The sequence below is a fragment of the Dufourea novaeangliae genome, unplaced genomic scaffold, assembly GCF_001272555.1.
Source record: "Dufourea novaeangliae isolate 0120121106 unplaced genomic scaffold, ASM127255v1 scaffold16, whole genome shotgun sequence".
Classification (NCBI taxonomy): Eukaryota; Metazoa; Arthropoda; class Insecta; order Hymenoptera; family Halictidae; genus Dufourea; species Dufourea novaeangliae.
Window position 1 is genome coordinate 1 of NW_015373891.1, and position 72,089 is coordinate 72,089.

A 72,089-nucleotide genomic window follows, 5' to 3' on the forward strand; every position below is an offset into this window, starting at 1 on the left:
AAAATATATCCCACCATGCATAAAAAGCTAAGCAAAAGGTGGGACAGTTTTTAACCCACCTAATCCTAAAGAGTTAACGTACCGTGGTCTCTCGATACATCGTTCAATTAAACCAGAAAATCCCAAGGACTCGTAAAGAAAGAAAAAAAAATCTCCACGGACTAACGATCCCAACCGCGATAATTGCGTCGGTGGTAAGGGGTCCAGGGAGACGGAAGAAGAAAAAGGGTAGAATCCGCGGCCCCCGTTAATAGTCGTTACGATCTGCAAGTGAAATTCCCCCGGAGGGGAGACGAGGAACGACGAGATCTCGGATGGCACCGCGTACGCCGCCTCGCGAATCCCACCAACGCAAGGGTTGACTAACGGACGGCGTCTATGAAACAGTGCCACCCCGTTGGGTGATGGAGCCGCAAGATGTTCGCGCCTCGGAGGGAAAGTCACGATTGGTACTTCACTGCCACGCGGACGGATTTCCGCCTCCGGCGGTCACGTGGCGACGCGCGAGCGGCAAGAAACCGGGTAATTACCGGGACATCGTCGCCCACGAGCACGCCCAGGACTTACGGATACACTCGAACGGCTCCCTGGTGTTCGGCCGGGTGCAGGAGGATCACGAGGGATTCTATCTGTGCGAGGCGGTGAACGGGATCGGCGCGGGACTCAGCAAAGTCGTGCATCTGACGGTGAACGGTAAGACCAGTCTCCTTAATCCTCGAACAAAAGATACATCCCGAATTTGATAAAACTCTGTGAGATTGTAGTTCTGTTAAAAATGTTTGATAGGTATTTTTTTTTAGCGTATTTAGTTCAGTTGAAGGGGTGAAAACAGTTTTCAAATTTAGGGGTGGGAAATGTGTGCGGTCTACATTGCAATATTGTGTGTTTTTTTATAAGGAATCTGGCTATATGATTGGATTCCAGTATGATCTATTTGTTTAAACAATGCGTTTAGGAATTAGCACTTCTTGTTCATTTTTCTGGTACATTTGTATGTGAGAATTATATACCGAGCTATAAGATACGGATAAACTGGAATTTCGATTGTTGCGTTATTAAAAATATTATTATATTTGAAGTTTACTCGCATTTGGTTTAAATGAGGAAATTTCAATTTTTATAATAAAATCTTTATTCTTCTTTATGAATGAATCGACATTTGTCGAACAATTATTTAAGCTCATTAACTGTTTAAAGCTTAAAACGACAGCCTTAGGTACTGTTGCTTTTCACTGTGTATTATTCGAATAAAATTCTGCCCAACTCTGTAATGAAACATTTAAAGTTTACATCTGCACAAACAGTCTTAGGTTAGTAATGAAAAAACAAACATATTAACCTCCATTTACCAGAATCCCTGAACAGTCTACAGGTGTCGAACCTTAAAGACTCGAATCTGGCTATGCGCAGAAGCGATCCATTATTCCCTTGATCGACAATCCCCGTCAGGTAAACGCCAGGTTATTGCTATTTCGGATTACTGCGCGCAGTGCCGGCGAAGTTCGTCGAGAGGCATCGTAATCAGACGGCGAGGCTCGGATCGACCGCGGTGCTGCGTTGCGAGGCGAAGGGCGATCATCCGTTGAAAATACTATGGAAAAAGACTGGGGTTCAGTTGGACCAAAAGCTGTCCGATTACCGGTACATGCTGAAAGAGGAGAACACCACGGACGGGACAATCAGCACCCTCGAGTTCTTCACCACAAGCCGCGGGGACAGCGGCAGGTACGTCTGTATCGCGTCGAACGAGCACGGCAGCGACGAAATGACGATACAGCTGTATATACAAGGTAAGAACAAACCTACAAACACCATAAATCCGTCTCACACTGGTCCAGAATCGAATTCAGTGAACACATTTTGTTAGGACTTCTGCATGATGGGTTTATGATTACTGAACATCTGAAACACTGATAAAATTTCGAGATACACGAAAATCACCGTGAATTTGCGGTAATTATGAAATCGTTTTAAAATTCTGGAAGTCTGCAGGTCACGTTTGTACAGGGTGTCCCAAAATAGGTGTAGGTCCTTGATTGAGGTGATTGTTGAGGTGATTTTAAACAACTTTTTCGCTAAGGAAAATATTGTTTACAATCACCCCAGGAATCACACCTTTCAAGGACTTATAAGTATTTTGGAACACCCTGTATACTAGCGGTACGTCCGGGTATTTAGAAATCTAGAATCGATCAACGGAAACATTAATACGAAAAATTATTTAAGAATCCCTAAAATTGATAGAATGCTTTTCATTTATCCACTTGGTCTTAAATAACATTATAAGTTTTCAAATCTTTTATTTCTCGAGCTGAATAAGCGTATGAACCCCCAATCTTTGTTTCTGGACCATCTGTCCCGTCGAGAGGAACGTTCTGCTCGAGACGCGATTATTAACGTTATCCTTGGCATCGACGCAACAACGACTGTAAATCACACCCGGCAAAAAGCCTGGAAAATCGCAATAAAACAACCGAATAGTCGTGAATTCGGTGAGCAGACGTGGATTCCGAAGCATTTTTTTCCTCTTAGCGGCGGTTATACCCCGATAATCCTTGGTAACGATGTTATCGGTGTAATGCGTCGAGATCGTTCGCGACGAAACAATTCCGATAATGTTTCCGGGGTTCTTGGTATTTGCATATAACGTTGTCGAGCACTCCGAGTAATTATCGTAATGTGTACCGGCGGCACCGGGGAACTCGTCCATTTAATTTAATGCAGTTCCGCGCAAGTGCCGGCCGAACGACGCTCGGAGATAACCGCGGGCGGTTTCGCGAAATGAAATACGTTTCGGACGGAGGATCCGCGTTGCGTAACGAGTCGTGTATCGTGACCGACGATCGCTGACTAGTGTGATTTCGTTCTTGTTCTTTTTTTCGCCTGGGAACAGAGCCGCCTGACCTTCCAAGGAATCTTCGCGTGATCGAGAAGGGGAGCCGCTACATCAACATCAGCTGGAAAACCAGTCAGGACGGCAACAGCCCCATTACGCAGTACATCGTTGAATACAAAACGGATACTGGCAAGTAAACGATTTTGATAGATCGCTGTTGGACAGATTGAGTTCGTTGTTGGATCTTGAGACAGTTTGGTTTCCATCTACAGTAATGCCTCGATGAGTGCGACGTACTCGGGTCCACTTCGGAGCATTCATGGCAAGGCGAAAGGGTTTTTAACACTTATAAATTTTGTTTACCCTTATAAATTTTGTTTACCCGAAGCCGAGCCTCTACTTAGCTTCTGTTTACTCTGTTTTTATTGGTTCCACAGGGGGACTCCCCTAGTGGTGGGAATAACGACGTTGCTCGTATCGCAATCATCGAGGAATCACTGTATTTAGGATTAGGTCGTAACATATGAAGTGTTCATTTGAACGAATTAGAATCATCACTTAGATTGTATCTTCACTTGATCATTACTCGATTCCAGTTTCTTTGAAATTACGATGGCTGAAATACAGCACTATGAAAAACAATATTTATTATGCAACAATCTAATATCAATGACGTCGTAGAAGAACACGATTAATTTGACTAATAAAAATATAAACAGAGTATATAGAGGATGGAAAAGAAATTCATCGTTAAAGACAGTGGAGAATTGGAATGAGAATGGAGAACACTTTTGCAAATAAGACTTCATTTCCGACAAAAATACTCTGAAAGTTTCCAGTGCAAAACACGCGCCATTAAATAGAACTCTGCCAAACCAATCTGTTAAATACTTCCGACATGTACTTGTAAACACTAATGAATGCATGTACCATTTTCAAATCCATCGTCTGAAAACCGAATCCTCGAAGAAAACAAAATTTTTGCTTCATGCTTCACTGATTTTTTCACGAACAATCTATCCTCGGCAGATCGTGGTACAATCTTGTGTCCATCCTGCATAAAAGCATGGAATCCAGGAACAAAATTCCAGCAGATTGGTACCGTAAGAATGATTTAGAAACGCGGACACTCCCCGTGACCGTACTCTATCCGTCTAATAAAACGTTCGAGCAGTAAAGCTCTCGGATAGCGACGGAGGGGGGCGATTCAGATAACGCCCCCAGTTCGGATAATGGATAATTCCGCTCGCGGCCCCCTGTTTCGGTCCCGTAATCGAGACAATTTGTTTTCGCAGAGGTGTGGCACGACCACACGTTCCACACGGCGGTGCCAGGTAGCCAGTCCCACGCGCACGTGAACGGTCTCCGTCCAGCGGTCACTTATCAGTTCCGAATTTACGCGGAGAACGAGCTGGGTCGGAGTCAGGCGAGCGACGTAAGTATCGTATAGTAATACAGGCCCGATCGATCTTCGTTTCCCCACGAACCCCATCCACCTACTTGTTGCTGGTCACATCAGCCTCTCTCCTCGTCGCGGACTATTTTTGCTCGACACTTTTCGCGGCGACTGACATACGGAAGTCGATTTATTCCGTGAAACGTCCATTCCCGTACCTTAAAAAGCGACACGTTACATCAAACTGCAATTTTCTTGCTCGCTGAATTTATCGGGCGCGCGCGTTTGAAAGTGAGCCCGATCAAACGCTGTCGCTCACTTAACAGCGCGGCGTATGAACGGCATCAACGAAACATCGACGTAGATGGATTAGATATGAATACGTCTAGCTGCCGAAAATTGCAGCATCGACAGTTCTTCTGCCGCGGTAGCAATGAGATTGTTGACAGGAATGGTTTGCATATCACCTTCGTTTTTTTTAACCTTTCGGTAGGCATGTTCAGTAAATCCTCGATGAGTGTTCGAATGCTCCTTGGCACTGATAAGGAGGCGTCCACTGGTGTAACGCTGAATTTTTAGTGAGGTTCAGCACAGTGATAGAGCTTGGAATTCTGAAGGCAATTATATTCAACAATAAAATGTCTACAATTTTCTATTTCCGTTTTTCGTTTATGAAGTGTACACGCTATGGTGGTTTTGATGTCGTAATCACTCCGTTACGTTCTATACATCCGTTACATAAACATTGTCGTACATACGTCTCGCCGTTAAACGTTCGACAACCTTAAAAGTGAACGATACACGTGCCTTTTCGCCGCGGGTACGATCAACCACAAGAGGTAGCCGGGACACGGTAAACGAAGAGATCGTCGAGGACACAATCTCAAACCTCGATCTATGTCCCCTTTTTTCCAGATTTTGGAAACGACCACCGAAGGGGAGAAGCCAGGCGGACCGCCGCGAAATCTCAAGGTGGATCCTGTCAGCTCGACCGAGTTTAACGTCACCTGGGATCCACCTGATCATGATTTATGGAACGGAGAGATACTCGGTTATCACGTCGGCTACAAGGAACATCGGTAACGATCCAGGGGAAACGGCCACCCTTTAACGACGCGGCCGCCGACCCCCATCCCGATAGCCTTCGAATACGTTTCCGTCGTCGGCATACTAGATTGCGTCGGGGCTCGGGTGTTTCTCGAATAACGCTGATATTCCACACTTTTCAGCCCGCGTGATAAATAACTGGATCGCAGCACCGGGCCCGTCTCGTTTATTTCGTTCGAAAAACATTGACGTTGAAATATTTTCGAAGCATACAGGTGCATCCGGATGTGCTCGTCCGTGCACTCTTGTTTTGATGCTGTCTTACAGTTCGTGTAGCAAGTAAATTTCTTTTTTTATTTTTATATATTAGGCGAGTAAAGTTATTCCTTAGACAAGTTTGAAGGTTTGATACGTTGTGGTAGATACTTGTGAATATTGCTATTATTACGTTCACTGTCTGGATATTGCGTATACAAGGTGGACCAACTAAATGGAATCCCCTAAATATCTATTAACCTGTTAGAATATAGTCACAAGACACGTGCTAGATTTCAGATTATTTAATCTTATGAAAAATAATGAGTCTATGATTGACAAACGTCACAACCCTCAGGACAATGAAGGTACTAATTGTTAGCAAATATTTATTCCAGCCTATGTATTAGTACAGTAAATATATTGTGTCTAGTACATCCTATACAAACGACTTAAATATGATCGTGGTGTCCAGGTTAGCACTAGATCATCAGTACACCTACAAGACCGTGGAGAGACCAATTTCCACGGCCAGCGTGGCCCTAGGACTAGCAAGACCATCGATGCCCGGCAGGCAATACCAGCTGACGAACTTGAAGAAGTACACGAGATACAGTGTCGTGGTGCAGGCTTACAACGCTCTTGGCCAGGGTCCGATGACGCCGGAAGTGGTCGCGACGACTCTCGAAGACGGTAAGGGAAAACAGTTTCCAGGGGATAAGTTTGTTCAACGAAATTGAACGATAATAGTTAGGTAGTCAGTATCTAAATACTTACAACCTTCAGACCAAGGAACGGACTTCGTTACCTTACCTCCATATTGGATTTAAGTCACTAGTGTATGAGTATATCTAACCACCTTAGTTTATGGCAAATCAGTCTACACCTCTATATATACTTATTTATTACATTTTCACCTGTTTTAACTTATTCCATCTAGACCCTATTCTCGTTCTCGGGTTTACTTAATTTATTCTCTATTGTTCTCAACCATTTTACTACCTTCCCTTCTTTTTCATTTCCTCTAACTTCTTCAAGCGTGCAATCTCCACTTTCCTTTCCATAAAATTCTTCTAGCACGGGTTTTACTGTCCCCTTGAAATTTTACATATTTTACACATTCACTCAGTATCCTTCATCCAATACCTATTGAAATTCTCTACAGGTCCACATCATGGACATGTGATTAGCTTCTGACTGTTTGAGTACTACCCTCAGCTGGGTACCTCGGTAACTTGTGACTCTATACATATGTTCTTGTACAGGGTATTCAAAAAAAAGTTCCTTAGTGTCTTACAGTGATTCACCGAGTGGAGTACAAAATATCTAATCAACATAGGTCCTGAAACAAAACCTTCCGATTTAAAATCAACTCTTATTTTTACTAGCGTTCGATATCATAAGTGAGTCATTTCGTGACATGTAGAATGTAAACAGAAGAATTGGTTTAGAAGTACATTAGTTCAAGGTTGTACGACAACCGCCAATACGAGATGCGAAAGAAATATCTGAAAATGTACGTCGATCTCGGATCCCCAAATATGAGTTATCGTAATGGAAGGAAGGTGTATCGAACATCTGTAACAAATGTGAAAATAAATTTCTATACTTTTCATCGAAAGGATTGATATTAGGATCTATGTTAATCAAGCATTTTTGACTCCACTTGGTGAGTACTAGAAACACCTAAAGTATTACACCCTTTTTTTAAAACACTATTGTATTCTAATATTATACTGCACCTGTCTTTGGTTCTCATAATCTCTTTCTTTTAATATATCGTTCACATTTTCCCCAAATTGAAGGATAATATATTCCGCCCTTGTATGCCGGGATATTCGATCTCCCGATAACTTTTTGAGACTCAAGCATACTGGCGGATACAGAGGACACGGTATTAACGACGCCAGATTTAACGAATGCGGTACAGCGTCGTGCTAAAAAATTCATGAACGGAATAATACTGGAGGCCCGCGAGCCTCTCGTGGATTCCGCTATGAATACCAACCGCCGTACATCCGGTCGAGTTTCGAATAAATAATAAATTCAGAGGCAAGCCCCGCCGTTGCCTGGAACTGATCTGCTTGCAAATAAGTTCTTTAATCCCGACCCCCGTGAACGCGGCCCGGTTAAACTCCAAAGTGCTTTCGACGCCTCGAACTTCCGTGCCGGAGTGTTTCTTACGGGACACCTTAGCGCCCCGCGAAATAAACAGATTCTGCCATTCCTACCGACTCGTCCCGTGCGAATCTCAGGACTAATTTTGAAGCAGCCTCCGGGTCTGGACTTCTAGAATTTACGCTTCTGTCGCGGAAATGTGGAATAAGGGGAAGTTCAGGTTCTTGCACCGTGCTCCGTCCCTCGATTACGTTACATGGAGTAAAGAATGAAAGTACTTGACCTACAACGTAGCTCAAAGTTGCGAAATACTTGTTGTAGCAAAGTTTACAGGATGAGACGAGAGGAATGGTACAATAAAAACAGTACTCAGTTGATGGAGATGATACAGTGATACCTCGATAAATGCGACACAAGCAACGGCGTTATTCCCACTACTGGGGGCCCCCCTCTGGAATCAATTTAAACAGAGTAAACAGAAGCTAAGTAGAAGCTCGGCTTCGGATAACAAAGAAATTTATGAGGGACTGAAAAACTTTCCAGAATGCCCTAAATACAATGCATTTAAAAAACAATTGCTATTTTCTGGTATCCTAGTTCTTACATAAGAAAGACGTACTACCATGTCAGTCGCTCTCAGCATTTTTTTTTTAAAATACATACTCCTACATCATCCAACATCAAAGTGTTAAGTAACTTATCGAGAAGCGAGTAATCCACGAAATCTTCCAATTGCACAATTTCCCCACCAATGCGTTGCATCGACTAATTATAAGGCTTTATCAAGTGACCCCGAGCTGTCGAACCTATATTTTCATTTCCTCGTGTTACACCGTGTACACAGTCCCCGTAGATGGTCCCACGAGCGTATATCCGTCTCGCTGGATCAACGTAATTGATTCCCGACACCGTCGGAATGTCCTCAGTGCCGAGCAGCCCGCCCCAAGACATACGGTGCACGGCGCTCTCCTCGCAATCACTGCAAGTCTCGTGGGAGACGCCCCCTCAATACAGTCTGAACGGGAACCTGAAAGGTTACAAGGTGATATGGGAGAACATGGACGCGCTGACGGAGACCAGCAAGTCGGAGATGATCACGAACGCGTTCACGGTCGCGATCCACGGGCTGGGCAAGTACACGAACTATTCTGTCCAAGTATTGGCTTTGACGAGGGCCGGCGATGGAGTCGCTTCGACGCCTTTCTATTGCGTCACCAAAGAGGACCAACCTGAGGTGCCCGCCGGCGTAAAGGCGTTCGCCAGCTCGGCCACGTCGATTATCGTCTCGTGGCAGCCGCCGCACCGAAGCAACGGTAACATCACCTCGTACAACGTTCATATCCGCGGCGTCGACCCGAAGGGGGAATGGTACAAACGCTCGATACAGCCGCACCATACCAGCTATCAGGCCGAGAATTTGCACAGCAAGAATCAGTACGAGTTCACGATCGCCGCTGTCACCTCGGTGGGCGAGGGACCACGGACGCAACCCATCACGATCTCGCCTTCGAGCGATGGTAGGCACTCGCGATTTATTAATATAGCTTGAATTATGGTGTATTCAACCGAGAGTTTATACATGGTTTATTTTAAAGAGTATTGTTATCGGTAAACGTAGCAGAGGAATACGTATATTTATTTTATGGAAACTTATTTACGATAAATTAATACTTTGTCGAATGTCCTCGCGATGTCAGTAGAAGTTTTAATTGTATTATTTCTTAGAAGTTGTAATGTATTTATTTTAATCCTAATCTGTACTGTAATTAGTATAAACTTGATTGGTTTGTACTAATATAGATTATAACTGTTAATTTTGAATAATATTAGTCTGTTATTGAAATTATGGTTAAAATATTAAGAGAGAGAACACAACGTGTCATGTTTCAGATCTAGTTCAGGTTAACACCTAAAACAGTTTGAGTAATTTAAGTATTTTATGAACTGTTTTACGATGGCAGCGCTAACGAATATTTGGGATTATTACAGTCCGAGCAGCGATATATTCTTTCGGCACGGTGCTGGTCATACCGTGGAAGCAAGACGTTATGCTACCGTGTCAGTGCGTCGGGAAGCCAGAACCGTCGGTGACATGGAAACAATGGGGCCAGATAGTGAAATCGTCAGCGAGGGTGTCCTTGTTAAAGAAGGGCTCGTTGCAGATCATGGATCTTCACAGAGAGGACAGCGGAAATTACACGTGTTACGTGGAGAACCGTCACGGCTCTGACCACATCACGCATCGTTTAACCGTGCAAGGTACTTGTCTCAATTGTTCTCGCTAATAATTCCGACAAAATTAACCCCAGAATATCCTTTGCACTCATACTCCCTGTACGCTTTGAAATTTCTCGAGGACCCTTCTATTTTCGATGAAAGAACCCTTTCTTCGTTACAGGTAGCTAAGTTAAAGAACTTATAATACTTTCTAGCCAATACAGCTAAAAAATCACACCCTTAAGAAATATCTTAATTCCAAGAGAGTGAACTTAAACACATTAAACATATTCTCTCTGTTTTCTCATTATGTCATAGAAAATAAAATTATTAGTTCAGACAATGCAGATTTTAACCGATTTGGTACGTCTTCCGATAGCAGCGTTCATACGATTCCGCGTCTTCACCGAAAATCCAACTTCTACTATTTCGAGTCCGACAATATAAACGAGAATATGTTACTTTTCATTATGCATTCAGTTATTCGACAAAAGTACCGAAACGGACGAAAAGCCCGTATCGTCTAACCTAGCAATGGGAAACGGTGAAGCGTATAAAATGATAATTTCGTCACGATCCTTTTGCAGTACCGCCGGCAGCCCCGTTGTTGAACGCGACCAGCGCCACCAGTGATTCAATCAACGTCCGATGGAAGAACGGCGACGATGGCGGCGCGCCAATCAGGGGTTATATTCTCCACTACAAACGTGAGTCCGGCGAATGGGAGGAGGTGAAGGTCTCCCAGAAAATGAACAGTTTCGTTCTGTCGCCGTTGTGGTGCGGCAACGATTATCAGATGTATCTGACGGCGTACAATCGGATCGGCATGGGTTCACCGAGCGAGATCGTTAAAGCGACCACGAGGGGATCGAAACCTGACGACTCGCCGAGCAACGGTGATAATTTTGTGACGGTGAACGTGTCCTGGATCACTCTGCACCTGAGCACGTGGAACGACGGCGGGTGCCCGATCACCTATTTCGAGCTGGAGTATCGTAGAAGCGGCGAGGACATTTGGACATTGGTGTCGAACAACATCGAGGTACTGGAGATAGAGTAATATTTTAGCTGGTGACAGTCATAAGACTATAAGCATCACAAGCGATAATCGTAGTCCAGAAGTCAGAATCAAACGAAGGAGATACAGTAAATCATCGATGAGTGCTCGAAGGCTCCCGCCACTTAGCGCTTAACTGGTTCCACGGGGGACACCATCAGTGATGGGAATGACGTCTGAACATTCAGTGCGCCAAAGGCTTGGAACACTTATCGATGATTTACTATAATCATATCATAGAATATCGATGTATAATTACATATTATCCTGGAGTAACGTTCCGTTCAACGCATATGTACACCTGTACCACTCAAAAGGTTAAGGAACGGTTAAAGACTCGCAATGTTATTCTGTTAAAAATAGTTAACCGTGCCTACAGAAATTCTGAAAAGCAATAGTGATTCAATCGAACAACTTCCGATCCACAGAAATCATCTGAAATCAATGAATATAGAATGGATATACTTTTATTTATCTTACGATCGCTTCAATTTCATTTTAATAACGATCTCTCGCAACGAGACAAATGTACCCTTCTCAAAGTGAGTCCGTCGATGATTCCTCGAGAAAGGAAAAGACGTTACGCCCGGTTAAATACCACGGATCTTCTATATTACAGTAACAGGTATATATGTATATACATGTATTCGTTGTTCAGGTACAAAAGACGTACACGCTCAGCGAGCTGCAATCTGGGACGACTTATGACATCCGAATAAGGGCGCACAATAACGCAGGCTTCTCGGTCGCCGAGTATAGAATAACGACTTTGCAGTCTCACACCAGCAGTACAGTGCCGACTGACGAGATCGATCCGTATATACCGCAACATTCGTCTGTCTACTCGGATTTGAAGCTTATCATCCCGCTGATACTGTGCTCGCTAGCGATCATTACCGCCGCCGGCGCTGTCTTTTACTGTTTCCGGAAACGTTAGTAGAAACCCACTACCGTCATTCGATACCGTAGACGTGTAACTTACACACGTGCGCGTGTATAGTTGGTGGACGTGGTTCTGGGAAACTCGTAAAATTGCTTGGATAACCGCAACAATGTTGCTTACATTTTAAAATGGACCCTCTTTACAGAACCGTGAGACAAGGAAATCTGACAACTCGCATCATGACTGTAGAGAATGTCTCAAGCAGAATCGAAAGGTTTCTTTTTCTATTACTCTTCCGGGATCAACCACACTGCGCGCGACTGTTTTCAGCGCATGTCGTAGTCACCTCTTCTGATCGATGCTATTCCCCTGTTCCAAACGAACCCTAAATTTGTAGCAATCTGGGAAAAAGAGGACCGTACAAACGAGACTCGAGAACCCGCCATCTTTGTCATTTTTAAACAAGCTAGCCCTCGACGATTGCAGGCACGGTGACCTCTCAACTTTCCACATTTTCCTAACACCTCTTGGTGGATCTGGTCGTCTCGATTTTGCAATATATGTCAGCTTTAATGGGCTGTTTTACGAGTTCAGTGTATCCTGCGTACCGACTATATACGGCGCCCGTAACCGGTTAATGACGATGACCGTAGGTCCATTTATAGGGGAAATCGCTAGCCTCCACGACGCCCAAACCGCTGCCGCCTTAGACAACAAGCAAAACATGGAGCAGCGTGAACAGTACTACGCCACTGTACGAAAACCGCTACGATCACCCATACACGAGATGGCCACTTTGGAAAAGATCCCAGGTAATCAGGAAAAATCTTCATTGAAACCTTCGAGTAATGGTTGGTATTCGCAAATAACGATCTTGATCTTTCAATTTTTGTGCAAATTTCTGCTGTTAAACTATCTTTCTATTGCTGGTTTTATAAATTGAATGGCAATCTTCTACCGAAATACTAACATGTGACGTTGATGAAAAATATTTTAAAGAATGCTAACAATGTCACGTTAGTGTCATTCAAGATCGATCCTAGTCATTACGTATTGTTACAGATTCTACGATGATATAGCGTAGGTATAAGTTGAAGTGTATCTTATTCATAGAAAGTTATATCCAGTTTCAATGGCCAGTTTAACGTAATCGAATCCTATAGCATTTAATTAATGCCATTCAAGACCATACAGATCCATCCAGTGTCACTCAAAATTAAACAACGTCATCTAGAGCCATGAGAAATAACAAAGGGCTATCTATGAAAAATCAACACAGTAATAGTTTGTTTATACGAAATGAAAGCATTGAACTTTGAATTAGAAACTACGAACTGTCCATTAAAAACAGAAAAACCATATTGTAACATGATTGCAGAATACTCCGACGAGATATACCCGTACGCCACGTTCCAGCTACAGGAGAGTGTTCCTCCGGGTGGCGACAGCCGATGTAATTCTGCTGCGCCTCTTCAGACGTTCGTCTATCACAATCCACGTCTGTCCACCGCCGACACTCTTCAGTTACGAGAGGTATCGTCCGCCGTTCAGTTTGCTTTTGTCATTCACCAATCGCTTCTCCACCATTCACCATTCGTATCTGTTCATCCGAGCATCGAATCAACTGGAGAGAACACACTTGCGCACATCGCATGCCCTTCCCTCGTCCAGACACGCAGTACACCTCGATTTCCCGGGGTTGAACTGTCTGAGATAAAAGTCGATGCATTGATAAATCGATGAAGTTTATTGAGAAATTTTTTTGTGGACGATCAATCACGTTTTCACTAATGTGGTGATTGTGTCACGCAATCGAACGATACGGTCTTAACTATTTAACGTGTTCACTATGAGAGGCTCTGTGTACTTTTTACTATTCTGTTAGCTCCATTCTTAAATCGAAGACGTATCTTTCGTGTCGCAGTGAACATGTTAAAGGAAAGAGATATATTTCACATTTTGTACATGGTGTTTCACAAATTGATATAATTGATGAATACAAAACATTAATGGACTTGTTTCCGTTAATTTTTAACCTTCTGGAATGGATTTCCAATTGCCAAATTTCTTGTCGCGTTATCTACACAAGTACAGACCACCAGCCCTCACGCAATTTTCAATCCTCTTCAATAATTAGTTAAATTATATTACACTTTCTAAGATCCACTTCGTCTGCAATAACTGATCTAAGTTCCAACACCTACAAACAGGATAATACACGATCTACTAAAATAAAACACAATAACACTCAACTCCTCTCGAGCAAAAAATTTCATCCCCTACTCTATCAAGAAAACTGATTATCCTCGTATGTAAAGACTCGTTACACGATCCTCAGTGAAACACCGCGTACATCATTGAGTTATCGCACACGGCTGCAAAAAAAAAAAAAAAGAACGAACTGGTACGATCTTTTATCTCTCCTCAAAGGAAACGTCCCTCTTAAAGCTTCGCTTCCACCCCACCTCTCACCAAACCTCATTGTGTGTGTTCCCGAGCGACCGTGAGATAGAACCAATGGAGAAGAAGAACCCGTGACACGTAGCCAAAATGGAGAAGGGTGTACGAATTCGCTTGAGCATGCTTAACCACCAATTTTCCGCTCGAAACCGCGTCACCGCACGATATCTCGATCGCAGTTCGAGACTCCTTCGAAAATCGTACGGGTACGAGGATCGTTTTATGCATACTTATTTTTCTTTTTTTACCGCGGAACAATCCGGGAATGTCGAAGTCTTGTCCTACGATATCTAGATATCCAAGAAGGCTGTCGTCGAACGTCGAACGATCGCGGGGGAGGGCATTTAGAGAGAAAGAGAGAGTCATTAGAGACGCGAGCCGTGCCGGCGCTCCGATCGAGTAGATATACAGATGTGTGCATCAAATAGTGAAATTATCGATCGTTGTGACTGCTGGTCCCACCTTGCTTCGTTTCGCATCTGTCCCGATCAAGTCCATCGAGGAACCGCAACACCGACGCCAAACGATATACATACTTCTTTACCATATGTATATTTCGCCATTTCTTACACATCTCTCGCCGATTCTTCTCATAGCTCGTCTAGCCGTAGCATAAGAAACGCTCTCTAACCTGTATCGAATTCATCGTGTGCGATCATGTTGTAATTCGTTGTTCGACATCACATTATAGAGATAGTAGTATGTGGATCGTTCCTAGATCAGCGCCATTCGAACGTACCCGTTCCGAGGTTTCTGCTCGCTTGTTCCTGTAGTGGATCGAGACTTCGCGAAAGGTATTATTATAGGTAGTATAGATAAACGAAGAAAGTATCAATTGACAGGCTTCGAACCGGTGCTGTTCTTAGCGATGGTGCCTCTTACGCGGATTCGGTGTTTTTCTCTCGTTGTGTGTTCTGCTTACGTGGAACGTAAGAGAGAATATGGTGTCTGTTGAAACCAGAGATGGGCAAACTATTATTTCAGTAATGGAAAACGAGCGGAAAGAGAGATGCTGAAACTATTAAGCATTTGTTTGCTGTACCGATGAACGACCAATTATGTGGTTGAACAGAATAGAATTTAAAATTGTTTGAAATTAACACTCGAAGACTACACTGTGTTACGGTAACCCAATACGTCCGACAGACACTTGGCATTTCTGAACGGTAAAGTGTGGCAAGTTAAGGCTGTGATGTTTTGTCAAAGGATTTGTGACTAAATTACTTATATATTTGAGATATGGGCAAAAAACACTGTGGGTTACACCAACACATGTGTCGTCGAATCGATACGATAATATAGTGTAGTCTTTGAGAGTTAGATTACCCTCTCAATTTAATACCCGGTAAAAATGATGTAGAATGTTTCAAGAAACGAATTCATAATACTAAAGTATGATAGTAGTAGAAATAATAAATTAACTGCGAATTTTATTATTTCCTCGAAACTAGACACAAAAGAAAATTGATGTACCCTATCAAGGGTTCTAGTAGATTCTAAATAACAAGAAAATCTGAATAAATTTTGCTGAAACTTTTTACTGTATTCAATTTTAAACGATCAGATGTTTTATAAATGCATAAGTATTCACAGAAAAATTTTCACACTTAATTACTATTTCGAAAGTGTTCGAACAAACGAGTCACTGTGTAAGTATTACCACAGACGACATATAAGGATAGACCTAACCTTCCATAGGTAATTTTTTATCCCATGCTTCGGGGGCGTCAGATATTGGAAATGGGTTAAAATAAATAGTAAATACTATACATTCTTTTTCTACTACTTTTATTTCTTGGCTTGAAGGACGTCTTAATGCTTTGGAAATCGTACTCGAAGTGAAGAAAAATCCGTAAGAGCACGACCGAGAGTCAGTCGTCCACTTAAGAAAGAAAATAGACCCGAACTGCATACAGTTTATTACCCAGCCCTCAGGTCGAAACGTTGCAGGCCTACGGGTCCGATGGAATCCGGTCTATTGTATCATTTTGACTAAAACAGTGTTTCTCATACATAACACTATTCATTTTTGCTTACTAGCTGACACATTATAATTATGTAGTAACAATCCAACATCAGAAGCCCCCGTACCATTTCGGAATTCCATTCCTTGCTAGCGAAACCTATATGCAGTTACGGGTGTGTGTATGCTGTGCATTATCACGGTGTCGAATGTAATTCCTGATATCGGAAACTTTTATGTAGAGGTGCGCTCTAACCTGCCTGATTTTCGTGGGACACCAAGTCCCATAAGATGTTAGGTCTATTCTTATATCTCGTCTGTGGTATTACACATGATCACTTACTTTAAGCAAAATATTTGATTTCGAAAAATAATTCATTGTTCGAAACTTTTCATACAGACAATAATAAATTTGGCCATCTCACATGAAAGCAGACAACGAGGAATAATGTCAAACGGTAGCCTCGATTGTGGGGGTGGGGGGGTGGAATAAGTTTAAGTTGTCCAGGCTCGCGTTGGACAGCACCGGTTCTGAATGGCTCGTAAAAACATCGTAACATCGTTCCTCGACGATGGCTCTGATCTACGAGATCTCTAGCCTAGCTGTGAGCAAAGGGAGAGTGGATCATTGAGCGAAAGATCGGTGTGGCGCGTCACCCTCGTTTCCTCGTGCGACGTGCCAATTCATCGACCAAAAACAATTCCGTCTGATTGCAGTCGGATTGCAACCGGTACGACACCCTGGGCTCGGATAGCGACACGGAAGTCGGGACCAGCAGCCGAACCGAGTCTTCCAATCACCTCGTCGATTCGCACCACTCGGTGTCTGAGGCTGACTCGCGTGTCCACAGTATGCAATCTTTCATCCTTTCTATTCGGTTTACGGCCACTCTTATTATTTCTTTACCTCACGTACTCTGATCTGTCCGGGTGGTCTGCGTCCTCTCTGCGTCCGCGAGCCTCTCCTCCACGAGACCTGCGCTTAGTGGTGGGTCTGAGAACAAACTTTTTCGCATATGTTTGAACTAAACTTCCGACGAGGAGTTTGAACAGTTCAAATAAAATTTTATCACGGCTCGGCGTTCAAACTGAAGATTGTTCTCAAACGGTATGATGACGTTTCAAAATCCAAAGTCTCGAGCCACTGTAAACTTTCTAAACAGTTTGATGAAACGCTCTAAACTTGCAGCGTCTCGAAACGTTGGGGTATCGAAGTACCCAGAGTCAGTTATTTATCGACACCCTCCTTGCCCCGCAGTTAACAGTGGATCAAGGGTTTAGAGTGTTAAATGTCATCAGACTGTTTGAAAGCGGCCTTAAGTTCGAACCCCTCGTCATGATCAAACTGGGCCTGAACTGTTTGATACCTCGTCGGATGTTTAAAGCCGATTGAACGGTTTGATCACTCGCCACTATGTCTGTCGCGTCACGGTATACCATTCGATGGTACGGATCGTAATATTTGTTAATTACTATCAGCTTTGCAGATGACGGTCCTTGATCCGTTCAACCCTTTACGGACGAAGCGGTTCGAAAGTAAACGATCCGGTTGGGGGGGGGCTGGGTTACGAAATGCGATGGTTAAATTCATGATGATTAGCTGAACGCGTATACGCTGTTGTCGCTTACCAGTATTTGTTTTTCCATTATTGTTCCATTTTGAACTCGATGGAACCCTTAATAGGTCGAAACCCCATTAAATTAAAGTTTAATGAGGCTTTAATTTTGTGAGTGATTCAATGGATCTCTGGTTAAACAATTTTTTGTTTCATTGCAGTTTTTGTAAACTGGCCCATAAAAATCTGTATTTACATAAAAATTCGCAGTCCACCAGCTAGAGACGTGGTTCTAGTATCAAAAACGAATAATAGACATCGTGCAGTGTCTCGTATAAAGTAAGAGGAGGAGAGCCGCGATATCGTTCACGCACAGAACCACCGGAAGTCCGTTCCCGTTGCCTGTCTACGTTCATTAGAGTGCACCAATAATGTGACCGAGCATTCACTGAGCTTGTTGTTGTCGTGAGACGAACGAGACCCGAGGAGGCGAAACGCATCAGGGTGGTTCGCTGAGGAAAACCCGGATCATTTTCTGTTTCCAGACTTCCTGTACCATGGACCAGAATCTAGCACGTCTACAGAACCCTCACCGATTTTTGAGAGAAAATCGTTTCCTGGACGGGGAAAATCCAAGTAAGTTTCATACGACACTGCGCCCACCCTCAGAAGGTTACTGAGATAATATTTTTCCTGTGACTGAATCTTACACATTTTCGAGAATAATAGTTATATAGTATATAACTAAGTATATAATACTAGTAATAGTTATAAGTATATAAAGAATACATACTTTTTCTTCATTCGCCATCTGCACAATTTCCAAGCTTGGAAAAATGCAACACTCTATAGAATCGACTATGTAGCTGTACGTAAACATCCGTAAGACACAGGTAAAAGATCTTCCAGCATTAGCCAGATGAACGTTAATTAGTGTCAGTAAAATCCGTTTCCCATACTGAATAAAATATTTCTACTCAATATAAAACTTAAACAGAACGTACGTAAAATTTCCACTTTAATTCTCTTGAAAGCTCTATGCAAACCACGTTCTTAATTTTCGGTTCCTTTTTGTACGTAGAAGCTTCTGATTTTTAGTTATATCAACATTTACGCCGTATTTGCCAGAAACACAGCTATTCGACAAATATGATTTCCGACATTATAATTTTATACGAAATAAGGCAGGATCGTTTAGTGAACGGGACGCAAAGATCAGGTCAGAATAATCGACATCCGTGCTCGATCAGGATGTTACAGCTGGCACGTCGTACCAGTGAGGAGGCCCGTTCCAACTTCGGCCCAATCTCCGGGTTTGGCAATTCCAAGCACCAGCCGCACAATTCCTGTTCCAATCGGGACCAGGAGCGTGACGGATCGGGAAACCTGTTCATCCCCAAGCTGGACCCACCCTCGGGGTTCTCCGACGCGTTTGAGCTAAGCGAGGCGGAGTGCGACCGCGGCCACAGCAGTCAACGACACATCCGCGACTTCGTGATCGCAGTGTAAATAAAAAAAGAAAGGAAAAAATTGTAGAACCTACGGTGAACCCTGTCCTCCCACGACGTTGCGGCGAAACCGTCGAAAATCCACCCCCTAACCACACCTACCCCCCTCGTTCTAACTGTTCTTGATGTAAAGAGAAACGAAGCGAAACAAAAAGGAAACCCCATGGTCCGTCTTTCGTTACTTACAAAACATCTGTGGCCGTCACAGAATCGGCCGTCGATGATCTACACTCCCAAACTGTTCGTGTTCCTCTGGCCTACATGCCGAATAAGAAAAAAAAAAAAAACGGTGCAAATCCGTGATCCTAGAGCAAATCGAACTGACTCGACTCTCTTGTTGTGTTCTTCGAACTGCCATTTCGTTCGAGCCGGCTCGCGAACTCGCGCGACCACTTGTTCACGTTCGGTTTTCTTCCCTCGGTTTCACGGGACTTCCAAGCGAATCGCGAGGCGAATCACTGAACCTCGATCGAGCGAGGATCACGACTTTTAACGTCCTCGTTCGCCACACGGTTCGCGAGAACTTTATCGATCGAATTTATCGACTGCCATTCCGTTTTTAAAACGAAAGCGATTATTCTATAAGAGATTTTACTTGCCCCGCTTCTGAAGAAGCGGCCGGGATTCTCGTTGATATTATTGCACGAAGCAGCGCTGTCCGACGATCCCTTCGTTCGACTACCCTCCGACCTCGATAAGATTCATTATCGTTTTTTACCAATCTGTGAGTTCACTGAAAACTATCGGAGACTGTTTGCTTGATGAGAAGAGTACGATTGTTTTAAGGGAAAGTGAAGAGATGAAAAGAAAATCGATTCCGCGAGAAAAACTTTTTATGGATTGCGTGTTTGGACAGACGTGGGTGAAATTACGTTTGAACGATTGATTAAGACTAAAACAATTATAATCTGAAAGTACTTTGTTCTTCGTACCAATTAAATGCCACGGTACTGTGTCTTACATTTCTCTTGCTAGTTATTGTATAATGTTTCTTTCACTATTAGATTGGTGGGAGATAAATGGCTGTTTTAACATGTTATGGTTACTGTTGTCTCTGATATTGTCTCCACGAGATGATGAGAATTAAAGTTTATACAATTAAAATACGTTCTTACGATCAGTATTTTGAAAATATTGTGTCGTTAGAGACGTGAATGGTGGTCGGCCATTTATGTCTCAGCAGCTTAATCAAATTTAGTGGCAACTACTTATAGACATAAATGTATTGCCGATTTAGTGATTAAAACTTTGTACTCTCTTTTATTTACGTTCATAATCTGTTTAATACTGTTCAGTTTATAAAAATTAAGTCAAGTTATAATAATTCGTTATGTAACTGACGATGTTGCTCGTCTCTAGTATACGGTGACCCATTTACCATGTAGGTCCCTTGACAAAGAAAGTACAGTAAGCACAGCTTACTTTCACACGCGAGTAATGCTCGGACAACGCTGATTCGCAGCACGACTACGACGTCCTTTTGAGTCTGTTTCACGCAAAGACTGCGACAAAGTATTTGTCTGTAAGTGATTTAAGGGTTCACTCCCTCTAAGGGAGCCTCCTATTATCTTTATTATCGTAACGAACGCGTACGTCGAATTAACGCGAAACGTCCTATCGAAGAAGACTACGTTCCAGCAAGATCACGAGTAAACGAGACATTTCATTGCATCAAGCACATATCCCGGCGAGCAATATACACACGCGGTTTGTTACGTGTTTACTTGGTCTTCCAGTTCCGTATGAATCGGTTCTATAATCAGTCTGATTTCCAGCATCGTTCCCGTTCAGAACGTGGAACGATACACGGCGTCGCGACGCATCGTTGCGTTCGAGATAAAGCCGAAGCGTGTTTTTCTTCTCTACCCGCGTGGAGAGTGTGTTATACGTGTATAAAAATTAAGAAGCTACGTGGATAGGGCGAATTAAGCGATAAATGAAATGAAATGAAATGAAAAAAAAAAGTAAAATAAATAAATGCCATGATGTTCGTCGTTGTCGTCGATGTCGTTTCAATTACAGAGAGACTGAAACGTTTTAGTAGACAGACGTATAGCGTAAAGTTTAACCGTTGATGATGAAACCCAAAAAAAAGCAACCGTATCGTCTATAAGGTGTCTGTAATAACATGCTAACCGTACGTACGTGTATGTACCTCCAACCGGAACCGCGATCCCGGAATTATGTGAGAGGATTAAATAAAGAGGTGTGAAATTTCAATATTTCCATCGCGATCCTCGAATAATCGCGCGTCGATTAACGATCGACGGACCGATCCGACACGATAAAGGAGAGAAACATTTGGGGAAGAGCACCGGTGACGAGAAGTTGCTCGATCGTCGTTAAATGAATGGAGAAAGTCAGAAAAAATACCGCACCCACCTATACATATGTTACCATCAGAATCAGTTCACTGTACACAAGCCAATCGATCGTTCACTCGGCAATGTGACGATGATTTTTGGAGTCTCGTGGCTCTTTCTCGTTATGTCTGAACAACCGGGGTTCAAGCACGCGACACCCGCGGGACACGAATGAAAGAAAGAAAAAACTTAAAAAAACAAAAACAAAAGATATCGATCTGTTGACAAATCGTATACTTTATAATATATGGAAAAAATGATTTACCACGAAATTCGTACTATTGTGTTTTAGACGACTTTAGATTGTTTATATTCTATTTACTTTGTAAAATATACAACACTAATTCCATAATGGAAATCCATTTGTCTTGTGATTATTCCATCCCCTCGTGCTCTGAATTTAAACGCGTAGCACAACAGAAATATATTAAATTTCATATTATTAAAGATTCTTCCGCGTTCGAAAATCTTCTTTTTTTTTCGTTTTATTTTTCGAAAAAAGGAGACTGAAAAATAAATTCCTCCGGACAAAAGGCACACAGCGACACACGGAAAAGCCCTTTCACAAACGGGGGAGTACGATCGATCGCGTTTCGTCCTCCTCCCGATCGTCGATTCGGATATGCAAAAGGAATACATACATTGGGACGAGCGTGGGGTTGCAGAATCCACGATGTACGGCTCGAGGGAGAAAGGGGTATGGACCGGCGGAGGTCGAAGAGGGTTGACGCGCAGGCGCGTACGCGCTCCAGCTCTCAGATACTATGAGCGGTGGTGTCTACGGTGGAGGTATGTGCGTCGCGGTCCCTGTTTTTCACGTAAAAAACGTGCGACACTGACGATGGAGTACGTTTAATCGAAACGATTTGCCCGCAGACGAGGTCGGTGCTATCATTTTCGACGTTGGACACCAGAGCCTACGCGTTGGTTATGGCGGTGAGGACACGCCGAAGGCCGAAATCCCGACCACCCTCGGGATATGGGAGGACAGCATCGAAACACCAGACGGCAATCAGACCGTCAGGAAGCATTACAACATGGATGTCACGGCCATCCAAGTGCGGAAGAAGGGTACGATTGTTTCATTTTTAATTTCGAATCCATCGAAACTTTGTTTTCGCTGTTTGTCTCCGAATCGCTTCAGACACCGTTTTCAAAGAATTTTTTGTACAGTGTCCCGACGTTAAATGATATAATATTTGTCAGTGTTTACTGTGAATAGATATACACTCTCATTCATAAGTCTTAAGACACCTGTTCTGACTTCAGATAATGTGGTAGTTCATAGAAATTTTATGCGTTGTATAAATTTGATCATCTTATATTAGTGTGAGAATTATCTGTTGAATTTTAGCGTTCGCTAAACAATATATTCTTAATACATTTAATCATTTCGTAACCAGTTACTGGGGATATTTCGCGCTCGTGAAACGTCCTCGCATTTACTAACGGGCATGTATGTAAATCTTTGTTAAATGTTAATAACGGAGATTAGTAAGAATCTTTATAGATTAGTACATTCTACGCTACAGATCTTTCTCAGATGTTTAGAAAGTAAATAATAATATCGGAACTTTTTGACCTGCTTTTAAAAGAATTGTTATGTATACCGTGTGTTAAAGTTAAATAATCCGTTACTAAACAATGATATACATATAAACATCGACCGATTCTTATGCTTCGTTAGAAAATTATTACACATATATCGAAGAAGAATGAAACAATGAGTTCCTTGCATAGTAACGTAAGAATATATTTCAAATCCTTAAAATTGATCATTCATACTAACCGCATAATAGACTATCGGTATAAATGTCCTACGATTGACATCAACCATAACACTTTTCTTATAATTACCATAAAATATAGCAAAACTATTGATGTTCACATCACATTTCATTTCTTAATTCTAGCTACATTATCACAGACTGATCAATTACATCTGCAACCACTTGTACAGGTAGATCACATGATACATCTTTAGTACACTTCACTTCCATGATGCACTTTTTCACACAATACCAATAACGTTCATTCAATAGATACATTAAGATAACCCGAGTTACGTGTTCGAATGCCATAAAAAGAATAATCATCTTTTTCGCAGACATGGATTTGATTAGTCTAATGCAAGACGGTATGATCGAGGGCTGGGACATGTTCGAACGCCTGACAGAATACACCTACAAGCAGCGTCTGCACGCCCTACCGGAACACCATCCGATCCTGATGACCGAATGCCCATGGAACACGAGGTTGAAGCGGGAGAAGCTACTGGAGCTGATGTTCGAAAAGTTCAACGTCCCGGCCATGTACATCTGCAAGAACGCTGTATTGGCGGCATATGCAAACGGACGATCGACGGCCATGGTCGTCGACAGCGGCGCGACGCACACGAGCGCGGTCCCTGTTCACGACGGTTATGTCATCACTCAAGGAATCGTGAAAAGCCCGTTGGGAGGTGACTTCATCACGATGCAATGCAGACAATTCTTCGAAGAGAAGGATGTCGAGCTATTGCCCGCCTGTCTGGTCGCCAGCAAAGGCAAATCTTTGTTTTTCATTAACGATCAATTTATTTAATCCAATATACACTGCTGACGAGAATTAGAGGATCATATATTAGAGCCACTATGTCTGTCAATACCACGTATAATTCTTGGAAATTTTATCATGCCATTGACTAGGTGTTAAGTGAAACTAGGTGTCGGTATAAAGCTGCGTCCCCATTATACCGATCAGCAAACTCGACCGGCAAAACCGATCGGCCTATTTTGTGTCCCCGTTATGCCAGGCGGCCTTTTGGCACGTGCCAATGACATATGTTTGATTTTCTCGATCGGTTTTGCCGATCGGCACAATGGAGACGCAGCTTTATATGCGAAAAATGTTAATTTTTCAGACCTATGAGCGTTCGTATCATTTTCTGGGATTAAATGGAGCAATAGCTGCTCCTCCACGCGATAGCGATCCCCTAATTGTTTTAACCAGTGTATTTATACGGGGAAATCCATCTGTATATACACTTCCAGCTAAAAGGTTGGTATCGCTGTGTGAAACAAAGGTAGTTTGTTGAACAAACGAATTTCGTATCGAAGGCCGATGAAAAACGACACGAGTTTCGATCAGAATCAAATATGGTCGCTATCGAATTGGATTCGCTTTCAAATCGGACACTACCACGAGTCATTGGACACCTGGTGTAACACAATTGACGTCGATGTTGATGCACATGTTAAATATTGACTTCAATTGACGCCAAACGCGTCAAAAGGACGAACACGGGCACAAAAGGCAGCGCTTGGCGCAACAGAGAACGACGATTATTGGGGCACAATAGGGGGCGGCAGTTAGTCCTTGTCGGTGCGCATTTCGAGCGATGAGCGCGCGCTGTGTGCAGAGCACTTGAGTCGTAATACGTTGATTGCGCGCATTCAATGCCCGCGCGCAGCTGTGTCGCACGCGCTGGACGGATTTATTGGACACTTACGGGCACTTACGCCGCTGAAAGAACCCGCGAGTATTTAGGTCCCAGCGTTTTTCTAAACCCAGCACTGTATCAAAAGCTTTCGCTATTTTTAGAGTCTTTTGTTCGTGAGCTGCCACGAGGTCATGTTTGTCAGTCCATTTACAAACAGCAGGGGGTCCGATACTTCTAACTTTATTGCGCTCTTTACTGATCTACATACGCCTTACGAGTGTTTTTCGACCGTAGACTTTAACTGACAGTTATTCTGGTGTGATGATAATCTAATAAGAATCGAGCATGTTCGGATAAGGTCCAACTGTATATATGAACAATACTATTGATTCACCGCTAACTTCTATAAATTCCGATCACATTCTATTATATATTCAATGAGTATGGATTTAAACCTTAGCCACAGACGACTCGTCTTAGAGATGAAAAATTCCACGACTACTTTGGAACACTTTTAATAACTACATAAACAATTTTTCAATATTATTTTGGAAACAAAAGATTAATCTGAGAGAAGTAACAGATACCTTGGTGGCATAAGAATTTCAAACTAAAGACATTCCTGATACAATTGCTATAAATAAATAAACGCTAATGAACTCTATTTATACAGCAAATAACAAGTTAATAAATTCCACAGACGTGGTCCGCGAAAGAGAGACACCCCGTTGGGTCAGAAGAGGCGGTCCCCAACCGTCATCCTCCTGGCTAAGCTACATGATCCGAGAGCTGTTGCAAGACTTTCAGATGAACGTTCTTCAAGTCTCGGACAGCCCGTACGACGAAGACGTAGCAAACTCCTTGCCAATGAAACACTATGAGTTTCCAACCGGCTACAACGACGATTTCGGTTCGGTGAGACTAATGATTCCGGAAGCCTTGTTCGACCCCAGCAACGTGAAGGGTGTCGGCGCCAGCATTCTCGGGATTGGGCCACTCGTCACGACCAGTGTGGGCATGTGTGATATGGACATTAGACCAGTAAGTTTTCCATTTATATCATGGTGGTGGATTCAGTGGAAAAATTCGTAATTTCCTTCTGGTATCTCCTTCAAGTAAACTTCATTCGTATTATTAGATGGTTCTGGTATAGAATCCTCCTCTTCGTCAGTGATCAGAGTTTGTTATCCTTTTTAAATTCATTGATAGATGTTAAGCAAAAACAATTGAAGAAACTGAATATTCTATCGTAATAAAATGGACAAGAGTCCATTTATTGGACAATGGTAGTATTTCGTCTCATGTACATATATTTTCATGAACTGTTAGTGTTTTGTGAGACACTTTATCTTTAATACAAAGAATAGATAATCAAACGTTGAATAAGTAGAGTGAAATGAACAATGAATTGTTTTAGAGCTTATATGGAAGCGTCGTGGTCACCGGTGGCAACTCCTGCCTACAAGGCTTTAGCGAAAGACTGAATCGAGACTTGGCTAGCAAAACTCCCCCGGTAAGGATTGTTTTAAGTAAATATTAAGTGGCCAGCAGAAATATAGATCTCCATTTTTTCTCAGAGCATGAGACTGAAAATAATGAGCGCAAACAGTTCGAGTGAGCGTCGTTACGGTGCCTGGATCGGCGGATCGATCCTTAGCTCCCTTGGATCCTTCCAGCAGATGTGGCTGTCACGGCAAGAGTACGAGGAGTCTGGGAAGCTGATCCTCGAGAGATGCGCGTGATCGCGGGATTACACGCGAGGCCAATCAAAATTGCTCCTAGGTATTTCTACAAAGTGGCAATCGTTCGTGCCATTTCCGTGTCCCTGGTCGAAGACAATCGTGTTCATTCCTTTCAGTTTTGAGACGATTTTACAAAACGTAGAAGCCAATACGAGACAATATGAGCGACTGATATCAAAAGATTTTGTGGTTATTTAGAGGAATTTTAGAGAAGAAATTAATTTTTCAACGTTCCTTTCCGTAAATATTAGGACACTTATCGAATACGATGGTATTGTAAAAAGGATTGTGGATCCTTTTACATTTGTTAGATTTACAAACGTGTTGAATACCACAGCATTTGTAGTTCAACAAAAATGTATAGCCTTTTAATTTTATTTTTCTAGCATTCTGGTTTTTATAAAATAATATATGAAAGTAAGAATTTACAGTAAAATTCACAAAGTATAACCAGACTGCATTTATAGCATATATCAAAATGCAAATCGCGGTATGACAGTAACTTTAATAGAGTTTCGGAAAGCCTCTATTTTAGTTTTAATCTAATAAAATCTTCAATAAAAAAACCACGTATTTATTTAAGAATTGTTCGTATAAATTAGTCTAAAAATCTGAATTAGCACACGATCTATAACTGGACCACAGATTTTATGGATTTATAGTACACTTGATACTGTTACGTACCGAGTGTCTTAATAATTACGAACGAAAATGTGTATCTAAAGAAATTTACGAATAAATTGTTCGTAGAAGTTCGCGTAGGCGTGAAAGAATAATTGATCGCGTCTTCAACGTGAAGTGGCTAATTCTTTAGTTGGATCGCATGCGAGTGCATTTATTAGGGAATGCATGCGACAAGCTTCTAAAAAGAGAAACAGAGTTCCTAACTGCTCGAAGGACATTCCGTTGGTCGTTCGTTTGCGTTTGACCTTGGTTCCGATATCGAGCACAAACTGAGCACGCCCATGAATGTGTCAGATACGAAGAATGCAAGCATTTTGAAAAAAAAAAAACGATTTCAGCGAATTTATTTCGAACGTGGTCGCAACGACTGTTACACGGTGTGTACAAATGATTCGATCGTCTATTCGTCACGCTACAATTCCATTCATTCTTTTTATAAAATAATAATAATAATAATAGTAATAAACGAACATGACAGACTCAGGAACAGCGACGTTCGTTCCCGAACGCGGTCATGAGCAGTTCCAATTCCACAACGACGAAAATATATTATGGCGTAGTGAACGATATAATATCTCGCATATAAATATATATACCTGTGTATATATTGCAATATCTGTAGGAAACAGTACTATCGATATATCACATTTATACAATACGCATTCAGGAAAAAGGAGGCGGATTTATTTTGATAGAAAACAAAAACAGAAATGTTTCCATGTATTTTCCGTGATTCGATTATAGTAATTTACGCGTGCTCGTACATCTCGATGAGGAATGTTTTGACATTTTTCGCGAGGGGATTGTTCTGTAAGAATGAAGAACGTACAGATTTCGTTTGGGAAGAATAGTTATGTAGAATAACGGAAACGTTTGGCTGCTATAAAAAATAGCATCGAATAGGATGTGAAATCGTACGAACGAGCTAATGACGATGGTTCTCGTCATCGCTGGTCGAACGATATTTAACAAGAAAAAAAAAAAGAAATAGATGAAAGACATGCACGCGTACGATTGTGAATAAAAATAAGAGCTCTTTCACGCGAGACACTGATCCGAAGATGTTTCTAACTTTCCATCTTTTCTGTTTCATTAGCAATCTCTAAGAATGGAAAGTATATGGATTCGTTATGAATAGTCCAGCTATGATAATAAGCGTCTCCCGCGTAAAAGATCAAAGAGTCATGTAATCGAACCGTCTCATCAGAAAACACCTACGGTACAGGTAGCAAAGGATTGACGTTACCCTAACTAAAAATACTGGTGTCGTTCTTATCACCGAACGAGCAATAACAAGACGTCATTAAACCTAACGGCTACGAAAAACGAAAAAGTACAGTAAAGACTCCATTAGATTTTAAAATGTATAAAACTCACGTGTACGCATGCAGCCATAACCTGAAACTTGGGTCGCATTCACGATATCGTTGCAGTATATCCGTTTTTTCGTCGGGCACACATATATCCACACGCAAACACACACACTACACTCACGTACAAACGAGCAAGCTCGCAGTTATACCTTACATCTGCGAGAAAAATCGTCCGTCGAATATTGTTCGTCGACGGGCGAGTTTCGAACACGCCGCCGGGACGAACGTGACTAAAACGAAACGCAGACATTCTGTAAGATACACACACCTGTTCCTAGTCTTTTAAATATTTGTACCAAATAAATCTCAGAACGATCGAACTTATAACCTAGCGAGTTGAACTTTCATTCACGAGAACGTCGAACGGAACTTACGTCCCATTGGTCGCTTCCGCCTGTTGCTTCGATGTAAACGAGAATTTCGACGTTTTCGACTTTGCTTCTTCCTCGATTATGGATCGAGTTACACATCCTGTCTGTTTGACGTTGTTAAATTGGTAGTTAGTGTGCATGAGGTATCAAGCGGATAATCACACGGTATTAACCTGTGCGTGCTATGCAATCTGAAAGTTTCTACGGTGTATTAAACGGTCACAGACGACGTGAACTTATATCCTCGGTTGTCCGAGCGTTATCGAGGCCGTAATTGTGTTTCGAAGACGACGTACGGTAATAAATATCGAATGCTCTGACGGCAGAGGCGTACGGTCGTGCATGGTCGGATGATCATTGTCGAAATACTATGTTACGTGTGCACATTCCTAGCTGCCCACTCGGGTCGGCTGCGGCAATCTACAGATGGCGTTGTGAACCGGCATCGACATCCATCCCGCCAACGCGATACCGATCGAATCGGCCATCGTCGCGATTCCCAACGAGATTTTGCGGTCCGCTCTCGGAATCTAGGAAAGAAAAGGGAAGTACGTTTTAATATTTAAAGAAACAATTTCGAAGAAATACTACTGATGCGTGTTACAACAGAACCTCCGTTACTTAGGTCGCCTTTTAAATATGGTAATACCCCGACTTACGCTCTCCCGATTTATGGAAATTCGCACTTACGTTATACATTGTTTCCCCTTCTGTCACATATCTTACCTGTCACTTGTATGTCACAGAAGTATCTTTATAGTTTAGTTTAATGAATAAAACAGTATTAATTAGCAATAAATTAGCACTTTATTTTTAGATCTGCTATCAAAGAACCGATTAGCTCAGATTAATATAAAGTTGTATAATCCATGACGTAACTTCGGGGTGTTACTGTACATAGTTTAATCGACAAAAAAGTGCAGATAAAACAACTATATCATTCCTATTCGTGATCTGTTCTTCCGGAGACTGTAGCTATTGCCACTGGAAGTTCTATTGTATCCCGATATGAGGTCAGTTAATAATGTTATATTACCTCTGTGGACATGCGATAGAACGTGTTAACGTACGCTCCGCCACCGAGAAGACCTTCCCACAAAACGAACGCGAACACAATCCAAATGCTCGGAATGTAATAGAACAACGTCTCGAAGAGTAGAATTATGACGTTGATAAACTGAAACAAACATGATGCGTTATAAAACCATGTCATTCTCGATCTTGATATGTCGATCGTGCCCCCGACTAGGTAAACAAATTCTTACCTGGAGGACAGCCATGATCCAGATTTTGTTAATCGTCACAATGTTGACGGATGATCTAGATATAAATACTCCTATCTGATAATCCACCTGAAGCCAACGGTATTGCTCGGCGTGCGTCAACCAAATTCCATCAAATTCAATGAGCTCGTACTGCAAATTATATTTACACGGATCGATCAAAACACGGCTTACTTAATCATCGATTACGTATTTATACTTGCGATAATGTATTATTAGATCGAAACTTGCTACAAGACTTTTGATGCAATAGCGATCGAGATGTGGCCAGATCGCCGCGAAAGAAAATAAAAAGCAGCACACGTATATTTCGCCATCGATAATTATCCATGTTCAGGGTATGAAAACAATTGTCAAAATTATTAATCATTAACACGAAATACAGAATTCTTGTCGAAAGTATTTTCATGTGCACTCAATAATTTCTGAAGTGTCTGCATAAAGATATTTTTCACTGGTGCGATAACTGTCTTCACCCCTAGACATAGACGAATATCGATAAAAGAGCGTACGTCGAATGTTGTTAGTATGAAAGTTTCAATAGAGTCCGAGTGAATCGTTAAAACGAAATTCATCGAGTGTCTCGTCTAAAACGGCCGAAACGGCTGGTAGAATTCTACTGAAAGCGCGTGAAAACAAAAAAGCATTACCAGTCCTTGGTTAATGAAATATTCGAAGAGGTAGACGAGCCCGAGCGGGATCATATACTTCAGCAAGCCCGGTACCAGATTGATCTTTTCTTTAAAGCTCTTTCTATGGACCTCGATGATCTGCTCTTGGCTGTCGATACCATTCTTAGTGATCGGTATACTTGACTGCGGCGGATGAACCAGAACCAACCAGAAAGTAATTCCTTGTATGATCGGTATGATTAACATAACTAACAACGTATCCTCGTTGCTCAGCCACATGGTGAGGAAGGCATATGAGAGCGCGCCAATTATTCCGGCGCCTCCGGTACCGGAAGACCATGTCGAGATCACTTGTCTGCGAAACAATGAATCTCATTCAATCATCGAATATCAAATGACCAAGTTGGTCCGATGGGTATGACGGGGAGAAAGCTCGACATTCGATCTGTGAAAGAACAGATTTAAAAAAAAAACAGAAATTTGATAAATGGATGGCGAACGATTTGAATCTTGTACGATTTCGTCGTATCCTGTGTATTCTCGTAAATGATCGCGTTCGCGTGTTTCGTGCACGTGTTACTACGCTCCTCTCGATGAGCTATGGCAACGTCAAGGTTAATGGTTAGTAACGAAAGAATGAAAGGGAGACAGAGGAGAAATGGTAAATTATGATTAACAGTTATTACACATAAGTACAGACGTACCTCGTGCTTGTAACGAGTTTTTCGGAATCCCGTACTCTACTGTGAACTCTGTTTTTCGTTTTCTTTATCGTACTTTCGTACCAGTTTCAGAACTGAGCAATGTCTTTTTTTTTCTACGTTTAAACATCGGAAGGTCGACCCGCCGACGACCATTATCTTATCGCTACATTTCTGGAACAACTGTCTAAATGTAAATACATATTACGCCTTTATGCTAGCGATACTCGATATACCTGCGTCAATACACTTCGGATCGTAATTCCTCAATATTTCGCAACTCTCATTTGTTTGCATTACAGTTTCGTTCATATTTCTCGTCTAATCTGTTTTTTACGTATACACGTTGCTCTCTCGCACAGACGATGCTGCGATCCTCGAGCACCGCTAGGATCAGACAGTGAATCGATTAATCCATTGATCGGTGAATAAGATGTAAATGAAGTGCGCTTAAACGGGACGAATTATTACTTTCGACATCGACCAATACTAATTCTCGACGATATTGAATACGAAACACGGATTAACGGGATCTTTTTACGAACGGATGAAAAATAGGGAACATGTCTTCGCATGATGGACATCGATAGAGTGTATGAAAGAAAATTACGTGTGGAAGAGAATGCTCGCGGTCAATAGCGATCAGAAAGATCGCGAAGGGGTCGAAGGAACAATTGGTACTTACTTGGGATATTGGTGACTGTAACTCAGCAGTGTAACTTCTCCCAAACCGGAAGATAGTGACGTTATAACGACGCCCAGAATGGCGAGCCATTCAGTAGTGCTCAACGACACCACAAGGAATCCTGCAGCGGAAAATAACACACAGGTAGCCAGACGAGCACTGTAATTAACGATTCGATTAATCGATTAGCATTTTTCGTTCACGGAGGTACGAGCGACTTCCGGTGATGTGATCCGTCCCCCGAAACGCCTTTCGTGACCAGAGAAAACAGCGATTAGGAGAGTATCAGAAAAGCATGAGTGATGTTCGGGCCGCGTTTCGTGTACTTTGATAAAAAATATATGACAGATTACGCGACACTCGTGTGGAATGTAGCGCTTGCACGATCGTAATTTTAGTTTCAACAGGAATATTTTAACACATTCGCCATCGGGTCTATTCCATTGATAAATAAGACTTCTGTTTTCCTTTCGCGATGTGTCGATATGCATACATATTATACATCGATAAAAGACGCCGCAGAACGTGACTTAACGTGTTAATAAACGAAGCGGAAAAAATGATCCTTGAGACTCGATACCACTGTCCCCTTCTGTGGAGTTACTATTTGTCCAGGTTTTTGTTAACTCGAAGCGATGTGAAGAACAGACGAGAAGAATATCTGCGAAGCAAGTTACGATGAGAACTTCTATACGAAAGATGCGTATCTCGTGTGATAATAAGTTCCGTTTTCATTAATCGTCAATTGCAATGGGAGTATCTAATTCTTCAAGCGGAAAAAAATCAAACGTCACGCACAGTGAATGACGCCTCGGTAACGGTAACTCAAGTGTCGCATTATAAATTAATGACGCGGTCATTAATGCGTACCGTCATTGTTGGATAAAATGTGGAAAAGGTGACAAAGTCTGGCAGTAAAGACTAAATATGGATCAGGAACATTACCAGTGGGGACAAACAGGAACATTACAACATTTATTTCTCCGTTTCGTTTACTCGAACATTGTCGTTCAAACTAACAAAACGAAAATAGAGGCATCGAACGTTTTCAAAAACAGCGTGGTTTCATTTCCGCGAACCGAATCACGTCCCCCGGCGATGATCTAATCGCTACGATCGCGCTACATTTTTCTCGTTTCGTTTCTTTTTCCAACGCTTTGGAAACGCCGATGGACACACAATAATACCCGGACGAATTCCATCGATAAGATACCTCGACTGGTCTAGCATCTGCCGTCGAAAACCGAGACTCGAAATGAAAATCGAATATATATCGCGAATTTGCTATCTACCCAACGATTGGTCAGCTGAAGAACAAACCACTGTTCTTTCTGATTCGCAGTGCTGACTGGCTCGATCTACCATGCATTTCACACGGAATCATGTTCACGAGGATGTCACGATTAATGAGAGAATAATTGTAAACAAATAGAATAATACTCACTGCACGTAAAACGGCAGGAACGGCGTCACGACCTTGACCGCCAGCGAGGGTAAAATATCCGCCAGCAAGATGGCGCCTGTGGAGAGCGTGTTGCAGGCACGAAGACCGGTGGTGTTCATCGTTCCATTGACAAACTCCATATTGGATTCCTTAACACACGAAGAACGCGGACAGGTGTAAAACAGAACAAAATCTCGATTAATTCATCGTTTTTCCGTCCGACGTGCGGTTACGTAAGCCGGGACAATCAGCGATCGTCTATTATCGTAATATTCCCATAATTCGGATCGCCGCGGAAGCTATCGGCGCCCGGTATCTCTTTTCACGGACAACGCCACCTTGAACGTGGGGGAATATTAATTCACGTGGCTGTACCACGGCTTACGTAAGCGGTATCGCGTTCGAACAGAGTAATATCCGTGAACGGGGGGGAGGCGGAGGAGGCGCCTCGATTATACAATGCGAAATCGTACGCATAGATTCGTCGATGACATAACGAGACATTCCTTCAGACCGGAGAATCCGTTCTGCTTCGACGATGTAATTCCGCTTAATTGTCCGCTGCGTTAACGACTTTTTTTCTCTCTCTCTCTCTCTCTCTCTCTCTCTCTCTTCCCCGCTCAGCTGTCTCCGATTCGCTCGGAGGAACAAGAGGTTCGAAACCGCCGCGCGCGACAGACACGCCGCCGGCTAATTAAACCGTGCAGTTTTACTGCCAGCGGAGAATTTGAATGAAACGGTTCACGAAGGCTGGTCTCGCGCGAGCTGTTACCCCGTCTATAAAGCAGGATTTATTATGTGCAATTCGTGAAAACTTGAAAGAACTTAAGAACCGTAAAACTTGAACGGAAATTTTCTAGACGATTTCTTGGAAGTTCTATTGTGTCCTCTGAATAGCAATATTCGCTGTGTGTAATGGTTGTGTAAAAGCACACGTTTCGAATATAAAATCATTTATGCATAAGTTGACTGATAATTTCAAGGGGAAAAAGAACGTGCACTGCTTATGATAAATGTTGGAACACGTGGTTGTTATGAAGAGAATTTAGTACAATTTGCTTGTCGTGTATTCCAGTACTGTGGTTGTTTCTGTCCGAGACAGTGTTTACAAACATTGATGATTGCGTAGATAAAACAATACAAAGTGATTCTACTGATAAGTCATTTTTTATTCTTTTTTACTAGTTACTATTACAATACTACAATACAGTAGACTATTTTAAGTATTGTTGAAAATGTCCTCGTTGCTGCATACATAAGTTTGCTCGACGAATTAATGAAATCTGAACAGAGTGTAAGCTGATATCGCTTTTTAATTTTTCAAATTCCTCAATATCTTATCGTAAACCGAACTGTGTAGACAGTTTTCCATCGTTGTCAATGTTTGTAAACACTGTCCCGGACAGAGACAATCGCAGTAGTGGAATACACGACAAGCAAAGTGTACTAAACCGTTTACAAGTTGAACAAATTTTAAAATCTATTATCTCGAACTCGGAGCCTCGGTTGAGAAAATGTTTTACCAAAATATTTTCTTTTTTTTTTAACGTAGAATCACCTCCTGCCCGGTTGTACTACGATTTTCGACCCACCCTGTATAACTACAAACAGTTAATCATAAAAATGACATTTTGAATGTAACCAAAAGAGTAAATATCTGTAATGAGCGGAAGTGAAGATAAACAAACGACCAACGTCGTCGTGATACTTTCATCCGAACCGAGCAGTGACCAATTAAACAGATTGCGCCGCCGAAATTTCGTCTGATTGGAATGTATCTCTCGAATGTGATTCTACGTGTTTCTCTCGACTAATACGTATCGGAGGGAATCGATTATAGTAAACTTTTCCACTGGCCCGTGGTTCCCAACGGCAATCGGAGTATCGTCGGTTAACAACAAGAATCCAATCGATACGAGGACCTAATCGCCCGTTTTGTAATACGGCTGAATGGAGTCGGTGATTCATCGAACCATACATAGGCAAAGAGCCCATCACGCATCAGCGGGTCCGCTGATTTGGAGCAAACCGTGTGTCGCGCACCTTTATCGTATCGCTACCTCTCGGTCGTAATTATCTTCACTAGATTATCAGCATGGGCAAACACAAAATGTCAGAAGACTCTCAAGGTGTCCTTACAATTGTTCCGTCGATTCTACGCTTGTCTTGCAATCGTTTAATTCGACGCTACCAATCGGGCACGATCGATGATAAACGACCAAGAGGAGGGATCGCGGGCCGGTTTAAGATACCCAGTAGATCTCTCGACAATTGTACTGGTTAATTCCGTCGACGCGATTACATTAACGTTAATGGGGCGAAGAATAATTGTGATCGTCCAATCCCGCAATTTGTCTTTGAATCGACTGTCTCCTATTTTTACGTGTCCGAGGCTGTTGTCATCGATCGTTTGAAATTTTGTTTGAATATTTATCTGTACGCAACGTTACCAACTGAAATTAACTATTATTATTAAGTATCTCGTAAACTACTGTATCTGAAACTTTGTAATTCAAGCTTTGAGTCTAAAGGAGACTTAGATTGACTACCTTTGAAGTACCTTAACTCTGCTACGGTCTTCAGGAGCATTTCTACCCAATCACTTTCTCGTTTCATGAACGCTGTTGCTCACTTTTTTGTCTTAATCCTGTATCTTCAAAATTATTCTTAGGTTTGCAAAATCTGTGAAGCGATTGTTACCGATCTGTTTGTTCCTCCTTCCTAATCATTATTTCGGATATACGTATACCTAGACTGTGGGCTGTAGCAGGGTAAAGTGGTTGAGATCGTGTTCACGTACGTGGTAATTCGGAACAACCGGAAAACTTACCGACGTGAAACAACGCAAAGAACCAATTGTCATTCGTTAGTCGTCACGGCATTGTTGCCGGAAACGGAGAACGCAACCGCCGACCGATTCCGCGATCCCCTACCAACCAACCGGATTCTTCGAATATTGCATTACAGTACCGTTAATTATAACCCCGTGACTTCAGTTCGGATTTAAGCGACTCTAAGAATAGCAATTCGGAGTTTTACTTATGCGTATCGTATTTCACTTCTTTTTTCTCTACTATTAACGTTAAAAGAATCCCTTGAGAAATCCAGAAAATTCTCGAAATACCAAAGAGATCGCACTCAGAATACTAGACATCGCAGAATATACTACGCAAAGACATTGAAACAAAGCTTTCGTTCAATTGAACTCCTCCGACCTCCCCGACTGATTCGTCAAGCGGACCAATGAGAACTACTTCAGTCTACTTACCGTCGTGCCGAATTTACTTTCCAGGATATCGTGAGCGGCGCTAAGCATCACCACGTATCCATAATTATTGCAGAGGCCAAGTATCCAAAAAGCGGCGAGATTCCGCCATCGTGATCGAACTGCGATCGACTCCTCGTCGAACACGTCGCTTCGCTCGGGAACGGACAAAGATTTTTTACTCTTCGCCATGATGCCAAATCCTATTCAGCTGTTACCACTTGTCCAGACCAGAAGGAATCTTATTTCTCTATCACGTTCCACTCCTTCGTCCTTTATTCGGACAGTTTTTCTTCCCAGCAATTATATCCTGTTTCCCCAAATGTATTTTCCTATCGATTCTGTTCTCCACTCTTTCCTTCTATCTTCACGCTGTCTCTATTCAGAACAGCCCTAAAACGGAGCAACCGGACCTTCTAAATCCGTTCCAAGTTACAGCGTGACCACGTTGTCCTCTCTTTTCCTCTTATTGAAACTTGACGCAATCCAATCGGTTCCTCTCACTCTCCAGCGTGCCTCCACTTCTTCGTCCTAGTCCCAGCCGCTCGCCGCTTCTCCTTTTCGAGCGGGTCTCTCAGAGACCAGAGTCAGCGTCACGCCAAGCTTCGAGAAACTTCTGTGTTCGTTTCGTCTTGGCGTTCCCTCGCTAGGCCAAGGGCTTCCGGCGCCACGACAGCTCGAACTCTGGTACGGTCAGTAGGCACTAATGCTATTCGGTTAATAGAAAGGCTTCCTTCGTGCAGCACAATCTCCGTCCGAGTCGACGAAATGAGACCAGCGTTTCTTGTTCCGCGATAGAAGCTCTACAGACCTTTTTTCAGTTCCTTCTTCTGCGAGGAATTATTCCCTCGATCGGGAACGTTTCTTGTCGAACTTCAAAATCAAGGTCCCTCGAGATCGATCTGATAGACCAAGGCTTTACGAAAGAGAACGTGAAATCCTTCTTCTGGAGGAAATGCCCGTGGAATCACGTACAGATTATTTATGATCTTAAGTGTACGCGTGCGATTTATCCTGAAACAATTCAATCGAACACAACAACGGGACCAAAATTTCAACGTCCCGAAACGAGATTACTCCAATCGTTCCTGAATTAAAAGGAATACAACTCTGCCCGGTCTGGTTGACACAGGGGACGAAATTCGTGGTATATTGCGTCACATGAACCACGACCTATCCGAACACATATATATAACTCCACGTTCGTTGGATTCCCTCTTTCACCGGGTAACCCCTTCCAACAAGAACGTTGCGAGAGAGTCAACGCTACTAGCGGATAGCACTCTGACAGTGGTAGCGGTAACAAAACTTCGAAAAACTTCTGTCCTCGCTTTTTTCGCTCGCCTCGAATACTTCTCGCGCGAATACCTTCACGTGAGCACGTCTGGTCGCTGTCTGATCAAGTACAATCGGTAGTAGACTGATTTCGCTCTCGTTTCTGTCGTAGCTCGCCCCCACCTTGTTCGACCTTTCCTCTTATCGGAACGGTTAATGTCTATCGGTGTTGATTAGTGCGTCGTCGTTCTTCGATTTATGGAACAACACCGTGGAGCATGCGTTCTTCGTATTTTTCGCCCCGCTGAACTGATCCGTTCGGGTGGCCTTTTTCGGTCGATTGGATGACGTTGCGCTCCAAGCTTGATTGGGTTTCTTTGGGAAATCGATCGACGTCACGGCGAACGATTCCAATCAGCAGGGAGAGGAGGCTGTTGAAACAGAGAAGCAAAACGCGCGGCGGCGTCGATTAAAATTCCTTTATTCGCGCGCAGGATCGTCGATGAAATGTGGAAAAAATAAACGGACGAGACACGGACAGCTTCGATAAACAGTGCCCGGCCACGCGCGACATCGGCAGCTGGTTTTCCGAGAAGTAAATGTTGACTTTTGACATGTCGCTGAGCAAATTGATCGGGCAAAATAATGTAAACGATCTTTTTATTTACCCAACTTTACGCGCGTAGTGTTTTCTACTAAAGGCCAGGTTTAACTCGATTTTTCGGCCACGTGACTTTCTGCGACTCTCTTCTCGAAATACGCATTGTTTATAATTTGGTTTAGATACATGTAAATATCCTGCCTACTATAATATTCTTTTATATCAGTGACATATTCTGTATCAAGAACAACTTTCGGGAAAAAAATCTATCTAAATCGAAAGAGGTTGAAGAGTTTCATACTTTTCATTAATACTATGTTCCTGTTCAAGAACACAAGCTTAGAAGTCGTGATCATGTTTGATGGGTACACTTATCTCGTCACAGTGAGACGTCCAAGATAAAAAAAAATAATTACCACTTACAATGCATCACAACTCGCTAGTTTATATTTAGCAAATAGAACTTATTATGTTCGTTGCTATTTTTACAGTTTTTTTTTTTTACACAGACTTGAATTTATATTCAGACTTCAGAATTTCTTATGTAAAGGGAGTCTGTAAACTTTTACTCAAATTGCAACGGGTTTTCAGAGATTTGCATAAATTCGAAGTGCTTCGCGAATTGAATCATTAAGTTGCAAAGTCCGCAGAATTTTTCTTGAAGGAACGAGTATTTGTAAATCCGATTTGTCTTTCGAAAACTCATTATAATAACACGAAATGATAGTGTTTCAGTCCCACGTACGATTAGTCATAACGGAGGCACGTGAAATCTCTATTCCGCACGCTAAAGGCATTATATCGTTATCGGATAAATGATATAAAATTGCTAAAATTACAAGACTTTATACAATCATAATCGTTAAACTAACGAGAACTTCGTGGGCGATTTCGAGAAGAAAATTCCGTGTACAAAGCTGGTCAAACATTAAGGTAGGTGTCCATTTAAGAGTAAAACTGTCGTGAGCTTCTCTCAGGAGCATTCCTAGCGAGTGGACATACGTCTGAGAGTGACTATCCAAGAGCATAGCTCAACTGTCGGAGTGTCGACATATCATGCCTTAATCTCAACTAGATACAAACTCATACTACTATCCGACAGTCACTCTCTAAAGACAAAGCAGTTTTCGTATTCCTGAGAGAACTGTCGCGCGAGAAACAATATCCGGGAAGAAACATTGGTGTAAAAATAAAATTAACGATTCACGATAAGTGTTTACAAAGAAAAAACCGTATTATGGAACTGAAGACACAGAAATAAAAATAATTTGAATAAACAAATAAAGTAAGAATCAAATACATTAATTTTATTATTATTCATTATTCAAAATAATTAAAATAAATTCTAATTAATAATAATTTCTAATATTTCCTAATTCGTCTCTACGCTTCATCCAGCAACTGTGTTTCTGTTTCTTTTTTTATAATATTGTATGCAATAATAAAAGCAGAAAGTTTCTTCACGTCCATAGTCACTATCTCACCACACGCTGAGTTCAAAACAAACTGCAGAACAGAGGGGCACGGACGAATCTCACATGGATACGATTCTGAGAGTTCTGTCTGATAGTAAGCCCTCGGCGAACATTCTAGCCACTGTCCCAGAGTAAACATTTTCGAAGCTACACCCAAATGGATACAGAACGTCACACTGAGTACTCTCGAGAGCAACTCGCGCGAGATATTCTCAAATGGACACCTAGCTTTAGGAACGCTTTTTCGACATGCATCTTTTCGTAACGTTACAGAAAAACGATATACAATGAAAACCGTAAATCATACAGATACAAATTCTTCATAAAAAGAAACAGTTCTGTAGATCACGGAAAACCTTCCACGGTCTGAAAGTCCGAGCTTGCTCCAGATTTTCATGCGTTTCGAACTCATTATAATCTCTTCCCTCGTCCACGGTCGTTGCAACGCGTCTAAAACGGGGTTTCTCGTTACCAGAAGCAGACGTTAAGCAGGAAAGGCCGAGATATCGCGTTCCCGGGACCGAATCAAGCGTTAATTGCATTAAAAAGAGCGACCTTGCGAGTGTTTCGCGATTTAGGGTCGCGCTGGACATTTGTGTTTCATCGTAAAGGATGTATGTATTTCGGTCGTAAACAGCGACCTCGAACGTTGCTTTGCTACATTTGCAACGTAAAAGTGATCTCTTTTAATCGATAGGTCGACGTCGATGCTGGAAAAAGCATCGTCAATATTTACGGAAAATTTTTGCAATCTGTTCGGTAAGACACGTGTCGTACGTCAACGACGTCGAGTGTATTATTCTCACGAGAAACGTTCGTTTGGCGACGTTCCCGAGATCCATTTATGATCCACGAATTTCGCCGCGCGCATCGCCCACGTCTTGACGAATGAGATCGCGTCGTTATCGCGGTCGTGGCTCGAGGTTATTGCACATTAACCACAAAGCTTCTTATTTATCACGTTGTGAACAACTTCCGACGAGTGTTTCGTTCTCTATCGACGCGTTTCTAGGCCCGTTTCGGCTCTCAGCGTTCGTTGCCTCGATAAACACGAACGTTATTGTTCTAAGATTGGCCGGGCACGCGATCCAGTTCCACGATAACCGAGTTCAAATCGAAGTTTCGCGGTCACGCCGGTTCGTTCGCGATCGACGGCGCAGGATCTCGTGAAAGGCGGTTGATCTAGCCAGGCCACCGATGGTGACTCATTATTAACAGTTTCGTAGAGGTGAATTTTTCGAGCGGATTAACCCTTGTGTAGGCAACCGTATACCTAGGTGTCCATTTATAAATTTCTATTCACAATTTGTTATATTATTGTTTAAAACAGCACTTGGTATATTATAGGAAGGGAAAACTAAGAGGTTCGGAAAAATATGAAAGTAAAATTATCTATGTTTATCTAATCTGTCAGAATAGGAGTATTCCGATTGCTCAATAATCGTAAATGAACATTTTGGTTGCTCGCAGAATGGTGAAGGTAGGTTCCGCAAATTTTTAATAATTATAAATTTAGTCGGAAACTTAACAGAACATTCTTAAAAGCTTCAACTTTCCATTGCTACCAAAAAATGACAAAGTCAACGATAAGATTGTTGACAAAGAAACGTAATAAAAGTTTCTTTTTAACACGAGCCTTATGAACTGTAGTCGATACTGAGAAAATTAATCGCTTGTTATTTAGTTACAAAAAATTACGTTGTCATAAAGAATTAGGTGGTTATAGATTTTTTTACGGAGATTATGACGGCACGGGAGAAAAGATACGTTAACGATCAAATAAAACTAAACATTCAGATTAACGTATGCTCGCTTAGGTATCAATGCGTTTGGTAGTATCGCTTGTTTTCCTTTGGATCGTCCGACGAACTTTCTAATCTTTTCTTAAAACTTAAAAGAATATTAAATTTTGTTTACAATAAGGAGAACAAATTTTTGTATTTTCCACTTATTTGTAGGCGTGTTTGTAGAAACGGTTTGTAAATATTAATAATTCTAATTAAATTGTTAAAATTGATAAAAAGTATAAAGCGTCATATGGAACCCCAGCCAGGTACGACACCAAACGCGGAAGCTGCCTTAACAGTCTCCAGGAAGACTTTCACATAAAACAACTTCACATAACTTCAACACGAAATGTCCAGATTCGATGGAACGTCGATTACCAGGAGGCACATCCTCCGAGATCTTTCGATCGTACGTTTGGGATTCGACGTCTCTGCGTATTCTGACAGTGAATCTGTCAAATGCGAAACAGTGACAAATACAAGTTTCACGTTTATCGTTGCAACAGTATACAGAAGCATGACTATAGGCTTCGACGTCCCAGAAATCTCGATGGTAAACATTGAGAGTTCGCTCGTGAGATTAGAAACGACATCGAAACGATATCAAACTTCTGTCGAGCAACGATTACTCGCGCGGACAGATAACACACGACACGAAATAGTCGTTCGATTAACCAAATTTTGAAAGCAACTGCCGAAGCGAACGCGTATTATTTTCGAAACACTCACCAACGGTATCCTCACTGTTCCCCGTGTGAAAGGACCAGGTCACTGGAGCTGACGGAGCTGGAACGAATCGAAAAGTTTTTCGGTAAAAGCGTGAATATCGTTGTCACAGAACACAGATTCACAGCAACATGATCGATCCTTGCGAACAGTATCACAGAAGGCGGTCGTCGAGGATCGAAAAGACGATCGGGGGGAAGGCAACCCGCGATTCTTCTGTCTTGAGCGTACTCGATCTTGTTGCATTCAACACCGGAAACGGATACCCCTTGAAGTATCCTAAAGGCAAAAATCGAGAACACGGTCGTGTTCGTGGTAGCTTCTGGAAGAGGTCCTATACACCTGGATGTAACGCTGTAAAAAAAGGAATTCGAAACCACTTCGATTGGCAATGCACACTGGTGTCTCTCTTTTCGTTTCTCGTTGTTCGTTCGAATAAACGCGACTGATCGCGCGCTCTCTTCCCCTGTCTTTTCTGTCTCGTTCTGTCTCTCTTCGCGTACAATCTATGTTCTATGTGTTGTGTTGGTAGTGCAATGCGATCGATGATAACGCAGGGAGGAAGGCTGACTTGACGGTCTCCCGCAGTTACGATTGTGGCACACGCGGTTGCCGCGGCGAGTTTCAGGTTCGAAATAAATAAGCTTCAGGCGAAATCACCGTGTTATAGAGCGGCGTCGCCGGCACGAGCGCCTCGCTTGCCTCGGCTCCGCTCGGCAATAAGCATTCCGCTCGCGTACTATGCCCCTGAAGCGTTTCCTCCAGATCAGATTCAGACACGACCGAGTCAGTCGGCCCGCGACCGTCGAGCCGACCGATTTCCTCGACTCTTTTCTGGACCCTTTACTTCTCCTTCGATCTTCGTCTATGTTATTTAGCCAATTAAATAGCCAATGTCGATATTGCATCCATCGAATGGGTTTTGATAAATTTTTGTGATGAGGATCAGAATCATCAACATTGCATCCACCGAATGGTTTTTGATCAAATTTTGTAATGCGTATCGAAATCTTTTTTGGACGTCTTTCAGGTCTTCTTAGTTCTTCTTTTAAGTTGTTTCGCTTATGCAGTGTGGGTATAAACATCTTCATGCGATATTGCTGCTTTTTGTGATCTTTTATCGAATTATGTTGTTTACGCTATTCTTAGAGCCACTCTTTGATTATCTTCCTTGTTTTGAATCTTCGATAAGAATTCTCAGTTTTCTGTTTACGTAATATATTCCTGGATTGACTTGGCAGTTCTTGAAGTACGATTATGAAAATGTCATTGCTTGACAGAAAGTTCTTCGACCGTTTCGCAAATGCTACCATTTTTGTTTGAATCTAAACATTTAAACTATTGCTGTTTTACTCGTAGAATTAGTTTTCTACAATCTGTTGCGCGACGTGTAAATAGTTTCGATTGACGTCCGTTCTTCGATGAGCTTTTAATCGAAGTTTATTAGCTGTCAGTATATTGCGACTCGATAGATGGAATGTCTTACTCGTTCAAACTAGACACGCGCCCACACGAGTTGCACCCCTTGCAGCTTCATCGTCTCGACCTCGTGGTTCACGTTCCTTCTATTCGGTCACATTAACATACAATTAATTTCAAATAATGGCGAATGGCTACGTAATTGTTTGTCCGACTGCAATGCTGGACATTCGACTGGTCATGAAGTAAAATCTTATTGACTGTATCTGGATCGTATCGATCGTCATCGTATTCAATGTAGGTAACAGTTTATAGGTCACGTACATTTTAACATCTCAATGTGTACTTGTACATTTACCAAGTATTAAGAAAGTATCGATCCGTAATCGCTATTAATAAAATCTTTAATAACAATTGTAATTTAATTCAATGTTGAGAGATCGTAGGTTCTCCACATTGGACGGCAAAAGGTCAAAGACGATTGTAATTCTCGTACGACGCTGAATCTTACAGAATTCAGAAATAAAATAACTTCAAATTAGTCATTAACAGCCCAGATAGTTTGACAATTTAGGCTTATCATAGGAGTCCAATGTTACAAGGATACTTCTTTAAACTAAATCGTTACCAGTTAAAAATCACATCAATGCTTAAAATTATCCACAGTAATTGTCTCTTTATCTCGACATTTACGAGACATTCGGTGATTGATGATGCATTCAAGTAAACCCCAGAAACGGTGAAAACAAGATACCACGAATAATAACAAGACAAGAGTCACAAGCAGATTTCCGCCACGATTCAACCGCGATCGTTTTCAAGAACCCAGAATCCAACTCGAGCCGAACCACGGCGACCTTGAGCCAAAATTTGTTCCAGGTCAGATCTCGCGATTTCGCGTAGCGCAGGAAACGCGAGCCAAGACGACACCGGTAATCTCTCTCAATTCCGTTTCTCGTCGAGTCGTTCAATTAGCGTGTCGTTTTCGTGACGGACACGTGGACGCGTTATTTTACAACGTGCGAGCTTTCCGCGACGAACGAAGGTCGCTCGACGGATCACACTGGAACAATTGTTGTTGTGTTCCGCCCGCAATATTTGTCGGCGAACCGTTCACGACACCGATAACAACATATCGATACCGACGTCCACTCGCGATCGCGTGAAACTCATGAATCGCGCGTCATAGAAATAAGTTGAACGTTAATAATTAACACTAGAACAACCGGCGATAAGCGCATATCTATTTTAATCGATCAATACGTCAAACTTTTGAAAATTTACAATTTCATAGATCGACTCATTTCTTCACTTTCATATTGTAATAAAGGTTGGAAGATATCTGAGACAATGGATTGTTGTAACGTTTTAATCACCGCTGTAAGAGTCTACTGACAAGTTATTATGACTTGTTTAGACAGTCTACTGTTAAAACGAAGAAAGGAACTGTATTCTAAAGGTGCGTATCCACTTGTTGCGTTTCCTGGTATCGTATCACCGTTGTGTATGAATTCGGAGGGGCAAGCATTGCATTGTTGCATATGAAAATGTATCGTATGGGGATAGAATACGATGATACGTAACAAATGGATACGCACCTTAATATATTAGTAGACTGCGGATTTTACGCATTTATAGGGGTTTGTAGAATACAATAAAGGACAAAACTTTCATCGTATCGAATGTTTTCTGATTAATTCGAAACCCAATATGATACTTGAGAAAAGAAAGAAATTCTCTGCATGAAATGCTTTAGAAAATATCATTTTGCATAAAAATCCGCAGTCTATAAATCAGATTATAATGTCTCTTCTTTTTGGCTTCCTTTTTGAATGTCTTTTTGTATTTTTCTCTCACTGATCATCTTTACACAATCTCGACACCGCTCGATCGAACAAGAGTTCCTGATTCTAACTACAACAAAACTCACGTATGTTCATTGCGTTCGAACAACGAACGCTAACACAAGCAATTGAATTTTCATCGATCGTCATACAACCTGTAGCCCGTGCACGACACCGTGCCACCGTTAAAACTCGTAGAGAAACGGTTTGAACCTGATTAATGGGCAAGGTAGCTGGCTCATCCACGACGTAACGTGTAATTATAAGATCGTTACGCTCGCCCGATTGACAAACGGCATTGTTCGCCGCGGCCATTCATCGCCTGGTGAACTCCGGCCATTGGGAATGGAATGATCGAAGCGTCGAGGTTCCTCGGGCATCACGGAAGGTCGGCGTAATTGCGTTTCCTACAGTTCGGCTTTATTGGTCGAGCAATGTCAAACGATATTAATTCAGTGCGGCGCGCTTCCTAGAGAAAACAGTGTCAGGGCTGCCCGATGGAACCTTCGTTGCACCGCGCATAACAATAATTTCGTAGATTTCGTGGAACCCCCGAGCGTCGAAACCACACGGAACGATCTCTTATCCGTTCATGGAGCGTCTCCAGTCAACGAACCAAAGACTCGTATTCTTTCCGCGTTTTTCGCGCAATCGGGAATGACAAATGATGGATGACTGTCGACGACCTCTGCATGAGATGCGTCTGCCTCGCTCGACACACGCGATACGTAATCGATTATTCCGAGCGAATAGAATGAATCTTCAGAGTTTCTTTCAGAGACGGCGTATCAAAGGAGTACGGACATTTAGAATGCAGTAGATCGCAGATAATCTGTCCAAGCTAGAAGACTGGCTTGTCAGGGAGATTGTTTATTGCGAACCTGTTTTAGTCTCGGGACGATAGTGTTGTCAGATCATGGGTGCGTTATTCGTGTAGTTAGACTGCGGATTTTATGCATTTATATGCACTAGGACTGTGTGAATTACGATAAAGACAAAACTGTGAGTTTTTTACTTTGGTCTGAACCCAATGAGATTTTTAAGAGAAGAAAGAAATTATTACCTTTGCTCTTGTCTTCGTAAATTACTTTAGAATATGTCATTTTGCGTAACGATCCGCAGTCTACACATGCAATATCGGGAGTGACTGCATTGCTTGATTGTTCGGTTTACAGGCAGAGCAAGGTTTGTTGCTTTTAAAAGTTCTATTATTATAGAGAGTGAATGGTAATCTTGTAGACAAATTTATAGAAACTGTATTTCGCAATTTCAGACTCCCATAATTTTTACTTGTACAAATACCTAGGCATAGCAAATTCAGTTTTTATCATCTATACGACTTATTGTTTATTTGTATCATTTATGCACCACACTTGTATAGATCTCCACTTCATTCAGAGATAGTTAAAATTTCGAACTAGTACCTACTATATAATCGTCTGAAAGAAAAAAGGATTGACTCTAAGTTCCTACCACAATAATTTTTTCTATCTGCGCCAGAAGTTTCTAACTCCGCTTTCTAACTTGAAAAGAGCGAAAATGACCCTGGGCAATGTTGCTCCAACTATAAATCCTCCTACCGTAAAGAAGAAGCGCTGAAATGATACTGTAAGATCGCCTAAAAGGAAAACGGGTAGACTAAGTTTCCACAAATTTTTTCTAACCCCCGTATGAAGTTTGTAACCCAACATTCTAACTTGAAACCAAGAAAATGAACCTTGGAAATTTTGCTCCGACCATAAGTCCACTTAGCGTAAAAAAACAAGCACAATTATTGCCTTCACATCGGTTCTTTACACTAGCGTGCAAGAATCCTGACAAGATTCTCAGCCCCGAAGTGTCATCGAACAGTGTCCTGTGTCCTCGATCCGCGGAACGGAACAGAATGAAGATACGAACGGCGCCAGTCGTATTTTTAATCGGGCCAAACAAACCACGGGGGCCGGGGTGCACCGCGCACGCCGCGCCGCGTGTGTATACGCGTCCGAATGAATTCTTTCAGCGGTCGTACGAGCACGCCGCGTCCTAGCACGGGAAGGCGCTCGTTGCAAAACCGTCTCGATTAAGGTCACCGTTGATGAAATGCATTAAGCCAATATCTTTTGAAGAAACCAGCGACCGTGGTCGCGCGCGTTATCAGCAGATAAAGCGCGAGCGGAAGAGGGGCAGGGAGGGCACGACGTCGGAGAATCCCGCGCCTCGACGAAAAATAACGTCCGGGGTCATTTTGGAATTTCGATTGCCATGGACAGACGCGGAACCGCCCGTCGATCAGGGTCGAGAACGTTGTTCCTGAAACGCAGACATATTTCATTCCGGAACTGGTAATTTATCATGGACACGCGAGTACGTGCAACATTTGCAGAAATTTTGGAAGCAGTGACAAACTTCAAGGATTTTAACCAGTACCATGATTCTTGTGATATACAGTAAAGGCTCCATGAGAGTTGGGTAGGAAGTTCCTCGTGAGAGTTTCTACTTTATTCCCACCACTGGGAGGGGACCTGCCTAGCGCATACTTTGTTACGAAAAATAGATTTGTGAGGCATCGAAACGTTTCACGGTGCAATTAATACGTATGAATTTTCATTGGAGGATAAAAAATATTGAATTTACAAGAATCACGTGAGTTATAATTCTCCCAGCAAACTAGTAATAGTAAATTAATTCTAGCCAATATACCGATGAGCAAAATCATAAAATAATGGGCTAAGTGCATACTCAATTATACTTCACGCTCGTGAGGGAACGACAAAATGGCGTCGTTCAGTCGGAATTTCGTTCGTTGCTCGCTCAAGCAGGAAATGATTTTCCAAACTTCCTGCAGGTAATATAAACGCGGGAAGTATTTGCCAAAGGCATTATGTAATTCCTGCGAACGGCAAACTCATCGGACCAGAAACGTTTCGAACGTTTCGAGGTGAATACGAATATCTTTCGCGAGGAGCAACTATTGTTAACGCGGGGCAAGGCAACTATTTTTGGCGTCGCGACGCGATAACCCCTCGCTGTGCTATCGAGACGGCATTCTACCGCCGGTCTGTAAATCTAGCAAAGAATTTGTCGATACGATCCAGCCAATAAATCGATCGCACGTTTTCCCCCCGATTCTTTTGCGCATGGAAAAGACGCGTGGAAAAATCAGGTATTTTTCCGTCCTCATTATTGAATGTTTGAGTTCGTGCATACGGAATGCTGTTTTTATAGATTTTCCATTTTTTTTTCTTTTTTTTTCTTTTTGCGCGCGCTCGTGATAACGCAAACAGAACCAGATTCGAGGATTATTATGTACCATACATGAGGGGGAGGGAGCCTGTTGCGATAATCTATGGTACGTTTAACGTCAATCCGTTTGCGAGATAGCAATGCGAATGCGAGTGCCAGTCATTTTACGACTGCTTGTTACTTAGCGAAACCAGGCGTTACAAAGGTGGATAAATAAGTTTCCACATAATGTCGAGCAGCGTTCGACGGTTTATGTCGACGTGTGTAGCCGCTTTGTTGCTACGAAGGAACAAACAGGGATTACTTTGCGAAACAATGCTTCGCTAGAGACTGAACATGGGCTTTAGGGAAGACTCGAAAACGACGAAGACATTGGATTGCGCAAAGTGAAACAAGAAAAACGTATATCGAAACGGCTGCTTCGTACAGAAAGGATACTAGTTGTTGGTAGCTAGAATTTAGGGAGAGCAGATTAGACTAATGCATACTGTCGACAATCAAGAATTAATTATGATCGAAATTTATTAGGTGTGTCAATAGGTAATCCCCTATTTTAATGTTCGTTCCCGTTCTTCAGTACCCTCCATCATTCCTAATACAGAAAAAAGACTAAAAAAGGTTTTGACTTCAAACCCGGCTTATTGATGGCTAAACAAATATCGTATTACTTATTAATACATTTAATACACAGTCGGATGTACAGACTAAAAAGTTACATGCCCCTAAATCTGATGGACCGATTTCCTAATAAATATATAGGTACACAACAATAATTACTATTTATACGTAACTAAGAAGTAAATTGTAAGTTACTTCGCACGTTATGATGTAATGTCACCAAATTTCCTTATAATTCCCTGCGAGTGATGGATTGTAAATACTCTAAGTAAAAATGAAAAAAAAAACAACTACTGCATAGTTGCATACCGATTTTGTTACACGATAACGACAGAACTTACGCGTCAAGGACCACAATAGAAAAACTTAGCGAAACGAAATGTAAATCAGAGGGAATCCCCGTTTGTTCGATCTTTCCTCAACAGATTGTCATTCTCCCAAGCGTTCCGATCATTCTCTAAAACATTAAACCCCTTAAATCACCGTCCGTCTGGCTTAATTAAAACGGAGCTCAATAAGGCAAATACATAGACAGAACACCAGCAGAAGCGTGTGAATCGACTCGATAGTTATTTCGATCGAGCAAACAAAGTTTCGAATAGCTCGCGTGCCATCGGCATTCGATCGTCGGAGAAACGACGTTCGACTTGCATCGGTCTAATTAGGGTAATAGAGCGTTCCGGGATAGGATTAAGCGCGGGAGACGGAGACAATTAATTGCGATAACGGAAATCGATAAGAAAAAAATATGTCGATGGAAATAGCTGTTTCTTCTGCTGGAATTATTTACATTCCTGTCGGCGCGGTGATCGTCAAGTTATCGTGTGCGCTAAATACCAAAGGTCTTCACGAGTCGATTAGAAAGAGATTCGTCAGAAAACAGGCGACGGCGGGTCGCGATGTTATTAAATGTGTATCGGTAGGTTGCATCACGATTGCATCGCGGATGACAGATCTTCGAGGGAATTGAGGAACGGCCACGCCTCGTTTGAAATTCACGCTACCGTGGTCTCATTAGAGAACTCTGTTTCCTCTATCACAAGGATGTTCGTGCATTATGCAAAGAACGCCGCCACGTGCTCACACCACCCCTCCCTCCTCCCCAACCCCACACCACGCAACTTTATCCATCACGTATCTAAGTACATGTTCCTGTGGCTGGAAAACGTTTCATCGAACGTATATATATATACATACAATTGCAACCGCTATTGACGCGTTGATAATGATGATGATCGGTGCTTTTATCTTATCTAATTTTTCTACGATGCTGATAGGATGAACGCGTTACCAAAACGGAAAACAAGCGACGTGTCGTTGACGCGCGAAATCGTTGAAATCGATGGGACAACGATCGTAAAAATCGACGAAAAATAGATTTTGCAACGGAAGTCTGGAAAACGTGGACATTTCACGGATGTGTACATTGTCCGATCCATGACCCGCGGAATCGCAATGGAATCGCAGATATTCCGGGATAAATGGATTACGCAAGGCCGTCAACGTTTAGACGATTACAAATCTGTATTTTGTTCTCGCAGGAAACGTTGCATTAACTGATCGGTAATCGAGTCTGTAGTTACCTAACGTTGATTTTAGTTTAAACAGGAGCAGGTTTGTTTTGATCGTTTCGCGATTCGAAAGATTAATGCGATCTTTTGTGCAACGTCATTTTCTAACGGTGATGTCAGCACCCCTAACTTTACGTTTCAGGTAACGTTTCTAATTGTTCTTAAACGTACATTTAAACTTTACACGAACGTTTAAACAGTGTACTGAATAAATTGTGTATTGATTGAATTCATAGAGTATTTCTTGCTACATTCCGACAGATTCCGAATTACATTTCCGTGAGCGTAATCCTATTGACAAACGCAATTCATTGGATAACGGTAATTACATTGAATAACAGTACAACAATACTTCTCATTGGTTGTAATTGTTATCATAATTACGGTTCTTCGTCAAATGTAAATACAAAGTAAAAAAAAGCTTGTGAAAATATTTTTCCTTTCTGTACGTATCTGGAAGAATTCTTCGGTTAAAAATAATAGTAGAGAAGATTTACAACGTTTATGTAAATCGTTCGAAATGCCTCAGAGACGTGCAATTTTCAAATGTATTCTATAATGCAACATCAATCTCTGGAATTACAATTGTTGTCGCCGTGACTAGTTTTGATTAATTCATTCAAAAAGACGTATGGAATTGCATAGTTTTAATTGACGAATGCACAAAATTTGCACTTGTAAGACATTATTTGGAATACATTTTAATACTTTATTTTCCAATGTCCTATTACATTTTAATTGCTTCCAAGTATATACGTATTATGTTGCAATCACAAAAACTCGTTGAGAAAATATGAGCAAACATTTCATTTCATCATTAAGTACATTTATCTTATTTCAATGTTTAATACATTTACTAACTTATTTGTAATATACAAAAAGAATATATTATTTTCAATGCTTGAAGAATTTTAATAATTTCAAATTAAATTTAGCGGTCAATCTGCGTTACCAGCTGATGATATTATATTCCTGAACTCATTGTTACCATAGACGAGATATAAGAATAGATCTAACATGCGATGTAATTTTCTGTTCTATGCTATGAGGGCGTCAGAAGCCCCCTTACAATTTTGGTGTTAATACCCGACGTTACCGATAAAGCATGAATTCTGAGTATTTTTAGCACAAATGAAGTGTTATATATTCCATTCATATTGCGTGTATCTATACGATTCGACGGGAATAAAAATATCTATATTAGGATAGAGATAAAGATGTATGGAACTACTGAAAATTACTTTAGATTCCTTTTCCTTATTCTGTAAATTCTTTGATTGGAATATGAATGCTGCTGGAAGTATGAACATTTTCACAGAACAATGATATAAATGGAACTTTTAAACTTTTTTAAGTGTTACAGTGATATTTCGTTACATGTTCCATAATGTCAATAGATTTCCCCGCAACATCCATAATTATTACAAATGTCAATATAACGAAATATCTTTTATGCGATGTTTGTGATGTAATAAAAATCTGTGTTTCGATTACGTTTTTGATACGTATTACTCACTTATATGTAATAATATAGAATAAAAATATACTGTTAGTCCGATATTTGAAAATATACATGCGTTCGTTGTCACTGTTAAACTGTTGTAATAACAATGGAATAATAAAATAATTTACTCAAATGTACATAATAATACATATACATATTCATAAAAACAATATTAAACGCAATAAATTTTTTGTACGCGGAAAAAAACCAATAGGTCCGTCGGGACTAGAACCCAAGACTCCTTTCTAGATAATACGTCTACTTTAACGTAGTTCACAAATTCACCGTTCTCATAACGTACAGGGCAGCAGAAAATCCCTGACTTTTTACACTATCGGTATTTCAGAACATGAGACACGAAGTCCCATAAGATGATAAGTCTATCCTATACCTAGTCGGTGGTATTATGTATTACATTTTTTTCGGGAACAAAAAAAGTAACTAGGTTTAACATTGCTATTATGAACACGTATATGTAATGTTATGTAAATTTGAGTAAAGTACTTTATTTTTCCACTGTTAATACATCAGTTTAATAGTGACAATAAATGCATTATGTATTCAAATGCTAAGAGTATACTTTTATTCTGTATTATTACATATAAGTGAGTAATATATAGATGTATATCAAAAAAGTAATCGAAACATAAGTTATTATTGCACCACGAATTGTTTAAAAAATACAGGCCCTCAAAGTTGGTAATTTTCATCGATTTTTACATTTACTTTAACAAAAGAATTTTTATCGTCGCAATTATAGGAACGTTGTAATATTTCATGATAATAAAAATTAAAAAATATTTCTATTGAAAGTTGAAACTACTTCTGCACTAACGATATAAAAAATAACTGACATTTACATCGAGAAATTCAGGATACCTCTCCAGAACAATTTTATTACAAATACATTAGTACAAAATCTTACGTGAATACTACACATCAATATCTAATTAAAAATTAACGACACATATTATGTCGTCGTATTACGACTCCACTAAAGTCGTTATGTTTATTTCTCTCGTTGGAGGATAATAAGATTGTTTTTCTAAATAATTCGTTACGGTATATCCTTTTTGTCGGAACAACAAAGATTCAAGTTCACTGGAATCATCCTGACCGTCCAATTTCTCGACTTCAGTTTGTTTCATCGTTAAAAGCTTCTCAAATTTCTCAAAAAAATGTCGAAGATCCTTCTGTAACACCTGATTGTCATTGTGAAGCTTCGAACGAAGGCAATTGACCATGATGACTTTGCTCCTGAGGTCATTCAATTGCACCGATACTCTCTGCATCTCGTTTTCTGTTCTGGAACGTTCTTGTACCTGTGCATCCAATAACGCTTTGTTGCTAGTCAGTTCTTCCTTTAGCTTATCGTTACAACTAATTATATCCAGCATTTGGCGCTGCAGCTCACGTAGACGCTTCTTCTTCAGAGAACATCGTTTCTTTTTTTCTTTAAGCTCGTTTGGTCGTCCATGTATCCTCGGGAACCTCTTCAACGTACATTTTTTCAGAATATTTCTATGCAGTCTCCTCTGAATAAATAATAATAAATTAACTGTATACCACTAATTTAAGGTGTACGGACTGTAGATATTTATATCAAATCACAAAAAGGAGAATTAGGTCGTAACTAGACTACAGACTTTATGCATTTACAATTACATACGATTAAATAAAACTCAGTGTAGATGAATATTGAAGGAAGTTCAATTACCCTTTTATTGTATCTAGAACCCGAGGAACGTTTAACAGATTGTCGTACGTAAAGTCAGTACTAGCATAAATCACTGCAATGTAGTCATAAGTCCTCCAGTTTTCTTAGAAAATTTAACTATTTATATTTGGTAATACGTACTATAATCACTCGAATAAAATGTCTTAAACAGAATGCTATTTCTTCTATCTAAATATTTTATTACACACGATCCATGTTTTTATTAACCATTATCGAATTTGTTTATTTTCTTCCATTTCTTTAGTTGCATAAAATCCACAGTATCAAGGTGAAATCACAAAAAGAGAAACTTACCGATCGATCTATCGTGCGTTTATCGATTTTAGTTACGGGCTTCCGAATATTGTTCGTCGTAATCCAGTTCACGAAATATCGTTTCTTCGCTGGCTTTCCTTCCGTTGTATCCTTGTTCCGTCTCAGAAGTTTCAGTATTACTTGAAGAACATTAATGGGTATACGATTCCGAGTGAGATCTATCTTTGTTAATACATGGTTTGACTGCAGAACGCAAATGATGTACTCTGCGCCCTGTTTCGTAATGCCACAGCGTTTCAGGCTCAACGATCTCAGCAAACAATCGACTTTTAGAGTGCACACTAACTGCCGGACGCCGTTGTCGCCGAATTTTGGATTCTGATTCAGAATCAACGTGTGCAGGCCCTGAACCTGGAAAAAAATCATTTTGTTAGATCGTTATAGTCTTGTATCTACAGATGTCATAAAATGTTCGTGTAATTTTTAATGTTGTCTCTTTCTCTCTATATAATCACGAGTTATCCATCCCTTTATAATCTCCTACCTACTTTAAAGTATACACTATCACTGATAATTATTTGTCCATCGAAACTAGATTCACTTTATTAAATAATGTGCCAATCTTTTAAAAGAGCTAGTCTTCTTACAATAAACCGTTTCTCACAAAATGACCATTTATTGAAGATTCCCAAAATGAAGAGTAAAATGAAACATAATCAACCGTTCTTTGATAGGACAAATAATTACGAACAGTAATGTTCAAATACTGTGTAAATTTGATATATTTTGTAATCTTTATATACTTTATAATCTCACGGGATTTAGTATACTGTAGATGATTATAAAAATTTCCATAGTTATGGGCCGAATCATAACAAAATCGAATTGATCAAAATCCCAAAGTCCGTGAATTATCATTTATTATCTCCATAAATTCTTTCAAAAATTCCTCACCTTCTTAACGGAATTTTCTCGATGAGACCCTACAGGGGACTCCGCCCAAACGTTCTGCATCAGGTCAGCCCTCCTTCTCTTCAAAAACAGGGACAAGCTCGCAGCACTCCTCCTGGTCAATCGACACCCCGACAGATTCAGGACACATACATTCGGAACGTTCGCCAAACATTCTAGCAGCGCGTTACAACCTAAATAATAAAAATATAATAACTAAAAAGTACTTCGCAAAGAATGAACGACACGAAAAGAACGATCAAAACGAACATAAAGAAAATGGTCTCAAAGTATCATACTCCAAACGATACGAGATCACTGTTAATTAAAGGAACTTAGAATGGTAAGAAATGATACAAACCAACGTCACCGATGCGGCATCTCGTTAGCGACAAATGTGTGAGCTTCTCGTTGTCCCGCAGACCGGAGTAGAGGATGTTCAGATACTTCGAAGACAGTGGGATCCCGTCGATGGTGATCGAGGTGATCCTCGACGAATCCCTCGCGCAGACGGCCACCGCATCGACAAGGCACCGCAACAGGTAGTTCGTGTACAGAATGGGCCAGGCTCGATCCTTTCCGCACCGCCTGGACGATCGAAACTATCGTCTTCCACTTTCTTTCACCTTAGCGAGTTAGGTCAGAGTTCATTCTCTCCCTCTTTATCTTTACTGGGGCCGTTCGAACCCGCTATATTCCATTTCCTCCACTTCCATCCCCTCAGCCTCTTTTCCAGATTGCCTCCTTTCTCCCCCCATCCTTCTCTTCAGTCCAACGGATACGACCTGCAAGCTTAAACTTTCTGAGAGTAGTATCCGAAAGAGGAAACGAGGAAATTGTTTGGCGAAGCGTTAAGGGATGTGAGAACCTTTTGTGCAGCAACGTTCGTAAGAGCTTCTTCTGTTTGAAATTATTTAACCCAACTGTGGTATCATTGAAAATGATACTCGTGAGAAGAATTGAAGAAGCTGTCGACGTATTCGATTTGTTATGATTGGAAATGTGGAATTTGGGTAAATACAAGTGGAATTATTATTGTTTTTATATTAATATAGAATTGGATTCTTATTGACACTAACGATTAAACAATCTATATTTTGACTTTGATGTAAATATTTTATGGTGATTTAATAAAAATTTATGGAGAATTCGTTCATGCTACACAAAAGGTAATCACAATGCAAATAATCAACTTTTGAAGTGTAAATGCTTTCTAAGTTTAAGCTTGGGGAAGCAACGCAGGTGCAAACCCTATCCTCCCACCCATTTTGTACAAAACTATTCTGGTTGTTATAAACTAGTCGTATGTTAGTTAAATATTTACTAAAAATTTACGTGTTTCTTATACTAATGATAAAACAAAGTACAATTCTCTTTTTTTAATAACACCGTTTTTATCAGTCGATACTAAAGTTCGATAGGTTTTTCGGACCTACAGAGGAGAATTACCATAATTTTTCGAGTTTCTCTTCCGTATTTACTCTCTCCCTTATCCTTCGGCACAAGCTCCGACTGTACATACTGATTTTCAACAAGCTCCGATTCTCAGCGATGCTGTTTAATATCGGGGACCAATGTTTCAGACCCACCCGGTCCACGCAGAATCGCAAACACTTTTCTTTAATGTGCGCTTGAATGGCGGGTAGCGGTTTTATCGACTTTTGCGCGCACAGGACCTTGTTGGAAAATGTTAATATTACGCGGTGAGCAACGTTTCGAGAAATTAGTTATTCGATATTCTAAAATAATCGTATTCTTAAAGATTCGAGTGGGTCTATATGTGTAAGTCTTCCTACTTCAGAGGATAATCAATTTCTCTTTGTGGTTTCTAAATTTCCAAAGTATATAAAAAAGATCGATAAAAGTTTTATTAAAAAATTTGCAAATTTAAATTTATGCGACTATCAGGAAGAAAACGTAAAATAAAGTCTAAACCTATCTTTCTGGGAACTATGGTTCTGAAGATGGCGTCCCACGATACATCGAGTGCTATTTGAAAACCCAATAAGTAATTAAAAATCGATATACTTTGGAGATATTGACCAAATATACAAAATAATTTCAAAACAAGCATTTCTCCTGGTATTGTTAAGTTGTTAGTGTTTTAATTTTTCTGTGAAATTTACATGCTATTTCTTAACATACCGTACAAAAGAGTATAGAACTATCGTACAAAATTAGCAAGACTTGTTTAAAAAATTAATGGAAGGCGTGATAAATTTTGAAGAAACTCTAGTTAAAAATTTTGTTAGAAAGAGTCCAATCCAAATGGCATATTTTACTAAGCACTAAAATAGGAAGATCCCGAAAATACTCATTACCAATTATCATGCTATGTTAATTCGTAATTTCATTAAACAATTATAGGTGGTTGTTTAAAAATAAAGTGTGCGATTACAATTAATTACTACACTAATACTGACTGTGGTAAGTGGGATTCAAAAGCAATCGGAAACTATAATAAAGTGTTATAACCAAATAAAACATAGAGATATAGAAGTTACGTAAGAAGTATAGGATTATACAGATATAGTAATCGTGAAGTTTTAGACAGAATATAATCATCTAATTCCAAACCATGTAACGTAAACGTAATTTTTGATACATTACTTTGTTGACGAACCTCATATAACCAACCAAACTGTCTTTGATTCTTTTTTCTCGCTTCTTTGCTATTTGGCATTATTTATAAACTTTCATGTACCGTGCTCATCGATTACCATTTCACCATTTCTGCGTCCAATTGAACGTTCAAGCGTATATTCAATATAAATAAAAATTCGAAAGGTTGCTTTTCGTTAAAATACTTCTAAAAATTGACAGTTTCCTGGTTACCGAAGCATGAGAAAACATTTGACTACTATGTTCCCTGCGGTCGATACTTGACACTATTAGAAAATTTGCTTCGATTTTATGCGATAATTAAATCTTCCGAAAGTTACTTTTGTCCCTGGAACAGTAAAAAATTCTCAAGAAAACTATCGACTGATATAGCGGCGCTTTTCTCTTAATTAACAGTTTGTGATTTCTGTAGATAATTTCTGTTGTTAAAACTATTATATTTAAGGACAAATATGCTTATATTTTATATTTAAGTACGTAGAAATTACAATAGATAAATGTAGACTTACTTCCTGTTGCTATTTTAATTTGCATAGTACAAGACATTGCAATTTATTGCTATATGAAAATTGGCATTTTGTATAACTCAGGTCGTCAAAACAGTCCTCAAGTATTGCCTCAATGTTTATAAATCTTTACTTTAAAATTACAAACAGTTTTAGTTTTATTAGTCTTTTTTCCACCTTAAATTTAATACTGTAAATGATAGATGTTCCATAAATATTACAGTGAACACTTTCGTCGTAGTAATTCAAACACTTGAAAATTACTTCCTCAAAATAGCCCTAATTTTCTAGAAAATCTCGAAATTCTCGAAAAAGGGTAGCAGTTAATATTCAACCTTATATTAATATCTAGTTAATCATTAAGTTATCACTATAAAAATAGTATTTATTAAATATTCAATATTTTATGAATAAGTGAATGTAGACTTACTTCCATTCATTATTATATTCTTAGGGACAAGATAAAAAGCAGAGAAAATAAAGATTACTCTTTCAACAATTATCAGAAGACATCAGAATGTTTATTAAAATTAATTTACGAAAGTTCATATTCTCGATCATTATCAATTTTTTTTCCTTCTGGTTTTCATTTAGAATCACAGTTAAATCTTAAAATCACAATTATTTTTACTCGTAATAATGATTCCTCTGCTTCAATTCTGAATATGTAGTACAATTCGTAATGTTTATATCCCTGTTACATCACATATGTTAAACAATGTCAATACTGCAATGACCATGGTAACTGCACTGAGTACGCCGGTTAAACTATAAGTATTACGGTTTCCCTGCGAAGATCAGAATCAACAATTATGTGTATACGTATTTAAATAGGCACACGACAACAAGGTTTAATAATATTAATGCATAAATGGAACTTACAGTTAGAAATCGAGGAGCAAAGTGCGATTATTAATAGCCACCGATGTCGACATTTACATATACTTTTTAACACTCCCACGACTTAACTAGCTTGTTTTTCTGCTTGCAAGTCATTTTAATATGCGAGAAACATTTTTTACGATTCCTTTTGAATTCCAGCAAAGCAGAATACGATCGATTCTGTTTATTATGTTTCTCTATTGTTCTTCTTGTTTATTGTAAGTCAGTCTTAATTGCTTCGAAATAATTACGCGAAGCTCTATCATTTGAACCATGTAGGCCTTTGATTTATTTTGCGATACTCCAAGGATTTGTAAAATCAATCATTAATTCTAAGTCTTAATCACAATCCTCAATAAATGTGAAAGGATTATAGTTGGAAATAAGGATTAAATAATAATGTGATTGGGTCTAACTAAAAAGCAACATTTCACACTTTAATCAACTTATCTTATTCGATAATAAATAATGAAGAAATCTCCTGAAAATAATGTAAATACATAGAATCATCTTTGTTATTTGTTGAACATTACTGACAAAAAGGGGAATAACAAGAAATTGATCTCACTTTGTTTATCAACTTTATTTGACTCTCGAGATTTAAGTCACAATATTGTTATTATTTCGACTATCTTCAGTGTTGTTTCTTAAATTCTTCAAGTTGCTCATCTATTTGTTCTCTATTAATAGTAACTTTTTTGGTTGTTATTATTAATCGGAACATTAATACCAATTTTAATATAGTTTATATACTATTTCTCAATAGTTTTAAAATTTACATAAGTGTTGTTTATAAGTATTTAGACATCGGACTTTGAAGCAGATTTTCATTTATTTTAATTTTTTTTAATACCATTTATACATATTACTTTCATGAAATGACTGAAGATAATTTTATAAATTTTACTTACGGATGGATTACTTTTATTCGCCGTCTTTTCAATCCCATAAAATGTTTGCCGAAATCTTTCTAACTATTCATTGAAATATCTACATTTGAGAGTTACCTTCAATTTTTAAATTTGATATTTGAAATTTAAAATTGAAAATGTTTTGTCATGTGAATTCTTAAAGTTGACATTTTGAATTTACAGTTTAGTAAAATGAAATAATACCCTGCCAAAATATACTCTGTTTTCAGCAATAACTTAATTTGCATTCGAGAGTTATATTAAATTTCTTAGAATCATAACTCATTAAACTTTTCACGCGTTTGTAGAATTTGTATAACAATGGACCATCGAACTTTCCATACATTTATATAACATTAACCCCACGAATCCCCGAACTTTCAATATATTTATAGAATTTTTACTCTATGGATCACCAAACCTTTCATATGTTTACTTTAAAGCCATACATTTTTACTAGATATCCAACCAAAATCCAAATCTGTACTCCAATTAGTCGCTCAAAAGATCAAAATGGTTGGATTCCAAATTCACCTATTGGTAGTAACCAACAATCATCATATTGTTTTGATCAGACGTTTGCCGTTGTATTCATGCATTTGCGGGTATATACTACTGAAAGGATACATTTTTTTTTTCTGTGTAACGAGTGAAACAATTACGATTGTACGATGAGCTCACAGGCAACGGATAATTTACATGATGGAAACAAAAGCGTCCCCGTGCAAATAATCGCTTTGTGCCACCGCGGTCTGTCTTCGCGCTGTGCAAACTGGCAATAAGAACTGTTAGATGTTCCTTATATTTGCCACGTGCAAATTCTAGATACCTCCTATTCCGCTTTGACTATCACCGAGCGCGCCTCTTCGCTTTCATGGTTCCTTTTTCCATTATAATAATATAATATAATCAATATAATTTCATCTTTGTATTTTATTTTGCAGCCTGTTATGTATTAAAAGTGTAATTGTAACCCGGCAGAATAAGCTCCTTATTAAAACCATCTGTTGGTTTTTTTTTTAGAATAAAATATTCATTTCTCATCGTTGTTAGAAAGAAAAATTGTTTTCTCATTATAATATTCTGACGTATGTATGAATACATATTTATTGTTAATGAGAAACATTTGTATACCTTTTTATGAGGTTGTTTAAATATTTTCAGAAAGTATTTTTTATCCAACTTATTATGTGTTCTGTTATTAATGGTAAAGAGAGAGTATCATTATCAGACTTTAGTAATATGTGAGCGTCAGAGATTATCTCTCGTGCACTTCATTTACTATGTTATTCACTATTTTGGTACACATTCACTTATTATGAGTCGTTTTTTATGTTACTATACACCCCATATTGATCGAATTTTTTTTGTAGTAGCGTCCTGGACTTTTTAAGAGCGTAGGTCTGTATACTTATATGTAAATGAAGATGAGATTTTAGGTACAGAGGCTGTATGGAGCGTGTGGATAAAAGTATTTGGTTTTTTCTTCTTCTTGGATGATTACTTGAATGTTTTTTACATTAGACTTCGTTTGTAAACTAACGTATACCTTCTCTAGTATACAAATCCATAAACGATACAATTAACATTCTTTAACATTCTTCGTTAATTTGCTAAATTTCTTGCCTTATAATATCGAGCAGTCTAGTGGCGACAGTTTCAAAGTGGATTTCATAAACACGAATATTATTTTCTTTCAGTCAAACTGAAGTATTATTTTCCTAATTTCAATATAAAACTTTTGGATGTAATGTACAATTACAGTGAATATGAAGTTCCTTTAACTTCTAGAAGATTACAGACAACACAGTAACTTTATCGAGCGGTGTCGTTAAAAAATCATGATACGTGTTAAACTTCTGAATCTTTGAATATTTAAAATTCCCAATTTTCCTACTATGTAAGCATCTAACTTATTGACACTTCAAACTATTGAACTATTGAATGTTTGATCTTCCTAAGGATTAATATTGTTAAACTTTGTATATCACTTTTCTCTCTGAATTCTTCCTTAATGCGATAACTTTTTTCCCACAGAAAGTTTCAATAATTTGTGCTTCTACTTTCGATTTCGTAGATTCCTCGAAAATAACCGGTTGTTCCCGGCGTGCAACCGTTCACTGTTCGCAATTCAAAGAGCATACCACGTTATTAGCCTTTCAAATCGAATAATACTCTCAAGGAGATTCTGCTGAATATTTCATAACGTGTTGTTCGGTATCGAGGTGCAAACTTATCACACGTCACGGCACGTTGTCGTTTCGATTACGATTAATTCGTTGAAAATATTCGGCGTTTGACACCTACAAAGACGAACAAACTGTCAATAATATTTTTAAGCACTGTTAAAAATGTTGACAGATTTTTTAATATTACCAGAGCTCAGTATTATTACCTCAAACCTTTCCAGTATTCTTATTAGTCAGTATGTAAGTACTATTTTTTTAATAGCTGCCATAATTCATGTTTCTAAAGTGTTTGTATTAATATACGATAAATTGTCGTTTTTAATATTACTTGGTTGTTCCATATCAATACTGGAAAACTTAGGATCGATTTCATTTAAAATTCAGCACTAACATAATTCAATTAACAGTGCTATATCAATATTTCAGATGTTCCCACAGTTTCACTAATAAATCCTCACATATTTCAATTCGTTCGAAAACCCTAACTGATGTCTGAATTATCACTTTCACTGCCAATTGTCAGGTTCTCACCTCTATTGGAAAAATCTCAGATTATTTCATTCATTACTAAAAACATTATTACAATTTCATTATAGTCATCACCACATATAAATAAACAAAGCTAAAAGATGATAACCATTCGTATATCTAAATTAAAGTGTCAAGAGCGAAATTCAGCGATAACAATCTAGTACTGTCTGCTATTATGAACTCCTCTATTATTAAACGCAGCCTAAAAAACGGTTTAAATTTCTCTAAATTGTCAAAACAGTTCAGAAGACATTTTTCAAATTAAATTACATCACCTAGTTATTATTCAAAATAGTGGATTGCTAATTGGTGCACAAAACATTTTCGCCGCTTTTCGTATACGCACAAGAAAATGATCTACAGATATTTAACATTCGAAGCGATATTATAGGAGATTTCATCTGAAACGTTATTACAGGAAATTTCATCTCAAACGTTATCACAGAGAAAATTTCATCTGGAAGGTTAATACAGGAGATTTCATCTGAAAAGTTAATACAGGAGATTTCGTCTCAAAAGTTATTACAGAAGATTTCACCTGAAAAGTTAATACAGGAGATTTCATGTTAAAAATTTATCGCAAGAAATTTCATTTGAAAAGTTATTATATTATAGATGTCATCCAAAGAGAAACCACAGGTGCACGCTGTTTATTCGCGAGCCTCCCCGCCATTGCGCATTGTCAACGTTTAAACACGGAACGTCGACGTATCGCACATTATCGTTACACCTTCGACAAACGATCCACGCTCTCTCCCCCGAGCAAATAAAATATTTGGCGAACCGATCGCGAGTCGAAGAAGAAGGGGAACCGGGGAGACACGTCTCCTCGGTCCCGTAGCCTCTTCCTCTACGCGTCGTCGTCCTCGCGAAATTGCGAAGTTTAAAGTCAGTAGTTTCGAGGCCAGCATGCCATCTACAACTGGGTCTAGCTTTATTAAAACATCGCGCACATCTCCGAGGCACCGTGTCGCCTAACAATGGATCGACAGCCGCGCGACTGTTCACGGTTCGTCGGTGAAAATATCGTTGACTCGTCCCGTTGTCGTTGCACGGCCGCGATTAACGAACTACTGTCCCGCTTGTCAGTGCAGTGATCTTGTGAAGCGGATAATACAACTGGGGGAACAACACAACACCGTGAACTTCGTCCGCGAAAGGGCAATTTTTCTTCTTCCTTCTAAATGGTAACTGATATTATTGGGGATGTAGCATTGCTGCCAGTAAGAGTGTTGTGAAATCAGGTGTAGCGATTAATGAAGCAAATGTTACATATATTAGGTTCGTGCATACGAAACTGTTATAATTATAGCAGTGTAAATATTCCCTTCGTTTTTGGTGGGGTTATTGGTGGTGTAGCAGGGGTGGTGAGAGTTTTGACCAAGGAATTTCAATTAGAAATTTTTAATCTAGAAAGTAGAGAGCAATTTGATTTGTGCATATAAAACTGCTGATTACAAGTGTTTAAATATTTCCTTCGTTTGTGGTAGGGATATTTTAAGAATTGTTAAATCGTATGTACAAGGATGGCGAAAGGTAATAATTTCTCAGTTTTGGTAAGGATATTTATGAATTGTTGGATCGTATATACAAGGATGGCCAGAAGTGATAATTTCTCAGTTTCGACTAAGGAATTTAGAAATTTTAGTCTATGGAGTGGAGAGCTAGTGGGTTAGTGCAGACGAAACTGTAAATTACAAGAGACGTTCCTTTCGTCTGTGGTCGGGGTTTTTCAAGAATTGTAAACAATAATTTTGTAAATTGTAATTTATCAATGTGGACCGAGGAATTTAAATTAGAAATTTTAATGTATGAAGCGGAGGGCAATTGGGTGGGTTGGTGCATATATAAATGCTGATTATAAGTGTGTGAACATGCCTTTCGTTTGTTTCAAAAATACGTGGAATTTCTTTACAATTGCAATTCAACATGCACGGAATTATACATGCGTCATTTTTTATGCAACTACTGACTGCATCAGTTTTTTACATCCTATTTAGAAAAATGTTCTATTCTTTCATTAATCATGAAATATGGTCTCATATCATTGGCACACAGTATAAATGTAACACGTTCGCTATCTGCATCATATACATACATCTTGGATTTTTTATTAAAGGTTGCTGGCACATATGTCTGATAATTATAATTTCACAGTTTGTATTAAAAAACCGAACAAGGTCTGCGACCTTATTGTTTAAAAGAAAATTGCGTGTCATATTATTCACCTATCTTTTTTATACTACTTATCACTTTTTTATACTTTTGAATGCCTTAGTAAGGTAGAACATCTAACAATGGTGTGTGAAGAACCGTTTGAAAACAAAATAGCAGTGACTATAGTAAAATAATACCTATACCAAATGTTTAACTTTGTCAAGGGAAAGCTCAAACCCAGCTATAAATGTCTAACACATAATTTTCATATTTAACGACATTGATCCTATTGACAGAATAATCCTTGTACATAAAAGAAAGTGACTATTCTGATATTAATTTCAATCACTGTCAATTTGAAATAAAAGGTAAATAATTTGGTCTATCCCCTTAACCAAGTGAGTTCTGGAATATATACATCAGTAAAGACGTAATCAAAGATTATTAATAAGACTCCATCGCGATAAACATGAGAATACTATGTACATTTCACGCATACAAATATTACAATACTATTAAATACAAGAACTATTACTGAAATAAATTAGAAACTGAAATAGTATTGAACGAATTAATTCCACTTTCTATTGAAGTAATATTCGATAATCTTCGATCGGTGATTTCTTCTAAGGCATTTTTGCCTCCACTGTTCAAACGTTTCTCAGAAACACTCATCCGTCTGATGTTGAAACGCGATCTTGATCGTGATCAGTGTTCCGTCGATACAACCCAAATGGATTTCCCAACTTGGCCGGCTGCCAACGGGATCGATCGTTCGTTGATAGCTTCAAAAGTGTGTTTACGATCGTTTGATGTAACGCTGGTTCATACCTTTCCGTTAGGTGGGAAACTGGAATCTAAGTTTCCAAGATACGCAGAGAGAGGGTGACGTGTTTACAGCTCCGAGTTTGTGTAATCTTGTATATACACGTCGTTTCAAGGTGAACGGAGAAATTCCCTGCACGAGCACACAGGGAGATAGGGGGGGGGGCGCACAGTTTCTCTAATCATCTGAACTTGAGAGGAAGGAGAGTTCGTGGCTCCACAAGAGGAGAACACGGTTGCGTTTCAGATACGGACGTAAGACTTTTTTGAATTACACGGAGACGCCTCACGGCCGACGATAAGATAAAGGCAAATAGAACGGAGAAGTGTTGCGAGCAGAATGCTTGCTCCGCAATTTCTAGTCCCGTGTATGTATAGGTTGCGACCAAAGGGATGATACGAACGGACAGGAAATGATTCCTTGTGTAAATATAAATCAGAAGTATAGAATAAAATTTTTTCATCAATGACTTCCAGAAAATTGAACTTGAAAATTAAGCTGAAACACGTGTACATATTCCCGATGGTAGTAAGTAGAAACGGAATGCCATGAACAGACACATTAGCAAAGACTTCTTATGAAAAAATAAATCGAAAGTATGCAATAAAACGTTTCCATTCGTGGGTTAGTTTTCGAGAAAATTGAACTTGAAAATTAAGCTGAAACGCATGTACATATTCGTGATGGCAGTAAGTAGAAACAGAACGCAATAAACCAGACACGTTAGCCATGATCGTATTCGATTGCACGCGTATTCAGTAGATTTGAAATTGATTGAAAATAATCTAGTCTAATAATTAATAGAGAGTAACATATTCTAACATTTAATACAGAATAATTATTGTCTACTTCTTAATGCGGGAAAAAGAATTTTATCCTACATTTTTGACTTATTTTTGCATGTATAGTTAACCTTCTGCCCGCTTGTACCAAACTTTCGACTGTACCCTATACATATACAGATTATTCTATACAGATCCGGCGTCAGAACCTATGTAAATCACTCTTCGGGCATTGAAGTCTCCCACCAAGAAGTACCCTCATTTTTTCTCCCTCCAATTCTTCAACCTTCTAGGCACAACATTGTTATTAATATTATTGATTTATTTCTGAGTTAAAAATTAAGTTCGTTGAATTTTGCTAAGTTCATTATTGTTGACTCTTGAAGTGTTGTTACAATTGCCTAACCACCAGAAATAATGCCAATTTGCGTTTCCACTCTTTATACAGCTGCCTCTGTTTGCTTTAACTTTTAATCGATTTTTTTTTAACATCCTAGAGTTGCAGTTAGATTTGTCTTGGATCTTGTTAAGGACTTCATAATAAGTATTGACGTCTTCGGGAGTAATGAACAACCGGAAGTAACCCTTATTTTCGTTTACTCATTTCAAAGTCTTTTAGATGTGATTTAACTATTCATCTGCTTCTTACTTCTTCTCTAACTAAAGCTGTATTTATTGTATTCACTTCAGGGCTCGATGTTAATTATGAAGATGTAATCGCAAGTAATTAATTAGTGGAAGTAATATGCATTTTGATTTCCTCTGTTCCTACAGCTTTTTATAATATAATTAACTGTTTTCTGGTCCCTCTTCCATTATACTAGGCCTACAGTTAATTTTATTAGGTGCCGCCAAGGGCTCAATCCTAATTACTGACATGTTATCGTAATTTGTTAATGAATCTCCTACTCCTGTATCAATGAGTTTCTCAGACTGATTTTTTAAATTGTTCCTTGTGTTTCTTCTTTAGATCTTTGACGTTTTTGATCTAAGGGTCCCATATAAAAAATCCAAGTATTGTCATAATTAACTTATCTTAAATATACTCGTCTTTCGAATCGCAGTCAAATTAATTTTCATACAAGGGTAAAAACAATTACTCATTGTTAGTATTCCTGAAAGGTTTAGACTTACATTTTTAAATAATCTTACAACTAATTTTGCCAAGGCCACTTTCTCAATTCTTATTTTCTCTCTTATAAAAGATTTACACTTACTTCTCGAAATATTCTTAAAAACTAACTTTGCCAAGGGCACTCTCATTTCTTATTTCCCCTCTTCTCCATTCCCTCCTCTTTCCAATTTCACTGGTCACATTCAAGTTTCGAGATTTAACAAACATCCTGAAGACTCCGAAAATTGAAGAGTGAATATTAATGAGCGCACTACTTTCAAACAATACGTAATTTCATATTACTCCATCAATGACCACACACACTACTTATTGTTAGTACCAAAGAGTATGTAAATCGAATTCATCATGAGATTGCAACAGGCTCGGATATACATATTTACTCGAGGCACGATCAATTTACAAATAATGCCCGATAGTTTTCTCGTCGGCCAACGGGACCACTGTTTTTCATGAATATTTATAATCTCTCGCGTTATGGTTGTCATTGATCGCGTGTCTTCCTCGCTCAACGCTTCCTGCACTAACGACATCGCTCTCTGTAACTCGTCGGACGGCATTGAATGGGGACGTTCAACCTCATCCGCGCGAGGCGCATACGGCAGATACATACATGCATCGAAATTCTCGTTGCGCATTTAATTATGCAAACCACGAAGCATTTCCCATTGCAAATCTATATTTGTCGCGATTATGCAGAACCGATTTCATTATACGGGATGCTTTCAAAAGGTGATAACTTTGCTGGCTTATCGTCAGCTCGCTGATCTGAATAAAAATGCCCCCGCTCGACATACATACGCAAATTTATTCTTTTGAAAGTGATGATTTTGTATTCGAATAATGTCACTTATCTATCCGAGTCTTTTTCTACTGGGTTACGATCTATACTCGTCGTTTCTTCTTATTAGTTTGCAATTCTGAAGGTGAAACATATCTCAGTGGAATGGGTTTCATGATCAGACACACTGAAATGCTGTGAGCAATAAATACAATAATACTCGTCCTTTTTCTATTACTTTACAATTCGAAAGGTGAATAAAGACACACGGAAATGCGATGAGAAATAAATGCAAATGTTCGTCTACACTGACTTTATTTCCGAATTATAGTGATTTTTGTATTTTATTAATTTTAGTTAGAATCTAGATAGTGTATTGTTTTCACAGAAGCCATTCACCAGGAAAGTGATCAGAAAGAAATATCAGAATTAGTATACTATATACCATAAATCAAAAGGAATCGTTGATAGTATTAATTTGCTGAATAGTAAATGCCGTTTCCAAATGTACTTCATTTTATTATACAATTGTAAAAATCGCTCAATATTAATCTTCATCTGAATTTTAAATAATAACCTTTATCTCCCTGAAAATCATTAAACATGGGATCAAAAATGCAGACGTATAATTCGGATACGCGTCGATTCAAATGTAATTTATTTCGATTAAAAATCTCTTTTTCAAAGGAAATATATTCTAATATATATTTATAATCATTCAACAATCCAATAACATAATATACAACTAATGGGGAATAATTTGAGTTGCGCCAAGCCATTCCAAAAAGAAAATCTCTTGTAAATTAGAAACAATTTGGATTTTTTTTTTTAATAATTTTGTGTCGATTAATTCGTCTCTGAAGTTACACTTACATATTACAAAGCAGCCTGAAATTGTATACCTATTCCCATATTTCTCGCGTGAAAAGACACTGTCAGTGAACTCGTTGCTGCAGAATCAAGTCGACAAACTTTCGACGATGTGGAAAAGGACTGCAGGGTTTTACGCGAAGTGAAAACTTGTTCCAACGATGGGATGCAAGCCCAGTATACTCGAGTGCTTAGAGGACAAAGGAGATGAAGAGAAAAGCAAGTCATTGGAAACGTTGGGCGAGGGGCATCGTGTCATTGGAGGTAAATTTCTTCTTTTTTTTTCAAATTTTACGAATTCTATTCTTTTTTGTTCCGAATCATATAATAGAAAAACGTATTTTAATTTATTCGAAACAGATATTTTAAAGTGCATTCTTTATTCTTGAAAAAATAAACTTGGATGTATTCAATTATAAATTGTTATAATTTGTATGGCAATATACTTCTAGGGTCGTTTTGTTATTAATAAACCATTTTTTAGAATTTTCATTTTAATTTTGTACAAAATGTCCGTTCTTAGTTATTTGAATCACTTTGTTTCTTGTATATTGTTAAAAAATAGATCCTATGATGTTCGTACTAATGTATTCACTATATTTCGAAACTTTCGTGGTATGTTTCTCTTTTTATGAAAAGAATTTAAATGACGATGACTTTAAGATAATTATGACCTTCGTTTCGTAATAAAACTCATTCATATTTCCTGCTCCATTTTTATATCTCATGAATAATTCAAGGTTCTAGAGTACACTCCCCACTGCTGTAATGTATGAATCCCTTGCGTCACTGATTCCCGATCCATATTATAAACCACGATCCTCAATCTTATCCTGCCATGTGCCTCGATACGTTTAAAAACACAAACACAAAATTTTAACCGAAATTCATATTTGTTCAGTCGATTGTAGTTGTATTATCACTACATGTAGATTTAATTAGTGTACTGTCACTCGATGAATATTTTCACTATTCCTATAAATCGTCTACGCCTGAACTACTTTTAAACTCAAATCCACAATAGCTTCTCGGAGACGACACATGCCTGCCACACTACTAATGAACACTCTTTTTCATATCTCAGTCTCAAAATCTCACTCTTCTCCTCGAACCATGTAAAACACACATACACTCAAAAACACATGTCTTTTCGATAAAATTTATCATACGCACTTGCATCGAGACACTGTCAACTTGTTCGGTAATCCCTTACGCCCCCCATCCGTATCAACTCGAATCAGTCAACGTAATGATCCTCTCGTAAAGCAGAAATTCAACTACACAGACTTCGTGGTAAGCTGACAAGGGTATCATTATGGAAATATCTCTCGACTGATTTCTTTCTCTCGACAATTAACGGGTAAAAGTATAATATACAAAGTCAAAATTTATATTGTCAAGTTATCTATAAATCAACATTATCCTATTCAAGGTATAACTGGTTCCTATTAATATGCCATAAGTGCCGACTTGCTTACGAATGAATGAATACTTTAACTTTAATTTCGTGTGCTCAAAACTTATGTCGGGTTTGTAAACTTTTTCTTGTCTTCTACCAATTGTTTCGAGTTAATAACGTTAATTCTTCATAATATTTTACTTGAAATAAAAATATACGTTTTACTGTAAACCTTCTAAATCTATTCATATA

At 39.7% G+C, this 72,089-nt stretch overlaps 4 protein-coding genes across 4 annotated transcripts; 2 read left to right on the top strand and 2 right to left on the bottom strand.

Moving 5' to 3' along the window:
* Positions 1-387: 387 nt before the first annotated feature.
* Positions 388-19,525, top strand: LOC107187429 (Down syndrome cell adhesion molecule-like protein Dscam2; the record flags this gene model as incomplete). Its single annotated transcript, XM_015575537.1, is given in 16 exon segments — positions 388-693; positions 1,491-1,790; positions 2,894-3,025; positions 4,132-4,271; positions 5,148-5,311; positions 6,010-6,227; positions 8,579-9,169; positions 9,642-9,911; positions 10,457-10,911; positions 11,585-11,858; positions 12,463-12,621; positions 13,188-13,381; positions 13,384-13,452; positions 16,950-17,082; positions 18,334-18,424; positions 19,039-19,525. Coding segments are annotated over 16 exon segments (3,755 nt in total), but the record flags the coding sequence as incomplete, so codon positions are not given.
* A 2,898-nt stretch (positions 19,526-22,423) lies between these two features.
* On the top strand, positions 22,424-26,822 carry LOC107188254 (actin-like protein 6B). The gene is made up of 6 exons (XM_015576521.1): positions 22,424-22,448; positions 22,536-22,730; positions 23,767-24,204; positions 25,781-26,121; positions 26,498-26,593; positions 26,658-26,822. Exons 1-6 carry the CDS (start codon positions 22,424-22,426, stop codon positions 26,820-26,822), a joined length of 1,260 nt encoding a protein of 419 aa, XP_015432007.1.
* Positions 26,823-29,601: 2,779 nt separating this feature from the next.
* LOC107188461 (battenin) lies at positions 29,602-37,452 on the bottom strand. Its single transcript, XM_015576758.1, has 7 exons — positions 37,264-37,452; positions 33,996-34,144; positions 32,552-32,710; positions 31,184-31,520; positions 30,516-30,665; positions 30,287-30,427; positions 29,602-29,780 (listed from the first exon to the last, which is right to left on the bottom strand). Exons 1-7 carry the CDS (start codon positions 37,450-37,452, stop codon positions 29,640-29,642), a joined length of 1,266 nt encoding a protein of 421 aa, XP_015432244.1. The 3' UTR covers positions 29,602-29,639.
* A 16,836-nt stretch (positions 37,453-54,288) lies between these two features.
* Positions 54,289-58,932, bottom strand: LOC107187440 (centrosomal protein of 78 kDa). The gene is made up of 5 exons (XM_015575548.1): positions 58,873-58,932; positions 56,611-56,851; positions 56,253-56,443; positions 55,338-55,709; positions 54,289-54,840 (listed from the first exon to the last, which is right to left on the bottom strand). Exons 1-5 carry the CDS (start codon positions 58,930-58,932, stop codon positions 54,289-54,291), a joined length of 1,416 nt encoding a protein of 471 aa, XP_015431034.1.
* Positions 58,933-72,089: the final 13,157 nt, after the last annotated feature.

Coding starts and splice junctions, on each gene's coding strand:
- LOC107187440 (XM_015575548.1), bottom strand. CDS start 58,932: ATGCCAAATAGCAAAGAAGCGAGAAAAAAGAATCAAAGACAGTTTGGT. Junction 56,852..58,872: donor AGTTTGGTTGGTTATATGAG/GTTCGTCAACAA, acceptor GGAAGACGATAG/TTTCGATCGTCCAGGCGGTG. Junction 56,444..56,610: donor ATGCCGCATCGGTGACGTTG/GTTTGTATCATT, acceptor TTTATTATTTAG/GTTGTAACGCGCTGCTAGAA.
- LOC107188254 (XM_015576521.1), top strand. CDS start 22,424: ATGAGCGGTGGTGTCTACGGTGGAG. Junction 22,449..22,535: donor CGGTGGTGTCTACGGTGGAG/GTATGTGCGTCG, acceptor ATTTGCCCGCAG/ACGAGGTCGGTGCTATCATT. Junction 26,594..26,657: donor TGGCTAGCAAAACTCCCCCG/GTAAGGATTGTT, acceptor ATTTTTTCTCAG/AGCATGAGACTGAAAATAAT.
- LOC107188461 (XM_015576758.1), bottom strand. CDS start 37,452: ATGGCGAAGAGTAAAAAATCTTTGTCCGTTCCCGAGCGAAGCGACGTG. Junction 34,145..37,263: donor AAAGTAAATTCGGCACGACG/GTAAGTAGACTG, acceptor TCGTGTGTTAAG/GAATCCAATATGGAGTTTGT. Junction 32,711..33,995: donor TTCCTGCCGTTTTACGTGCA/GTGAGTATTATT, acceptor CGTTAATTACAG/TGCTCGTCTGGCTACCTGTG.